General features: G+C 42.2%; 1 protein-coding gene and 1 pseudogene across 1 annotated transcript; both read left to right on the plus strand.

The window, feature by feature from the left end:
- Positions 1-28,473: 28,473 nt before the first annotated feature.
- Positions 28,474-28,591, plus strand: LOC126089746 (5S ribosomal RNA; annotated as a pseudogene).
- Positions 28,592-38,109: 9,518 nt separating this feature from the next.
- LOC126191261 (ejaculatory bulb-specific protein 3-like) lies at positions 38,110-50,575 on the plus strand. Its single transcript, XM_049932071.1, has 2 exons — positions 38,110-38,347; positions 50,143-50,575. The coding sequence occupies exons 1-2, from the start codon at positions 38,152-38,154 to the stop codon at positions 50,337-50,339; spliced, it is 393 nt and encodes a 130-aa protein (XP_049788028.1). The 5' UTR covers positions 38,110-38,151; the 3' UTR covers positions 50,340-50,575.
- Positions 50,576-72,089: the final 21,514 nt, after the last annotated feature.

The following is a 72,089-nucleotide window of genomic DNA, read 5'->3' on the forward strand; positions in this document are numbered from 1 at the left end:
CTATCAGGCAGGAAAAATAACGCTGGTTGAACTTAACAAATAGTAAGACACTGAATGCAGAAATTAGTAACAAGAAGTCGAGAAAGCTAATTAGATCCGCCTTCCCCCAAGTACTCCCCTCACTGCTCTATATCTCGGCGACACTGCGAGCAGCAACACGAACCCAAGTCACTGGAGAATCTCCAGATCTCACAATGGTGGAAGTTTGACTGCTAGGATTAAAATCCACTCAACTTAAAGCTTGTAGGATCCGGTTGACGACTAGGTCGTGTACCCTCGCGACCACAGTCCTTGTATCCGGCAGTGCATGCGTGCTGCCAGCGGTCCCGGAGTGTTGTTTAACTGCTCTCCTCGCTCTCCGGAGTCCCCAACCTCACTCCCACGACCCATTAGAACAACGAGGTCAGGCAACGCTTGCGAAACCAAGTGGTGCCAGTCAACGCAAGAAGAATACAAACAACAACAACCATGTCAACTAAACGACACAGTCTGACCTCCGACATAGGACGTAAACCAACAACAGCACCAATGCGAGCTGCAGCACGGCTCAGAGTCGTGTTTCACTCTGTTGGCAACTTCTGGCCAAGTTTACTCCCTATGAATCCAGCATGGCAACGATCCGTTGGTAAGTTTGGCAGTCATGTCGTGTTATGACCCCATGGTTACTTCCCAAGGTCGCATTACTACCAAAATTATGTGGTCCTTTGGTTAATCAGGTCCAACCAATTATATAGCTCTGAGCATTATGGGACTTCACAATTGAGGTCATCAGTCCCCTAGAACTTAGAACTACTTAAACCTAACTAACCTAAGAACGACGCACACATCCATGCCCGAGGCAGGATTCGAACCTGCGTCCGTAGCAGCAGCGTGGTTCCGGACTGAAACACCTAGAACCGCTGGGCCACAACGACCGGCCTCGCATCTCCCCTGATGACCACAGTCACCAGATCCCAATGCTATACAGCCTTTGTGGTGTATTTTGGTGAGAGGGGTGCGATATCCATTATCATCATAGTTAACGGAACTTGCCCATTTTGCAGCAACAATGACATATGATTCCCTTAAAAACCGCCCTAGACCGGCATTTTTTTAATTGTGAGATGACTGGGCGCTGTTTCGAATGGTTTTCCTACACCGCGTCAGGTGTGGTAATTGATTCCAATTTTCGTGTTTCATTATTTTTTGCCTACCTCCTTTAGTTCAGCGATGATCTCGGAAGGCCTTCGCGTAGGATTGTATAATTGTTTCCACTTCAGGGGAAAGTGGCGAAAGGAGATCCTAGCCTCTGGAACACCACGTTTTTTTGAATAGGCATTTCTCTCGGTTTGAGTTACAGGTGCGCCAAATCTGTCTTGGTGAATTCCGACCAGTTACGTAAAACTTTTTTTTCACAGTCCCTCTGCACCACAATCGTCCATTTCCTTCGTTGCATATGCTCAAGGACGCTGTTGCATCCATAGCATTTCCCTTTTCCCAAAATTTCCTCTAGCATTCTAGTCTAATACAGGTGTTCGTTGCATAGGACACACAGCCAACTTCGTGTTGACCGCATGCAAACTGCTAAAGGTGACGAACAGAGCTTCTAGTCAGAAAAATCTTGACTTCGATCTTGACTTCCTGCTCAGCGAAGGTCCTTCGTTGCTGACCGCTGCTTAAGAATAACTTGAACTCGCGTGGCAGAACTTTCTTCAGGTTCTTCTGTTACGTTTCTTACATACCGCATAGCATTTATCAGTAACACATTTATGGGCAGACATTAACACTTGACGGCCACCGTGGTGAGGTAACACACTGTTTATTGCGCTCGTGTCTGTGATGAAAAACTACTGATGACCTTAAGGGAAGGCTAGCTATGCTGCTGTTTCCGCAAGGCACAGAGCGGCCTCGGATGTGTCCGTACTGTGGAACGCTGCACCATAGTAACATGTTTTTGCCAGGAGGTCGGTAACATCGTATCAGTGACCCTGTGCACACAACAGCAGCACGACAAGCGATGTCATAAGAGCCAACAATTTCACTAGCATTCGAGATATAATAACGAACAATATAACAAAAGCTATTAAACAAGTTGGTAGTTACCAGTTTAACGTAACGAAGTTATGAAACGTCCCCTTAGAACAATTATACATGACTGTGCTTAAAGTGACACACAATATTTTTAGCACAACGCAATCTGACTTTCAAAAATCCCTACAAAACAATGGCCATGACTAACATTAACCTATACGTTTCACAAATCACTTACCTCACCAAAAATCTTCGTTACTCGAACTACTGCAATACAGCGAGCGCCACTACTGCCAGCTAAATAAGAGATTCAAACTACGGAAGGCACTAACTACTGATAGGCATAGTTAGCAAATGAAAGACTTTAATAGAGAACAAACAATGTATTTATCTCAATAGTGTTCAAAAGTCATAATGTATATAGCAGTTCATGATATCCAGTATTGCAAATTTCAAAACTTCGCCATCTCTCTCCTCACATCCACCACTGCTGGCGGCTCACCTCCAACTTCGCAACGCTACGTGCTGTTCACATCCAGCTGCCCAACCCTACAATGGCAGACAGCAATGCAAACTAGCCACAGACTGCACACAGCACAGCCAGTAATTTTCATACAGAGCGCTACGTGGCGTTACCAATATAAAAACCGGAACAGCCTACTTACAAAGTATATCGTCTTTCTGTAGCTTTTTACGAGATGGATAGTCAAATGGGCAAAATAAAAGCCTTGCATTTATTCTCTAGTAACAACATTACCAGAATTGGACAGAAGTATCTCAGCTTTATTATGTCCGAACAGGCCTGTTAAGGCTCAACGGTACCGACTGACAGTCATGTCATCCTGAACCATAGGCGTCACTGGATGCGGTTACGGAGGGGCATGTGGTCAGCACACCACTCTCGTGGCCATGGTCAGTTCTCGTGACCGGTGCCGCTACTTCTCAATGACGTAGTTCCTCAAATGGCCTCACAAGTGCTGGGTGCAGCCAGCTTACCAGCAGCGCTCGGCAGACACAGACGGCGACCCACCCAAGCTCTAGCATAACCCTAAAGCGCTTAACTTCAGTGATCTAACGGGAACCGCTGTCACAAATGCGGCATAGCCGTTGGCTGAGTCTATAAATCGGTTTGTGGAGGAATACTGAAAATTATTTGGTTGGGTTACGTCTCTTCATTTTAAGCACACACTGGAGATGCCGTGCAGATTTATCTTGGATGTAGCTCGGTCTTTCGCAGGTAGCAAGGGACAACCACAGCGGAAGTGACCAGGTAAAAGCTATATCACTAGTGTCATGTCACGATGAGTGGGAAACGACAAAAACTCTTACCCGGCCGGGAATCGAATTCGGGCCCTTTGCTTATCAATCTGATGCGCTGACCGAGCAGCTACAGAGGCGACTGCGGAACTATGAGGACCGTTTGATAAGTAATGAAAAACAGTTCTTTCTCTCAGCTGATTTTAGTTGAAAAATGTAGAATTTGTTGTGAGAGGCATCGTGGAATATTTCCGTTTCAGCCTCTGTTGTTCATGAAATTCCGGTAAGTGGTGATGCTATCAAAATGGCATCGGTAACAGAGGTGCGTTCCCAGCACAGAGCTGTCACTGAATTTCTTTGGGCAGAAAAGCAGGTCATCACAGATATTCACAGGTTCTTGTAGAATGTCGATGGAGACCCGGCAGTGAACAAAAGGACGGTTGAGTGGTTGGGCGAGGCATCTGCCATCATCGCAACAAGGTCGCGCAAATCTGTCCGCCCTCAGGGGTCCCGGACGACCGCACAGAGCTGTGAGTGCTGCAATGTGATGTCGCCACAGAGATGCAAACAAACTCGTACTTCTTCACTACAACGCAAGGCCTCTTACAAGTCTGTGCACCCGAGAGAACCTCACAGATATTCATCGTACTGTTCTTCCTCATTCAGCTGCCGAGAATTCTTCCGGGTTGTATGACCGTGGTCCATGGAACTCTTCTATCCCTGACGTTTCGTCCAAAGCTACGTTAGACATCTTCGGAGGTGCTCCTGGTTGTGCTGAGTCTTGCCGACTGACGAGTCGGACGTCGAAGAACGGTCTTAATGCTTTGGAAAGTGGGCGTGGTCTGGATTCCACGTGAAAGCAGAGATAATCCTTGTCAAGTATAAAATATAACTAACGATCATAGCACGTCAAAGATAAAAACTTCGCATCGTTTCTATAGCGCCACTGTCCATATATCGCTGAGTTTCATAGCTTCTTCTGTTCTGTTAAAATTAACCCCATGTTTATATATTTCGATGGCATCTCTATATAGCCGTGGATAATAGTTCGTCATAGTACATAAAACTTCACTTTCCGAAAATTTCACTACGTGATCACGCCACGGCCACGGCTGGCTTGTCTGTTTTCCCCAGTCGGCAAAGACTTTTATGTTCCTTCAACCGTGAATTCACACTTCTCTTTGTAGTTCCAATGTAGACCCAACCACATGTACACCGAACATTGTACACACCACTTGCAGACAGAGGGGGACGTTTATCCTTAACGGAACGAAGTGCTTGGCCTATTTCCTTAGTTGGTCTGCATATCGGTCGAACGCTATGTTTCCTTAAAATCCTGCCGATTTGATCGGTTACTTTTTTCATGAATGGTAGAGAAAACGAGTTCTTCCTTCTCTGTGTCCTATTGTTGTCCGTAGGCCTCCTTTTATTCTGTCGCAAAACTCTTATTTCCTCACTAGAGTACCCATTCTTCCCAACAGCCGGCTTCAGATATATTAACTCGGCGTCAAGGTATTCCCACGCTCAAATTCTTGTAGTTGTGTCCACTATACTTTTAATTACCTCTTTTCTGTTTTGGATGATGATTAGAGTCCTTATGCAAGTATCTGTCGGTATGTGTAACCTAGCGAAAGACTTTATGTTTCAAGCTGCCAACAGTTTGTCTCATAACGAAGACAACCAAGAAGGATACTGCATTGTCTTTCTCCATTTTCATGGTAAACTGGATTTTAGGATTTATACTATTTAAATAACAAAAGCTTTTTGCCATGTGATCAAACCCCAAATGTACACTCCTGGAAATGGAAAAAAGAACACATTGACACCGGTGTGTCAGACCCACCATACTTGCTCCGGACACTGCGAGAGGGCTGTACAAGCAATGATCACACGCACTGCACAGCGGACACACCAGGAACCGCGGTGTTGGCCGTCGAATGGCGCTAGCTGCGCAGCATTTGTGCACCGCCGCCGTCAGTGTCAGCCAGTTTGCCGTGGCATACGGAGCTCCATCGCAGTCTTTAACACTGGTAGCATGCCGCTACAACGTGGACGTGAACCGTATGTGCAGTTGACGGACTTTGAGCGAGGGCGTATAGTGGGCATGCGGGAGGCCGGGTGGACGTACCGCCGAATTGCTCAACACGTGGGGCGTGAGGTCTCCACAGTACATCGATGTTGTCGCCAGTGGTCGGCGGAAGGTGCACGTGCCCGTCGACCTGGGACCGGACCGCAGCGACGCACGGATGCACGCCAAGACCGTAGGATCCTACGCAGTGCCGTAGGGGACCGCACCGCCACTTCCCAGCAAATTAGGGACACTGTTGCTCCTGGGGTATCGGCGAGGACCATTCGCAACCGTCTCCATGAAGCTGGGCTACGCTCCCGCACACCGTTAGGCCGTCTTCCGCTCACGCCCCAACATCGTGCAGCCCGCCTCCAGTGGTGTCGCGACAGGCGTGAATGGAGGGACGAATGGAGACGTGTCGTCTTCAGCGATGAGAGTCGCTTCTGCCTTGGTGCCAATGATGGTCGTATGCGTGTTTGGCGCCGTGCAGGTGAGCGCCACAATCAGGACTGCATACGACCGAGGCACACAGGGCCAACACCCGGCATCATGGTGTGGGGAGCGATCTCCTACACTGGCCGTACACCACTGGTGATCGTCGAGGGGACACTGAATAGTGCACGGTACATCCAAACCGTCATCGAACCCATCGTTCTACCATTCCTAGACCGGCAAGGGAACTTGCTGTTCCAACAGGACAATGCACGTCCGCATGTATCCCGTGCCACCCAACGTGCTCTAGAAGGTGTAAGTCAACTACCCTGGCCAGCAAGATCTCCGGATCTGTCCCCCATTGAGCATGTTTGGGACTGGATGAAGCGTCGTCTCACGCGGTCTGCACGTCCAGCACGAACGCTGGTCCAATTGAGGCGCCAGGTGGAAATGGCATGGCAAGCCGTTCCACAGGACTACACCCAGCATCTCTACGATCGTCTCCATGGGAGAATAGCAGCCTGCATTGCTGCGAAAGGTGGATATACACTGTACTAGTGCCGACATTGTGCATGATCTGTTGCCTGTGTCTATGTGCCTGTGGTTCTGTCAGTGTGATCATGTGATGTATCTGACCCCAGGAATGTGTCAATAAAGTTTCCCCTTCCTGGGACAATGAATTCACGGTGTTCTTATTTCAATTTCCAGGAGTGTATCTTCCATGTATCGATACCATCGACATGGTTTCTTATTCACTTTATCCAGAGTTAATTGTTCGAATTTTTCCCTGTAAAAATTTGCGAACGTAGGATTCAATGGGTTACCCATGGCCACTCCATCAACCTGCTCATAAAATTCATCTTCCAACTCGAACTGACAGTGTATGAAAAGAGCAGTCAAATCTACTGGAAAAAAATCCGCTGTGTAAAGCATAACTTCGTTAAGCGAAATCACCGTTAATAAAGACACCATGTCAAAACTGACAACAATATCCTGCTATCACGTGAAATCCAGACCACGCCCACTTTCCATGGTATTTAGGCCGTTCTTCGACGTCCGACTCATCAGTCGGCAAGACTCAGCTCAACCAGGAGCACCTCCGAAGATATCCAACGTAGATTTGGACGAAACATTAGGGACAGAAGAGTTCTATAAACCACGGCAATACAACCCGGAAGAATTCTCGGCAGCTGAAACATACGGCCGTGAAAGCCTTCATTGTACGTTCTCATTCACCCTACACCCGAATCCGGTTGTCGTTTCTTTGCCCAATAAAGGCCGCACTCCACAGAAAGCAGTACGTGGGTGGTGCAAAGATTACTGATGCAGCAGGACGTTGGCTCCGATATCGACCAGTTGAGTGATACCATGTGAAGAATCAGGCTCTCACGGTAAAGTGGCTTAAGAGCGTTGCATTGAATAGGGGGTACGTTGAAAAGTAGGGCTTTGTATCTGGGAGTAATATGGTGTACTGGAACCCTAAATAAAACCAACCTGCTTTCAGAAAAAAATGGGTTGCAGTACTTAGTGAACATCTCTCGTATATATGATTACGACCACGGGCTCGAGTTCACCACCTGCAATGCAGAATCAGACTTTGGTAATGCGACTCACTTGTGCTGGCGAATCACTAGAGAAATCATCTAACACACTTTCAAGCACTTGGTGGCCGAAGAATCCGAGACAGAAGCCAACAGGCGTTATGTCAGCAAGTGCCCAGGAAAGCCTCAGTAATTTTGTAATTAGGTATTTCTAGTAGTGTATCTAGTTACAAACAAGGAACAGAACATTCAGTGTGTGCTTCTGTGTCATAGACAGAAACTGTTGTATAATACACCTGCGTCCATCAGTGCCGCTGAAGAAGTTGTTCGACCACTCTCTACAGATTCAGCAGGAGAAGCAAATTTGAAAAAATAAGAAAGGAATCTTCTCGTGTTGCTATGGAAGCTCATCGGCAAAGCGGTAACATATCTACGACAGAGAGGGCTGCAATACGGAACCTTCGACAGGATACCCAAACGGCAGATCTTCCATATGATAAATGTCTCTTGACACCTAACGCGGTTATGTGTGCTGTTACCTGACTGATAGCACATATCGGAAGGTCAATAAAGGACCGACTGACCGGTTGGTACGGAGGACAGCTTCGTTTCTGACTGCCTCCCCCTTTCCACCATAAGTTGTGCGAAGATTGGAACAGAGTACTACTGTTCTTCCGAAGTTATATGAACTTCTAAAGCTCCATAAGAAGAAGTTCGTTAAATTGGTTTTCCACATTACGACTGCGCCCAACACTTAGCCTCGTTTTTGAGACATCTTGTCGGAAAATATACTCACCACATACGTAACCCTGCGGAATTTTATTAGTACTTTAAGGAATTGGAACTCAAATATTGTGATTTATTAGTTAACTTCTATATGTTATCCTTATTTGCAAAGATTTCCCTCTCAGAGTCTTCAACTCTTATTGACAAAAGGTTTGATCAAACGGTTTCAGCTTTGTCCAGGCTTGTTGTGACATCAACTTACTTGTTATTTTGTAAGGAATTTTTTGAACAGACTGACGGTGTCTTTATGGATAGTTGGTCGTCCTTGGTGGCAAATATTTTTATGCATGTCTTCGAGGAAAAGGCGCTGGAACATGAAACTTTGAAGTCCACTGTATTTTCGATATATCTTGACGACACGTTAGTAGTGTGCCGGTATGGTGAAAATAAATTACAACAATTTTTAAACTGCCTGAAATTCATCGGGGAACAAAGCCAGTTTACGATGGAAACCAAAAGGCAGGGATACCTTTTATTTTCAGATGATTACGTCTGTCGCAAACATGATGGGAACTTGGGACGTGAAGTTGATCGGGAATATATTTACGTGCAGAGAGCTGTCACCATCCTTACTAGACAATAAGTGATCCCAGAACTTTGGTTCACACAGAAAACCTCATTGTTGACGAAATCAGTTAGCAGGATGAGTTTCTACATTTATACAGAGTTTTCAAAGCCGGCGGGTGTTCTCCACGGCAGAGAGGTAATGCGCTACGAACAAAACCTGAGTTGGGCGTAAGGAATGCAGAAAAACGCATACAATGATTTAAATCCATGGTTTTTCTGCCATTCTTGGGAAGCCTATAGTCAGAAATAGGAGCGATCCTCAGCAAGCGGTAAGTGAAAGTGATTTTGCGACCTTCACCGAAGGCAGCAGCACTCTTGAATGCCGTTAAAGATGCTCCGGAAATCTGGGGTTTGCAATGTGGCCCTTCGAACGTCGGGCAGACAATTCATGAAACGTCCGATGAACACCATAGATATACGCGGTGCCTACAGCCCAATCAGCTTTGACAGATCACCGCGTTGACATCAACCACCCTATACTGTTCTAAAATATCAAAATTCTAGCGTCGACATCATCTTTTTGAGACCCGTCGGTGGAATAACCAGTTGAAATTCATTTGCCACAGATTTTTTTAAGAGAGATAACAGTTTCATCTTGGACAAGTTGCGAAATCTGGAGCTGTCTTAATAGACGTTCAAATTGCAAAAATCTTGCCACATTGCAATTCATGTTACATTGACTTCCCAGTGTGGATCGACGACATAGGCACAGTCAATTCATGCCTGCTTCTTAGCTACCAATCGACGTCTCTGATCATTGTGTATCATTTTAGATATTTTGCTACTCATTTGTTGGTATGCTACACTAGTGTGCTAAACTCAATGATGAAAGCAACTTTCGTATGATACGTCACTGCAGAGTAACATATCTCTGTGAAAATTAGACCACACATAGAAAGAACGGCGATGGTATAGCACAGAAGGTAGCTGAAAGGAATACTGAGTCATACAAACAGAAATGAAATTTTTATCAAAGTCAATAATCAAATTGAAATCACCACGAATCATAATGGTCCTGTGGACGTTACAAAAGGCAGGACATGGGTCATGACAGAGTACGTGGTAACCACGGATGGGAAAGCAAGCTCTGCAACCGTGCTCCCCTTCCAGGCACAACGCTGGCCAGGAGTTCTTGCGTCAGGGCGTTCCATTCCTAGACCGGCTTGGTTCAAAACTGCTGGATGGTTGTTGGTGCAAGCCGACGCACTGCTGTGCGTCTTCCCACCACACATCATACGTGCTCCATGGGATAGCCAGTACACTGACCGAATATTCCCTCTTTCCAAGAGCTCCCACATCTGCGCTGTTCCATGCGGTCATGTGTTATTCGCCCCTCAAAAAACGCATAAGGGGAAGGCGTAGTCACAAGAACTTTTATAGGTAAGTGAACCGTGTCCAAATATTCGTAGGTCAGTAAGCTCACCTAACGTTATGCCTCCCCACAACGTAACACCTAGACCACTAAAACGATCACGATAGACAATGCTTACCGTACCTTGACACGGCGACTATCTGAAACACGTAATGCACCCATGAACGTTGCCGAACGTGATCGTGTTGGTTGGAGCTTGTTGCATAGTACGCATTGCCGTCTGCGGTAGTCACACACTCAACTAAGAAGCATGTCCCACCCTTAGCAACGTCCAGAGGACCATCATGAATCGCGATGACTTCAGTGGGATTGTCTTTGAATAAAAGCTTATTTCTCTAAGTCCCTTGTGTATTTCTTTTAATTAGCTACTGTGCTATACTGTAACACTTCTTTCTATATAATATGATCCCAGTTTCATCAAGTTATTTTACATGGGTGTGACACATCATTCGAAAGTTACTTCCGACCTTAACTTCTGCACTTCAGGGTAGCCTCAACATGAGGTGGGATGACAAAGAATGAAAGACCGGAGGTCAGTGTTCTATGGGCACCATATTTCGTCAAGTAACCATGTTTCCTGTTATCAGATGCGCTATTGAAGTGATTGCCTAGGAGCTGGCACAAGGCTTATGTATCTCCTCTCCATCTCGCTGCATCTCAGTCTCTGGTCGTTGTCCGCACCCACCTGTGTTCACGTGTCCACATCTTATTTTCACTCCTCCCGTCGACGCGTCGCTCCGACCCCGATCCGCACTGTAGAACACAAGCTTGTGGCGTTTCGGCTATTGCTCCGTCTTGCCCACAGTATATTCGTTGCGGGATATCTCCTTTCTCTTCGTCCTCCTGCTTAGCTGTGTGGTAACGTGCTTGCCTCCGATGCAGCGGGCCCGGGTTGCAGATTTTCTCCGCTCGTGGACTGGGTGTTGTCTTGCCCTCATCATTATTCCACCGAGTGAGGTGGCGCAGTGGCTAATACACCAGACTCGCATTCGGGAGGATGACTATTCAATCCCGCGTTCGGCCGTCCTGATTTTGGTTTTCCATGATTTCCCTAAATCGCTCCAGGCAAATGCCGGCATGGTTCCTTTGAAAGGGCACGGCCGACTTCCTTCCCCGTCCTTCCCTAATACGATGAGACCGAAGACCTCGCTGTGTGGTATCCTTCCCCAAAAGACCCATTAACCCTTTCCTCCTCTTAATCAGTCAAAGTGCATGTTCCCAGGTCTTACTAAGGATGCAGTCACGATTGATCAGCTGCTCCACTTCTCGAATCTCTATGGGTTCTTTAATGACACAGTTCCAGAAGAGAGACGAGTGTGTCAGTCCCTTAACATGATGGTGATTCATTCCGTGTAGTTGGGATAAGAAATATTCCGCCACTAACAATTTCATACCCTTCTGCAGTCAGGTGTGAGATGTTATCATTAATCTTGTATCTACCATGTGGCCATATGACGCGGGTGTGGTTGGCGTAAGGAAAAGATACATAGGATTCCGTCGGACTGATTCCAAGGTTTCCTCCTGGAATCGTTTCATACACGTGTTGGCGATAACAGGTGGAAGCCGACTCCCGATGGCTCGTCCAACTTTTTCTCGTAGTAACCACTATCGAAGAGAAAGTATGTAGACGTCAAGATACGCTTAAAAATGTTTGTTACCTGTACGTCAATTTTCTGACGAATAAATTTCAAGTATTGTTTTAAAGATACTCTGGTGACTACAGAGATAACGTTGAGGCTTACGAGCATTCAATAATCACTAAGCTTAAAGTTGTTATGACACCCTACGAAACACACCGAGTTGCGAATATGATGTGGTCACTTTCATCCACGAACTATTTCGTCATGGCTTACGCTGAGAGATCTTAAAAAATCACGTCATATATATTTACGTAGAGGTGTACCGCAGAAAGAAAAGACCTGACAAGCTGAACCACTGGAATGTCTTTACATTCCTTGTGAGGTGCCGAAATTCGTCAAGGTAGCGTATCGCATTGACTGGACGGCTAGAAGAATCAAGAAACATGGCAGTCAGCTTGGGGATGGGAGAAAGTACGTTTTACGCACTGGTACAAGGACTCGACTAAAAAGAACCTTTCGAAACACAACAGCTGGCCATCTAGTTCAGTTCTAGGGCATAGGAAAGGATTTATTGTGTCACTAGGTCCATAGCAGACCCACATGAAGGAAGGTCACCTTACGTCAAATCTCGAAATTGGAACGTGTATCAGAGAAATTAATTTCTGATGATCCATGAGAGATTATCATCAATCTCAGGGGCAGAAAGCTGGATGTCGATGCAGTTACGTTTCTTAATAAACGACTCAATTTTATACCACTCTTACATCTACACATGTTACAGACACACTACAGTGGAGCTGGCAGCTATACGAATTCCCCCTAAACCTGCTGAAGAAGTACGTTCTGAAACTTGTCCTGCTCTCGTGTCAGGAAAACCTGTGAAACTGAAAATCTGTAGTATGTTGGAAGGAAGCAATATGGTATTTAAGAGAAGATCCAGATATCCTGAACATACGGCAATGCAGTCATGGTCCCATCTCACCAATATTACACTGAGAAGATGCGGGACCTGCTAGGACACAGTGGATAACGGAAGACTCACGCATATCATGCCAGGAGAAAGCCCATCGGAATTGTATGGAAAGGATTACGAGCATGTTAAGGTTCTGACGCACATTTTTTCTAGGACTGAAAAAACTATTGATATTCGAGTAAGAGAATGGATCATCAATCGTGATGGTGGCTGCATGCTTAGTGAGACCTGGGAGCCAGCAGTTAGCGTAATTAAGTGATATCACACAAGGAAATGCCGTTGGGAGAAAGTGGAGTGTCAGCCGAGACATTGCCAGCTTCCATCCCTGTATGCGAAGCCCGGTCGGAGCGAGTGTCAACGGGAAGAGTGGAGAGGTGATGCTGCACGTAAACACACACATGGGCGCTGGCCGCGAACGGAGCGCGAGTACGGTGGAGGGCGGGGGCGTATATAAACCTTGTGAAACCTCTCCTTAGAAAAATTTATGAAAGACTGTGCTGGTAAACCCCTTATGTTATTTGATTTTCAAGCAGCTGAGCAAAACTGAATGTACTCAGACATTTCTCTCTTTACTTATTCTGATCATCACTAAACTGACACACAATATTTTTAGCGCAACGCAAACTGACTTTCAATTATACCTATTAAAGAATGGGGGTGACTAACAACAACCGCCGGCCGCGGTGTCCGAGCGGTTCTAGGCGCTTCAGTCCGGAACCATGAGACTGCTTTGGTCGCATGTTCGAATCCTGCCTCGGGCATGGATATGCGTTATGTGCTTAGGTTAGTTAGGTTTAAGTAGTTCTAAGTTCTAGGGGACTGATGACCTCAGATGTTAAGTCCCATAGTGCTCAGAGCCATTTTAGCAATAACCTATACCTTTCATGAAAAACTTACCTCACAAGAATCTTCGTTACTCGAACTAGTGCAATACAGCGAGCGCCAATACTGCCAGCTAAATAAAGGATTCTAACTAGTGGAGGCACTAACTACTGATAGGCGTAGTTAGCAAATGAAAGATTTTGATAGAGAAGAAACAATGTATTTACCTTAATAGTGTTAAAAAGTCATTATATATATATATATATCAATTCACGACATCCAGTCTTACAAATTTAGTTTTTCTGACGGACACACGTCCAGATCGTCCGCTCTCAAAACTCTGCCATCTCTCATCCCACATCCACCACTGTTGGCTGCTCACCTCCAACTGCGCAACGCCACGCGCTGTTCACATCCAGTTGCCCAACACTACAATAGTAAGTATTCCAACAATTCCAACCAGCCACAGACTGCACACAGTACATTCAGTGATTTTCATACAGAGCGCTACGTGGCGTTACCAACATAAAATCCTAAACAGCCTACTTACATAGCCCCCATGCTCCCCACAAAAATTTTACAAATTGTTTTGGGCAGTAGCCAATACAGATTGGAAATAAATTTTCACATTAACGATAAGAAATATATCAAATGCACACCCTTATCGATACACTGTTGGTCAAAAGCAAAGATTTTGTCACAGTCCTTAAAGACAGTCCTTATCATTCATCACAATAGTTATTGCAGTTTTTTTCTCAAAGTCTGAGCAGTAAAAGAAAATGCACATGGAAGTAGAGGATCTCCATTCAGTCTTGAAGAAGTAGTGTTGTCCTTCCAACAGAAAGACAGTGCTGACTCTTGACATGCAGACAGGTAATGGGCCACAACAGAGCAAATCCACAGCAGAGTCAGTCGAAGTTTTGAAGAATACCGGTAGGTAGTTCATCAAAGAGCAGACCCACTGTAGTCTTGCTAGAGTGTATGGTATTGGTGGTCCTCCAGAAGTGTGGACCCACTGCAGTCCTTGTAGAAATGATGGTATTAGTGGACCATGAAAGGTGAAGACCCACGGTAGTCCTTGTAGAGATAATGGTATTTGAGGGCCATCAAAGGTGCAGATCCAGTGAAGTCCTTGTAGAGATGGCCAGCAGCCATCTGTTGCGACTGTGTGGGTGCACAATCACCATTGAAGAGTCTTACGGACGATATAGCAAGTCCATAAACCACCACTTGTGCACTCACAATGTTTTGGAATTGATCTTAGGACCAGCAATTCTGTTAACCAGTCCCTTGCTGGATTTTTAACATACGTGCAAACACTAATTGTCCATAATTCTCACATATTGTGCATATATTTATTTATTTTTATTTATTTTACCTGGCAAGATTAGGGCCTTCAGGCCCTCTCTCACACCTAACCAGGCATACTCAGATTCAACAAATTTCAGTTTCTACAGAACATTAAGAACATATAACATGTTATACAGTATTAATGTTACAGAAAAAAATTAGAGATTATAAAAGTAGTACAATGATAATTATAACAATAAAAAAAAATTATAATAATCAAGAATAATAATAATAGTAATGACTATGAATATGACCAACAGAAATGTGTGCACTGAAATGAATGCTTACAAGTTACTTAATTTGATGAACTGGTGTCAATTACAATTTTATAACATGAGAATAGAATTAGAAAGGCACAGAAAACATAATTAAAACATAAAACATTATAATACAGATAACATTTGTAGTAATACAGGCTTTACAAAAGAATAGAAATAAACATATACATCAGTGTTACAGGAATTACGACATAAGTAAATAAATAAAATAATTAGAATAGTTTTCGAAACATTAATTTCACAGATAAGCATTAAAACAGAACAGAATAAATAATGTCTAAACATCTTTACAAAGTAAATAACATATAATTAGAAAAATTCTTCAGTATAACTCTTATCAGATAAACACATAAAGACAGGAAGAACACAAATACACAAGGGTGCACAAAGACATAGCAGAATAACACAAAAGGAAAAGACAGGGTTTGTTTTACTGCAGATTTTTGCAAGCAAAACTTTCTTTACTTCACGGAGATCTCCCTTCGTTCATCATTATTCCAAAAAGTCCTATATATTCCTGTTGTCCCCAAACCCTACTGATTTGTTCATATCCTCTTTCAAAATAATTATTCTTCATTGTACACTACTCAGTTTGGCCCAAATCTTTTTCATATAACTTCTCAATGCATTGTTTCCCTATTCTCCATAGTTAGTTTCTTATATACTATCCCCCCTCTTAAGCTAACTTAAATCTACTGAGCTCAGATACATAAACTAAGGGACGAGGCAATGCAGCAGCACAAAACAATTAACACAAACACCAATGACAAAAAAAACGCAAATTGGCAAAGCAGCAGCAGTATATCTAAAGTAGCAGAGCGAATGCTACATTACAACTAATATGAGCCACTGTGAAGCAACAAGAAAAATAAATCAGTAGTAAAACTGGCTTAACATAGTAATGCAAAGTGAAATTCAGTAACACTATGCCTGGCAAACAGCAGCAGCAAATAACTCATACCTAAATATGACATAGCTGAAGCAGAAAAAATAGTACACTAAAGACAACAACGCAGATAATAGAAATGTCTATTCACATCTTAATGTCAATGTTATTAAAGTGGTGCACCACAACAACTTATTCTACAAAAAATGTTACCAAGTACTTGAAAAAAAATTAAGTATGCAGTTACTGTTATTAGTCCCTTCTTATTATTCTTTCCTTTCCAAAAGCTCCTTTTTTGAAGAATGTGGATCATAAAATTATTATTTAACAGATCTGTTGACAGAAAGTGTTCACATTAGCAAATGCATTTAATTTTATTTTATAAAACCAATGCTGCAACACAGATGGAAACCAGATATCAAATGAAAAAAGCAACTATATACAAAGCAAAGCATAAAAACATCATTCAGTAGCCATGTGTCATTTCGTAAGTTAGTAGAAATTCTCTCAACTCTCATAGAAAGACACTTGTCATAATCAGGTGTGCAGATGTGAGAATATTTCCCATCAACTCATAAGCATATTAGTAAGTAGCACAAAGTACGAGCTCCACAGTATAATCATATGTTTCCAAGTAATAGTGTGCCATTGCCAATTTCTTTCATAATTTCCGAAATGCTCTGTGTTATTATTTTGTGGCTTTTCCGTATTTCTAAGTCTCTCTTCCCGTGTTGGAGCGCGAGTGTCCTCTGAAATATGTAATTCTTGTATTACTTGTGCCAACTGATTTTGCACTTCCCGGATTTCTCTTTTGCGTTGCGTATTAATTTGATTTTGTATAAATTTCTTAATTTGTGCATACTCTTCTGTGTCAGTGAAGGCTATAGGTCTTGCGTCATTCAGATCATCATCCACCTTTGTAGATAAGTTAGTGAACTGATCTGAAAGTTCGGCTACTTTCTCCGATAATGAACAGATTTCCTCAGTGTGTTTTTCTGAACCAAGTTTCAGAGTGTCCATTTGAGTTGAAAACGTATCTACTGTGTCCTTTATATTTTCCTGAGTTTTTGCAAGTTGTGTAACCGAATCGGTAGATGCAACTGAGTCAATTTTAACTTGCAAGGTGTCGTGATTTTCATGAACAATAGTTTGCAGTTCCTTTCTGGCTGCTTCGTGATTCTGTATTGCATTTTCCAGACGCGAAAAAAAAGGTTGGAAATGCTCACAAATTTGCGTCTTTACGTCATTACAGAATTTTTGACATTTAGATTCAATTTTAAGTAACTCAGCAGTTAAACCTTCATGTGTTTGTTCGAGCGTGGTGTCTAACTTTTGAAGCTGTTGCTGTGTTTGTCTCTGGTGTTGTTCCATTGTGTCTAACTTTTGAAGTTTTGTCCCATTTGTTGCATTAATTGTAATAACAATGCAGTGGTGTCTGAAACATGTTCCTCAGTGCTATTCGGCAGTGCATTTGAACCAGCAGTATTCGCATTTTGAAAAACAGAAAATGTGTCTTGATTTATTTGAGAAAACGGTGAGGACTCAAAAACCTGAATCTACAGTATTTGTAAGATTGTGTCCTGTCATTTCGGAATCCTGAGGTGAGCTGTTGCCGACCGATCGATCGATAATGCTTCCCTGTTCACTAATTCTTTCACTGTCTACAACATTATTTGCCACCAACTCCATTTCCCTATGCACAATTACCAAATTACTACTTTGAATGTCTGTTAATTCATTACACAGTGGTGCTGATAAGCTACGCTCGTCGTGACTATCATTTCTCAATTTACTTTGGAGCCTACTGTTACGTTTTTCACACGCCATAATTATCACGTATTTCACACGATAACAAGAAAAGCGCAATTTGAAGAGCAAAAATAAGAAAACATATTAACATAACACTGAAAATAATATCTAGCTAATCGCAAGCGCAGCTGCGAAATACTTGATGCAAATCTACATGCACACCACAACTGTTTCACTGTACAACAATGAAAAAATACAACTACAAAGGAAATTGTGTGTACAATTATGCTCTCAAAATGTTCAAATGTGTGTGAATCTTATGGGACTTAACTGCTAAGGTCATCAGTCCCTAAACTTACACAATACTTAACCTAAACTATCCGAAGAACAAACACACACACCCATGCCCGAGGGAGGACTCGAACCTCCGCCGGGGCCAGCCGCACAGTCCATGACTGCAGCGCCGCTCGTCTAATCCCACGTGGCCAATTACGCTCTAGCAATACGCAATAGCTACATTAATTGCACAAACTACAAGAAAAAATCATAAGATTCCAGTGAGGTATCCTCGGCTAAGGGTCGACATATGAAACATCCCCTTAGAAAAATTTATGAAAGACTGTGCTGGTAAACCCCTTACGTTATTCGATTTTCAAACAGGTGAGCAAAACTGAACGTACTCAGACATTTTTCTCTTTACTTATTCTGATCATCCTTAAGCTGACACACAATATTTTTAGCGCAACGCAGTCTGACTTTCAGTAATCCCTACAAAAGAATGGCCATGACTAACAATAACCTATACCTCTCATGAATCACATACCTCATAAAATCTTCGTTACTCGAACTACTGCAATATAGCGAGCGCCAATACTGCCAGCAAAATAAAGGATTCTAACTACTGAAGGCACTAACTACTGATAGGAATAGTTAGCAAATGAAAGATTTTGATAGACAATAAACAATGTATTTACCTGAATATTGTTCAAAAGTAATTATATATATATATATATATATATATATATATATATATATATATCTCAGTTCATGACATCCAGTCTGACAAATTTCGTTTTTCTCACGGACACAGGTCCAGATCGTCCGCTCTCAAAACTGTGCAATCTCTCTTCGCTCATCGACCACGGCTGGCTCCTCACCTCCAACTGCGCAACGCCACTCGCTGTTCACATCCAACTGCCCAACACTAAAATAGTGAATATTCCAACAATGCCAACCAGCCACAGACTGCACACAGCACAGTCAGTGATTTTCATACAGAGTGCTACGTGGCGTTACCAACATAAAAACCTAAACAACCTCCTTACACTTGTTCCAGTTCCTATGCAATCAGCTTATTAGCGCACCTGTTGAAGACAGCGCAGTCACTTGCTGATATATTGTGCCCACTGTACACCGACTTCCGATCGTTGCCCAATGATCTACTTCGTCATGAATTACGCTGGAAGAAGTTGAAGAATCAGGAGAAAAAAAATGGTTCAAATGGCTCTGAGCACTATGGGACTCAACTGCTGTGGTCATAAGTCCCCTAGAACTTAGAACTACTTAAACCTAACTAACCTAAGGACAGCACACAACACCCAGCCATCACGAGGCAGAGAAAATCCCTGACCCCGCCGGGAATCGAACCCGGGAACCCGGGCGTGGGAAGCGAGAACGCTACCGCACGACCACGAGATGCGGGCAGAATCAGGAGAAGTGCGATATTTTTGACTGTAGAGAACTGTATGATCTGTTATTTTCAGAGTTCACAGCTAAGCTCTTCGGGGACATCCAGTTATTGTGCGGAATGAAAGGAGGCAAAGTATTCCACTTTACAAGTGCGATACTATGAGACAGACTAATGTTCACGCACATCGAAGAAGAATGTAATAACCCCAATACTCTACAGGGGGGATATAAAATTTTCCGTTTGAAGGCCGTACAGTCCTGAATCGATATATCAATTGGACAAAATGGGCTGACGATTGCTGCAATCATTTATCAATTGAAGAAATCTGCTTGATAAAACATCGTGCACTGCTGCGTGAAGAAGTCCGTATCTGGCTGCTACACATCCTCGTCAGATAGGAATCGTCGAACCTTCAAGGTCTTTTTTAAGGGACCAAAGACGTTATAATCGCAAGGGGTAGAGACCAGTACTACAGGGTGGTTGCTCGAGTGTCTTCCACATGTAACATCTGCGTTATGAAATTTGCGATATGAGGAGCTGCCTTTCCATGAAGCAGGAGCCCTCCTTGTCGAGCAACGGTGGCTTTCGACAGACATACCACCCCATACACATTCTTCTTTCTTCGATGGGTGTTCATCGTTTTGTCCTTCGTCACCAAGAGAAGATTAACAACACGTTAGTCCTGTTTGGAGACCTTTGGTAATAACGTCGCCATAATTCACGTTTCCGCATGTACCGTACGCGCGTCGCAAAGACCTAATGCCACACTAATCCCTTGCCTACATATCGGTGCTTTTATATCCACATCGAAGTCGTGATACATTGGGTATAAGCTGCAGCAAATCCCTCAGAAGTAATTTTTTTTTGTTGGCCCTTATAAACAACGAACATGTCACATGGTTATCATCGAACCATCAGTGAAAAGCTCATGACTGAAAAAATACTAAAAAAAACATTGTATACAGATAGTTGGAACGATTCGTAGAATCCTGTGGGAAGTTCAGTATAAATTCCACAGAAATGTAGCAACAAGTGAGGGAAAACTGACTTTTCGGTTTACCTTTGAAGACAGGATCGAGACAAACAACCTCATGATTATAGCTTCTGTAACTTTACAGTAAGCCGTGATAATTTTGATAGTAATAATGTTTTGAAATTCTGATGTTACCAGGTGTTATGTAAAGGTCATGTACAAGTTATATAGAATTTATATAGAAAATCGAATGAATTGAGAGTCGAAGTGGAAAAAAAAGTATCAATAGGTCATATGGACGGGAGACAGTGCTGTTGCCAATTCCACCTATTATTCAATCTATGTAGGTAGAAATCAATAAAGGAAACTTAGGACAAATTTGGAAAAAAAATTAAAGTTAAGAATGAAGAAACAGAAACTTTAGGGTTGGCAGTTGAGGGCGTAATCCTATCAGGGCCAGAAAAGAACTTGGAAGATATGTTGAATGCAATGAATGTCTTGGAAAGAGGTAACAGGATACACACCAAAAATATTTTGAAAATATTAGTGAATTTTAGTGTTATGTTATGCTGCGGGAATAAGGTTGAGAAATATGACGACAAAACTAATGAACGAGATTTTCGGTTGAACAGCGTTTTACTTAATATGCCAGATATTATGTTAAACATAGTCTGGTTATAGCAAGAAAGCCACTAGGAAAACATTTGGTTATGTCTTACATAATGAGTTAGGAAAACTTTTTAAGTCTCTGCAATGTACCCATAAATGAAAGGGAAACATGGAGTATATTCTCGTATAAAAGCTTTCGTAATCTGGTATTACGAGTGCCGAAGGTCGTTTGAGGTTATTGGATAGCTAAAGATGGGGTACAGAACGTACCGTGGAGAAAAGAGCTTTGTGTCATACCGTGAATAAAAGAGATAATAGAGCGATAAGACTCACCTACCTCCTATCGGTATAAGCCCGTCCGGGCGATAGCAGTGTCGTCTTGGGAGGAATCATTGCTAGACAGACACACACACGGTGCACGTAGTATCAGTCAGCGTGCTGTCTATGTGTATAATGCCTAAGACGCGCGATCTGAGTTTGACCCAGGGCAGATTATGATGGCCCGGAGGCTTGGCATGAGCATTTCGAAATGTGGACGACTTGTCGGGTGTTCGAGGAGTGCTGTGATGATTGTCTTCAACACGTTGCGAAACGAAGGTGAAATCACGTCCAGACGTCGTGGGGCTGGGCGAGCACCCCTCATTAAAGACGTCGGACTTCTAGCGCTGGTCAGATGGGTAAAACAGGACAGGCGGCGACGCGGGGCAGAGTACAGTAGTGTCTGAACACACAGTGGACCCAACGCTCCTAATGATGGGCCCCCGCAGCCGACAACCCGTGCATGTGCCGATGTTGACACCACGGCATCGGCAACTTTGACTGAAATGGGCACGTAACCTTGGGCACTGGAGGTTGCAGAGGTTGCAGAGCGTTGCATGGTCTGATGAATCCCGATACCTTCCTCATCATGCCGATGGGAGGACGCGAATCTGTGTCCTTTGAGGCGAACAGTTCCTTGACGTCTATACTGCGGGACGGAGACAAGCTGGGGGCGGCTCCATTATGTTCTGGGGAATATTCAGGTGGGCATCCATGGGTCCAGTGGTGGTCGTGCAAGACACCATGACGATCAAGGAGTCACCTAGACTGCTTGCAGACCACGTATACCCCTTCATGACGATCATGTTTCCCGAAGGCAGAAGCATTTTTCAACAAGATAATGCGCCATATCACAAGCCCATGAGTGTGATGGGGTGGTACGAGGAACACAATGGCGAGGTCCACTTGATGCACTGGCCACAAACTCGCCAGATATGAAACAGATCGATCACATCTGGGTTATGACTGAAAGTGGCGCCCCTCAGGAATTTAGAGGGTTTAGGCGACTTGTGTATGCAGATGTGGTGCCAGTCCCCTCCAGCGACGTACCAAGGCCTCATTGCTTCAATACCACTAGGTGTCGCCGCTTATCCGCACCAAAGGTGGACATACCGGCTATTAGGTATGTGGTCATAATGTTCTGACTGATCAATGTATTTCATTCGACGTCGTTCAGAATAACACTTGGGCTACCTGCAAAGAGAAATATTTCTCCAAAATCTGCAATGTTTAGTGGCAGATTAATGACAGACAGCAAGAAAAGCAACTGTCCCAGAACAGAATTCTTGCACCCCCTCCCGCTACACCCCCTCCCCCCCACAATTTACTGCACCCCAATCGGAGTCAAACCTCTTCAATGATTGTTGACGCTAGAGGACAACATTCTATTTCAAATATTCAGCAATATTGTGAACCAATATGCAGAATAATTGTTTCCAAAATCATTATCTATCACTTTCCTTAATCCCACAATTTTACAAGCATGTCATACTCCACAAGATTTAATGGTTCTATTAAACAAAATAGAATACCTGCTGTCCTCAACCAATCTTTAGCTCTGCTAGTGTCACACGTACAAAAGTATAAGCCACTCTCTCTGTGTCGATACTTCTTTTCTGTAGCTTAACTGCGAATCATAACAGAAAACTATTCATATCATGGTGTGAGACTATTATCGTAACACTTTTGAATAAATTAGCAGATAGTTGTCTACATAATCTCTTTCATGCTTTCTATAAAATGGTTTCACTAACGAGTAGTTCAATCTTTAAGGAAACTGACCAGAGACATTGTGCACGTGACGGAGTACACTACCGATATATAATGCACTGCTCTTGATAATCCCACCTGAAATTTCATCTCGCCCTTGGGAGTCTTTACTATTTAATGATAAAATAATTGATTAGTTTTCATCTTTGCTTGTTTCCTGTGGCTGCATGTGATGTAGTTTCCTCAGAACATAATCTTTCAAAATTCTGTATACTTACCTACCAATAAATTTGTGATTTAACTTGTAAATTAATGGCTAGAAGTAATTGTTTTGAATAATTCTGGTGAATAACTATCAGTTTCGGTCACATGGAACAGAGATGTAATATGTTGGGTTTCCACATTCTGCCTTCACAACTCATTAAGTATTGACCATAAAAACTTAATTTAATTCAGAGAGTTTTATATGCTCTCTTTGTAGGTAAAGCTTTGTTTTAACCTGCCTGATGACATTCCTGAGCACTTTTCAGTAATGTCTGTAGTGGAATTCTATCACCTGTCTCTGACCGCCCCTCGTATTATGTTCAAACTATTTCCTCCTATGTAATAATCTAATGCCATTAGTTATACAGTTCGGTAGCTTATCTGTTTTGCATACCTGCCTGCAGTGTTATAGCGGGGAACACCAGTTCTAATAAAGTGGTAAAGGTTTGAAGAAATGTGTTAGATATGTCTTCAAGAGCCTGTGTTGTAGTTTTCGTACCGATTTCCCATTTGAAATTGGCTTTAAATGTCTACATTGCAAATGGACTCTTCTTTAAATCCTCTGTTCACCAGTTCGAACAATCTGTCTTGATAGTATTACTATCTGTTTATCATGATCTGATAGGTTATCAACTAAACAATACTGTATCCAGATACTGTCTACCATCGTGAGAGTGTTTCCCTGAATCCCTAATTGAAAAGTGTATTACTGTATAACGTTGAAAGATTGAAGTATATCCATTAATATTCTTTTCTCTGGAGAATCAATCAGGGAGTTTCTATTGAAATCTTCTCACAAAGTCAACTTCACATCTTTCTTAGAATCAAGCCTGGCATAGGCTCAAGTCTCGCGAGGAAAACTTTATAGTCTAAATTCGAAGGGGGCAGACACTCTTTAGAGGCCTGTAATGAAAAGGTTTTTTCTTAAAAATTTAAATTGTCAGACATAACCATCAGATATTTGGTGTATATAATGTTGTGTTCTATCAAATTACTGAAGTTGCGCGTTCGTTCCGCTGACCAGTGGCTTGTGGGTAGCAGTCCGTCTGTAAAAATCGACTCACATCGCTTCTGGTTCAGTCGACATGTCTACCTAAGTTATTCTTTGTCAGTTTTTACATTTGTACGGTATCCTTTACATTTCTAAACCCTATAGAAAGATGAATTTTTCCATGAAGTTTATTCCATGCAACATAACGCTAACAGTTAATTACGTGATCTACTTCATGAGAATTTCTGACTGAATCAACAGACACATGGGCAATTCGAGCTCAGTTAACAGATTCTGTTGATCTATTCTGATGGAAGACTTGGACATAGTGATTCCCTTACACAGACGTCATACAGAAACGTCACCAGCAAAAAATGCAAATCCCGTACTTTGCAAATGCATATTCCTCTTATCTTACATTAGTCATGTGAAACGCACAGGAACAGAACGTACTAGCGTTACATGAAACTTTTTATTACAGGAAATGTTCGAAGTACCATGTTGGTTACGTTTCCTCAGAATGTATAGGAAACTGCAAATTCTTATATACACCGCCCGTGTCTGTTGTGCCAATTAGACGAAGGTGATACTGAAATGGGACTAAAGTAATTGCTCTACTAGTTCCAAGCATGTAGCATCAACTGTGTAGTGTCCGTCACAGACGCGATTTCTTGTAAATTGCAATGGAGGCGTACTCAAATGCCGAACTGCCAGAAGTGCATTTGCTGTACAGATTAGCAGATGGCAATGACCGTGATACTCAACGTTTGTATCCAGAGAGATTTACAGAAAGACAGTATCCCCAGACAGGAGGACATTTGAAGTAACTGATCGTCGTCTTAGGAAGCACAGAACATTGAAGCCTACTAATCGCCACTGGGTGAGGCCTAGAAGGACGAGTACACCTAACTGCAGGAGCAACTTCTTCGTGCAGTTGACGATAACCCTTCTGTCAGCGTAAGACAATTAACTGCAACAAGTAATGTTGGTCACATGATTGTCTGGAGTACGCTAGATGAGAACCTGTTTTATCCGTACCATGAACAGTGTTTGCAGGTACTATCAGCAGCTAGTTTTCCTGCACGGGTTCACTTCTGAAAAACGGTTCGTTCAACAATGTGTTTACTCTCTCTTTAATGCTAAAGTGCTGTTTATCGATGAGGTTTCGGTGCAAAGTAGCTAATGAATGTATCTAAGAGCTGCAGAAACCCATTTCCATACGATTTATTTTCAGCCTCCACATGTGAGGATTATTTTCTGAAAGTTTGACCGTATATTTGTGTTACACCCTATATGTGAGCCGTCGTTTTGAGTGCGTTTACAGCGTTCCTCTTCGGGTCGACTAAGCTGCTGTTTACTGCAAACAGTATCTCTTAGTTATCATATTATCCAGGTTTCCACGTGGCAACTGACTTCACTGTACAGGAACGTAATTGCACAGTTCAGAGTTCCGACTATTGTGGAGAGCCTATAGCCTACTCCACTACGACGGACGAACGACAGATACCAGCGAATCGGTAGATTGTGCCTAGGGGTAGTGGTTCCTACAGTTAGACCTCGGTTCCTGGCGAAGTACTTGTATGGCAGCTTATGTCCGTGAACCAGGTTCTTGACAAGCTGCTCGCTGGCGATCATACGCGGCCTGTTGTAGACATCGTCCGTGATCATCCGTTCTTTAATTATTTCTAAGAATATAATGCATTCCGTACAATCACACCACTGATATTTTGTTTTAGAACTGTCCAATGTTCTAGGCGCTCAGTCCGGAACCGCGCGACTGCTACGGTCGCAGGTTCGAATCCTGCCTCGGGCATGGATGCGTGTGATGTCCTTAGGTTAGTTAGGTTTAAGTAGCTCTAAGTTCTAGGGGACTGATGACCATAGATGTTAAGTCCCATCGTGCTCAGAGCCATTTGAACCATTTGAACCAACTGTCCAATGAGGTTCCAGCATAGGTTCGGTTGTCTCCTGGCATCCGAAGTAAGACATTATATACACTATGTGATAAAAAGTATCCGGACACCTGGCTGAAAATGATTTAAAAGTTCGTGGCGCCCTCCATCGGTAATGCTGGAATTCAATATGGTGTTGACCCACCCTTAGCCTTGATGACAGCTTCCACTCTCGCAGGCAGTCAGGTGCTGGAAGGTTTCTTGGAGAATGGCAGACCATTATTCTGGGAAGTGCTGCACTGAGAAGAGGAATCGATGTCGATCGGTGAGACGTGGTACAAAGTCGGTGTTCTAAGACATCCCAAAGGTGTTCTATGCGATACAGGTCAGGACGGTGTGCAGGCGAGTCCATCACAGGGAATCTTAGTGTCGTGTAACCACTCCGCCACTGACAGTGCATTATGAACAGGTGCTCGATCGTGTTGAAAGATGCAATCGCCAACCCCGAATTGCTCTTCAACAGTGGGAAGCAAACATCAATGTAGGCCTGTGCTGCTATAGTGCCTTACAAAAAAAGTGGTGCAAGCCCCCTCCACGAAAAACACGAGCACACCATAACACCACCGCCTCCAAATTCTACATGTCTATCCTTTTGGTAGGAGGTGTCTGGCAATATATATCACATCACTTGCCAGCATTACTGGAAACGCAGAAAATGTCAGTTGATGGTTGGAGTGCTGACACATTATCTGCGTACCCAATAATGCTCGCAACAGATGTGATATACACTCCTGGAAATGGAAAAAAGAACACATTGACACCGGTGTGTCAGATCCACCATACTTGCTCCGGACACTGCGAGAGGGCTGTACAAGCAATGATCGCACGCACGGCACAGCGGACACACCAGGAACCGCGGTGTTGGCCGTCGAATGGCGCTAGCTGCGCAGCATTTGTGCACCGCCGCCGTCAGTGTCAGCCAGTTTGCCGTGGCATACGGAGCTCCATCGCAGTCTTTAACACTGGTAGCATGCCGCGACAGCGTGGACGTGAACCGTATGTGCAGTTGACGGACTTTGAGCGAGGGCGTATAGTGGGCATGCGGGAGGCCGGGTGGACGTACCACCGAATTGATCAACACGTGGGGCGTGAGGTCTCCACAGTACATCGATGTTGTCGCCAGTGGTCGGCGGAAGGTGCACATGCCCGTCGACCTGGGACCGGACCGCAGCGACGCACGGATGCACGCCAAGACCGTAGGATCCTACGCAGTGCCGTAGGGGACCGCACCGCCACTTCCCAGCAAATTAGGGACACTGTTGCTCCTGGGGTATCGGCGAGGACCATTCGCAACCGTCTCCATGAAGCTGGGCTACGGTCCCGCACACCGTTAGGCCGTCTTCCGCTCACGCCCCAACATCGTGCAGCCCGCTTCCAGTGGTGTCGCGACAGGCGTGAATGGAGGGACGAATGGAGACGTGTCGTCTTCAGCGATGAGAGTCACTTCTTGGTGCCAATGATGGTCGTATGCGTGTTTGGCACCGTGCAGGTAAGCGCCACAATCAGGACTGCATACGACCGAGGCACACAGGGCCATCACCCGGCACCATGGTGTGGGGAGCGATCTCCTACACTGGCCGTACACCACTGGTGATCGTCGAGGGGACACTGAATAGTGCACGGTACATCCAAACCGTCATCGAACCCATCGTCCTACCATTCCTAGACCGGCAAGGGAACTTGCTGTTCCAACAGGACAATGCACGTCCGCATGTATCCCGTGCCACCCAACGTGCTCTAGAAGGTGTAAGTCAACTACCCTGGCCAGGAAGATCTCCGGATCCGTCCCCCATTGAGCATGTTTGGGACTGGATGAAGCGTCGTCTCACGCGGTCTGCACGTCCAGCACGAACGCTGGTCCAACTGAGGCGCCAGGTGGAAATGGCATGGCAAGCCGTTCCACAGGACTACATCCAGCATCTCTACGATCGTCTCCAAGGGAGAATAGCAGCCTGCATTGCTGCGAAAGGTGGATATACACTGTACTAGTGCCGACATTGTGCATCCTCTGTTGCCTGTGTCTATGTGCCTGTGGTTCTGTCAGTGTGATCATGTGATGTATCTGACCCCAGGAATGTGTCAATAAAGTTTCCCCTTCCTGGGACAATGAATTCACGGTGTTCTTATTTCAATTTCCAGGAGTGTATATAGGGGTCATATCAACCTGTACCTCAACAGCCTGAAGATGACACATTGAAGCCTTGAAACTGGTTGCAAGAAAATAAGGTCATAAGGAAGGCTGTAGATGTCTTATGTTGTCACAATCCGAATTTTACTTTTGGCAATACACACTCTGCCAACGGCCTTGCCGCAGTGGTAACACCGGTTCCCGTCAGATCACTTAAGTGAAGCGCTGTCGGACTGGGCTAGCACTTGGATGGGTGACCATTCGGTCTGCCGAGCGCTGTTGGCAAGGGGGGTGCACTCAGCCCTTGTGAGGCAAACTGAGGAGCTACTTGACTAACAAGTAGCGGCTCCGGTCTCGGAAACTGGCATACGGCCGGGAGAGCGGTGTGCTGACCACATGCCCCTCCATATCCGCATCCAGTGACGCCTGTGGTCTGAGGATGACTCGGCAGCCGATCGGTACCTTTGGGACTTCATGGCCTGTTCGGAAGGAGTTTAGCTTTCTTTCTTTTTTTTTATTTTCATTACGACCTTCTTCAACTGTCTGCGGTCTCTGTCTGTCAACAGACGAAGTCAGCCTGTACGCTTTTATGCTGTACGTGTCCCTTCAACTTTCCACTTCACTATCACATCGGAAAAAGCGTACCTAGGGATGTTTATTAGTGTGGAAATCTCGCGTACAGACAGATGACACAAGTGACAACCAATCACCTGACGACGGTCGACGTCCGTGAGTTCCACGAAGCGCCCCATTCTCCTATCTCACGATGTCTAGTGACTACTGCGATCGTTGACATATCAACCTGGCAGTAGGTGGCAGCACAACGCACCTAATATGAAAAACGTATGTTTTGGGGGTGTCCGGATACTTTTGATCACATTGTGTAGGGAGTACTCAAACCCAAAAACCCGAAATGTTATAACATTCCTTAGTATATAAATTAAGCAGCTTGGTGGACAAAAGAATTTTATTCAGATGGATCTGAGTGTAGGAGCCTGCAGGGTTGCGTCAGATTTATGGAAAGACGAAAAACACAACACATTACCATGCCTAATACGGTGTAGGCACTCAAAACAGATTCCAATCCTCTTGAAATGGATTCATACTGGTACTGATCCTGGATCTTATACAGTTGTTGCTGCAGAATAGTCGGAAGTTTGGGTAACGATGATGGAGGTAGACTACGATCAACTACCCTCCTCTCCAAAAAAATTACCTAGGCTCAGTAAACTTGAGATCTTGTATTTGCAGTGGACAGGGATAATGTGACAATTAATCCTGGTGGCCCTATAAACAGTACTGAACGTTGCAATCTGTGTAAATAGGCCTCGTCGTCTTGGAACACAGTATCACCATTAGAAAACAGACATTATGCCCGATCGGCCAAAATGTTGGTTTAATACTTGGTAGTTGTGCGGGTTTGCAGGGTAACCAAGGGGTCCTTGGAATACCACAATATCGCTGCCCAGATAATCATCGAACTCTAGCCATGTTTCACTATTGCGCCGTAAACTCTGCCAGAAGTTCGTAACAGTGGGCAAAAAGGCTCATCCGATCAAATTACATTCTTCCATTGCTCCCAGGACAGACTTTTCGGCTTAGGGACCATGTTTTCCCGTTGCGGGAATTTGCGTCACTGACGAGTGCTTTCGGTATTCCAGCTTTCACTGCAATTCTCTGCTTATGGAGCTCCCTTGCTGTTTTTTTTGTGCTAGTGCGACACGTAGTTTTGTAGTGACTTTTTCCGCTGTTGTGTTCTTTAGAATCCTCCTCAATGACCTTCCATTATGATCACTATACACTCAATTTCGTCCACGTTGTGTCTTAGAGGATGTGAAATAAATATTCAACATGGTACTTCTACCAACTGTAAGTGGTTCATCTACTTTGGTTACGGAAGCACCCACCGTGAGAGTACCAATAAATTGCCGACGTTCGGGGCTATGTAGCTCTGACGTAACGCATTTACAACTACATTGAACACTATTCTAAACAGGGCTGACACTTGCAACGAATTGAGGACATTGCACAGGTTCCGTTCGTAGTCAGATAACACAGCGCTACCCACAGGGTTGGTTGGCATATAAATTTTATGTTCCAGCAAGCATTTATTGTGGTGTTTCCATATTTGCTCCAACCCCTGGAACATATACACTCAATCCTATGAACTTGTATATTCTTCTTCACTAAGGAGGAGATACCCATTGAACATCCTGTCGACAACGAGTTCATTAGAGACGAAGCCCAAGCTCGAAGTAGAGAAGGATTGGGATGGAAATCGGCGGTACTCTTTCAAAGGAACCATCACGGTATTTGCCTGAAACGATTTAGGGAAATCACGGAAAACATAAACCACGATGGTCGGAGACGGGTTTGAACAGTCGTCCTCCCGAATGCGAGTCCATTGTGCTAACCATCGCGACAGCTCGCTCGGTCTCCTTCACTAAAGATGACACGAGTGCAAGATAGCTAGTAAAACCGCAGGTGGGTTAGCCCATTAGAAACTACACTACTGGCCATTAAAATTGTTACACCAAGAAGAAATGTAGATGATAAACTGGTATTCATTGCACAAATATATTATACTAGAACTGACATGTGATTACATTTTAACGCAATTTTGGTGCATAGATCCTGAGAAATCAGTACCCAGAACAACCACCTCTGGCCGTATATATTGGACAAATATATTCTACTAGAACTGACATGTGATTACATTTTAACGTAATTTGGGTGCATAGATCCTAAGATATCAGTACCCAGAACAACCACCTCTGGCGTAATAACGGCCTTGATACGCTTGGGCATTGAGTCAAACAGAGCTTGGATGGCGTGTACAGGTACAGCTGCCCATGCAGCTTCAACACGATACCACAGTTCATCAAGAGTGTGACTGGCGTATTGTGACGAGCCAGTTGCTCGGCCACCATTGACCAGACGTTTTCAATTGGTGAGAGATCTGGAGAATGTGCTGGCCAGGACAGCAGTCAAACACTTTGTCTATTCAGAAAAGACCGTACAGGACCAGCAACATGCGGTCGTGCATTATCCTGCTGAAATGTAGGGTTTCGCAGGGAACGAATGAAGGGTAGAGTCACAGGTCATAACACATCTGAAATGTAACGTCCACTGTAGTGCCGTCAATGCGAACAAGAGCTGACCGAGACGTGGAACCAATGGTGGAACCAATGGCACCCCATAATATCACGTCGGGTGATACGCCAGTATGGCGATGACGAATACACGCTTCCAATGTGCATTCACCGCGATGTCGCCAAACACGGATGCGACCATCATGATGCTGTAAACAGAACCTGGATTCACCCGAAAAAATGACGTGTTGCCTTTCGTGCTCCCAGGTTCGTAGTTGAGTACACCATCGCAGGCGCTCCTGTCTGCGATGCAGCGTCAAGGGTAACCGCAGCTATGGTCTGCGTGCTGATAGTCCATGCTGCTGCAAGCGTCGTCGAACTGTTCGTGCAGATGGTTGTTGTCGTGCAAACGTCCCCATCTGTTGACTCAGGGATCGAGACGTGGCTGCACGTCCGTTACAGCCATGCGGATAAGATGCCTGTCATTTCGAGTGCTAGTAATACGAGGCCGTTGGGATCCAGCATGGCGTTCCGTATTACCCTCCTGAACCCACCGATTCCATATTCTGCTAACAGTCATTGGATCTCGACCAAGGCGAACAGCAGTGTCGCGATACGATAAACCGCAATTGCAATAGGCTACAATCCGACCTCCTCCTTACGCGAGACATCACAACAACGTTTCACTAGGCAACGCCGGTCAACTGCTGTTTGTGTATGAGAAATCAGTTGGAAACTCTCTTCATGTCAGCACGTTGTAGGTGTCGCCACCGGCGCCAACCTTGTGTGAATGCTCTGAAAAGCTAATCATTTGCATATCACAGCATCTTCTTCCTGTCGGTTAAATTTCGCGTCTGTGGCACGTCATCTTCGTGGTGTAGCAATTTTAATGGCCAGTAGTGTATATGTATGTTCGAATAAAATCGTTTCTCGCATTTATTTGAGCGCACTGGCTGCGGTCCTGATCAGGGCGACGATGTGAATAGTTTCTCTAATTACCTACTCCGCTTGTCTCGTGGCATCCGAAGTTGAGGTACTGGGAAGTAACTGGACTGTGCAAATTTAGGGAGAATGTGCAGAGCCGATGATCTGATGTACTGAAACAGATGACTGACAGTATCAGCGACAAGGCAGGTTGTACCAAGGGGCAGCGCTTTCTGCCACAAGAATTTGTTGCCGCGTCGAAGCTCTCCTGTGGCAGCTTGTTTATCCCGGCGAACATATGCGGCCCATTGGGGTGATAACGGTAGCACCCTGGCCACTAGCCACTTGCAGCCATTCACTCTGTTCATGCTATTGGGGCGTTCAGCTGTTTCAATGACTGTTAACTGTTAGTCGTCTGCTATGGAAGGACAATGAGCTGTTTTCCATCCAACCAAACCACTGTCATCTTTACTAAGCACTGTATAATGAGGTTCCACTGCAGTGACGTCAGTTATCTCGAGATAGCCGAAATAAGACCTTACATGGTGAGGAGTGAACCCAGAAACCAGAAATTAGGTGGTACTGAACAGGACTGCTTTAAATAGGATCCCGACGTCGGGTTTAGTAAGATATTTAAACTGAAACAGCTCTGTGCCAAAAGTGATTTTATTGATATTGAAAGATTTACGCACTTATACGAGGGCGTCATTGAAGTCTGGATTATCACTTCAAAAAAAGTATAGATATGTAACTATTTTTTCATTTGTTTGCAGGTACATGTCAGCAGCCCTGGTATGAATTGAATTCCTCGCCGCTGGAACAAGTAAAATAGAAGGGTGCAACTATTAATCAAGTGGACAATGGTGCAGTTAATCTTTGTCTGCTTTTATAGAGGAGGACCACTACAACAATCCCTTATAAGTTGGTGGAAGTGTACGGCTACTAAGCTCCAGCATGTGACACAGTCGGTCCCTACCGGAGACGCTTCAGGTCTGGTCAAAGAAGCCTGGAAAACGAAGAACGGAATGGCGCATCACCAGTCTGTGAGGAACCGGGAACCACAGAAGAAGTGAAAAATAAATGGCTCTGAGCACTATGGGACTCAACTGCTGTGGTCATAAGTCCCCTAGAACTTAGAACTACTTAAACCTAACTAACCTAAGGACATCACACACACCCATGCCCGAGGCAGGATTCGAACCTGCGACCGTAGCGGTCGTGCGGTTCCAGACTGTAGCGCCTTTAACCGCTCGGCCACCGGCCGGCGAAGAAGTGAAACCTTTGGTGCTCGAAGACCGGAGCATCACAGTGGAAAAAGTGAAATTCTAACATATTGAACGACACTCTGAACGACGGTTTGCGGAACTGTCTGCACCAATTTCATAAGCCCGCCAGAGCAGTACCATAGTGAAAACGTTGCAGCTGTGGTAGACGAATACAGATGATTTCTTTAGACGCTTAATCATTATCGACGAGTGGTAGGTGTTACAAAGTGACCTACAGTCACACGAGCAAAGCACGCACTGGAAAAAGTCAAAGACCCGACCATCATCAGACAAGATCACACTGTGTTTTGGGAATGCCGTCAGAGGACCATCTTACCGGAATTTATACGACGTCACGGGAGGTTCAAATGGTCTGAGCACAATCGGACTTAACATCTGAGGTCATCAGTCCCCTAGACTTAGAACTACTTAAACCTAACTGACCTAACGACATAACACACATCCATGCCCGAGGAAGGATTCGAACCTGCGACCGTAACATCAGCGCGGTTCCGGACTGAAGCGCCTAGAACCGCTCGGCCATACGGGCAGATGTCACGGGAGGCTGTCAAGGCGTAGCCTCAGCTTATTCTGCAAAGGACATAGTTTCTTTGAGCTGTCGAATTTGGCCTCATCCCCAGTATTCTCCTGAAATAACTTTCAGAGCCTTCATCCTCGATCCTCGATTGAAGAAACCATATTGTTGCAGGAATTTTCAGAATTTGTTGAAATCATCAGCAACCAGTTGCACAAAGGAAATTTTATTCCATTTCCGGCTTCGGGTATCTAATGCCGTTCTTCAGAAGATTATGACTATGACGTTATTAGCCCGCGCCAAAAATAAGTTGGGTATACAACACGTTGCTATGTGTTCATATGCTGCATACACCAGCTTATTTTTGACGCTCGCGAATAATTCAAATTGTGAAGAAGGGCATTAAGTGCCTGAAACAGGTAAAGGAATGAAATTTCTTTTGAGCACATGGTTGATAATTATTTCAGCAAATAGAAATACCGTTGCTGAAGATGGATAATGGAACAGAAATGAAGTCCCATGCTTCTTGACAGCGCGTGGGGCAACGACGCGGGAGACCCGCACCGCCGTACTACGCAAGGTCCTAGTGGAGGTGGTTTGCCGTTGCCTTCCTCCGACCGTATTAGGGAGGAATGATGATGATGATCAAGACGACACAACACCACCCAGTCATCTCGGGGCAGAAGAAAATCCCTGACCCCGTGCTCGAGAATGACGGCGATTTGGTTTTCCAGGTGGAAGTTTTCTGAGTAATGAATGTGAAGACTTCTAGAAACAAGGTACCGCCAAGGCATAGAGATACAAAACTGTGTCTCATTGAAGCGTTATTATGTGGAGAAGTGCCAACACCATCACCGTGTTTCTTGGTCGCAGTTTGATTATTTAGAGTTGATAAATACAGTTACATCACTAACCTTTAATTTCACTTAACAGATCTTTGGCAAAATGGGCACAGTGTTTGAAACTTATCCACACTGTGGCGTATTGCCTACTGCTTTCACCTGTTTGGTTCAATTAGGTTCAAAGGTTGTGCAAATGATTAGTGCTGAACACTCATCTCCGCAGACGACGTCGCTAATGTAGGTCCACGTGGTGGCGGTCAACTCGGAGGTATGCCGGTTCGAATCCTGGTGGTGGATGAAAATTTCACTGCCACTATTTGGCCAGCAAAGGGGAGGTTCCCCATCGGTAGTCTTTGTGACAATGTCCTGTATTAAATACCAAACTTATCTGCAGTTTCAAATGATATGAGGACTTCAGATGTGAGCACTGAGCTGAATGGGCTATGGACCAGCACCGGCTTACACCTTCTCCCTTCTCTCATCATCGTACAACCCAAACACAATATCACAACATTAACACTTGCATTAGAATCACTTTTTTTAAGTCTACAATTGCACATACGAATTAACTCCCACATTTCCGAAAAGGTAGAGGGCGATATGTGCGAACAAATGACTTCATATCTGACAGGTAGTGAACACACGCCGTAGAATAACTTATGTCAGAGTTAAGTGATCCCGATCGCGGTCGAATGGTTGGTTCTCTTATGATGGGTCCTTCCGTGACCAAGATAGCCGAAGTGCCTGACGTTTCAAGAGGCACTATATAGAAGATTTACATCGCAGGCAGGAAAATCGGGGAAACATCATGCGCTAAGTGACAACACAGAGAAAATAGTTTGTTGAGCAATCGTGAAATACGGTCATTGAAAAGGACTGTACCGAAAAATAAGACGACACAGCTACAAAATTCACTGCGGAACTTGATGTTAGTTGGTTACGTGTTCCATAGATCGTTTTAAAGGTTCTTTTATCGAAAGGACGTGGAATGAGTCAGTTTAGAGGATATGTATATATGGTTTCTGTTAACATTAACGAACGCAATATCATTTTATTCCTACTCATCCAACTACACTTAAAATGTTAACAGTTTTTCAGTACAAATTCGTCAATGGCATGGAAGGAGATGTCGAGGAGAAATTATTTAAATTAGATTTGAAACTTGCTTCGCTAACCGCCAGACATTTTATGTTCTTCGACAAATTATCAAAATATTTTATGCTGAATATTGAACTCTTCTCTGAGCCATTGATAATGAAAGTCATCATTCTCTCTAGTGTTGTAGGTGTGTATATCACTGTTCTTCTGAAATTGTGATGGATTATTTATGACACATTTCATTATCAAAAAAATGCACTGCGACGGCCTTGTTAAAATGTCTAGCTGCTTCAAGATGTACCTATGTGACGTCCGTGAGTAAACACAACATATTATTCATACTGTTCGCTTTTGTTTAATCAATACTTTCTTCCTAAGTGATCAGTTACACCTGAGAATTATTCCATACTACATCATAGAGTGAAAATAGGCAAAATATATCAGGAAGTTGATACGTTTTTTCCAAGGTTTAGCAAATATATTAAGAGTAAAAGTAGCCGAACTTAATTCCTAGAGAAACCTGCTCATAGGCTTCTCTCATTTAAAGTTTCCATCAGTATTTATACTCAAACATTTGGAGCATTCTACACTACTTACTGACTCCTGTTCACATGTTACGTCAGTTGTTGATATAACACTATTTGTTGTACAGAACTGAATGTAGTGTGCTTTTTCAAAATTTAGAGAGAATCCATTTTCATGTAACACTTAATAGTTCTATGGAAAATATGAATTAGTAACTTTTATGTTGCTTTCTCTCTACTGGGATTTCATATGAGAATAGGACCGTCTGCAAAAGGTACTAACGTTGAATGTTTAGTGGAGGGTCATTCATATACATAAAGAATAGGAGTGGACCCAAAATTGAACCGTTTAGGATTACCTATGTGATAGCACCACAGTCACTAAAATGTCGTACTCGCGAATCCTTTCAGCACGAAAACAACATAAAGGGAACTCCATAAGCAGGGAAATGCAGGGCGAGCTGGAATTCGAAAACCACTCATCCGTGATCAAAATGCCCTTAACAGGAGAAAGTGTTGTTGGAATCAATGGAAGGAAGTAATCTTGTCGGATTAGTCTCGTTTGACACCGTTTCGAAGATCTCGCCAAGTTTACGTCCCAAGAGTGAAACTTGTCGTGGTTTTGGCCAACCATATCTTGGTGTTCCTAGAGCCCCATGGTTACTCTGTAAGGTAGCATTACTGTCAAGGATTATGTGAGCGACTGGGCCGATCAGGATCATCCTATGGTACAATGTTTGCTCCCATACGGTAATGCTGTGTTCCAAGAGGACATGGTCACTGTTAACACAAACTCGCATCGTCAAAGACTGATTTTTTGAGCACGACCATGCTAGTCACCACGTCCACCAGATCTCAGTATTTTCTAGCCTTTTGTTGTCTACTTTGGAGAGAAGGACTCGTTCTCCACTTCCATAATCGCCACCAACATCCTGTTTCGCACGAAGAATGATATAAGATTTCGTTCATAACCACACAGAACCTGCATATGTCAAGTCCGATATGACTGGAACCTGTTTTGAATGCGAGCTGGTTTTTTTACCATATTAGGCATGGTGGGGTTTCCGTATTTTTGTCGAACCCCTCAAGTATTGAACGGGAAGGACAAGGAGTGGTAATTTTGTATTCTGGAAGTGTCCATCCAATGGTATCTACATTTTGATCTGCAGAGTTCATGGAACACAATAAGTAGTTTTAGCGTTACTTTCGGAACAGCTCTCGTATTATCACGAAGGGAAGCAGTGTTATTGGCACATTTGTGTTACATGCGGCGCATGGAATGCAGTCTCATATCTACCGAGACTTCTGAAAGGTGTGGGCGTGCTTATGCATACGAATGAACACCTGTCTCTTCTTGGCCTCTGGTGGAGGTCACGGGCGGCACGGAAAAGTGCCTCTCCTCTGAGAGGTGCCAGTGACCGGTCCCGAGTGGGGTGACCGGTCCCGAGTGGGGACACCCCACGGTCCACACCGTCACGTGCAGTCGCTGACGTCACAGTGGCGGCTATAAGAGGCGGCGGCTGACCAGCGCGGTACTGCATTGCCACCGACCACGGACCGCGGACATGGCCAGAATCCTGATCACCTGCTGCCTGCTCTCGCTGGCCGCGATTGCCACACGCGCGGCGCCGCAGCAGGACAGACTCGACAAAGTCGACATAGACGAGGTGCTGGGCAACGAGCGCCTCTTCAGGGCCTACGTGCAGTGCCTGCTGGACGACGGCGACGGCAAGTGCACCCCAGAGGGCAAAGAGCTCAAGAGTGAGTACCGCCGCTTCGCACCTCGCACTCGCCCTGCTCTGCCACCTCTGTTGGCCATTTGATAGGTTCAACTTCCTCTCTAACTCTTCTTCTCCTTCTTCTGCTGACTAGGGATTCCTCTGTTTGTCTGCTGACGAATGGATGTAATGGGCCAACTGCTGTCCCATTTGGGAGGTCGTCCAGGTAGCCGTTTCCCTTACGGTCGTCCGTGTTTTAGCTAGTATTCAAGGGTCTATCCTTTCCACATGATCCAATTTCCTTCCTTTGTCTTCATCCAATTACTTCGATTTTGTATTCCACACGGTTCCCTTATCGACAGGTTTGTTTACTCCTAGGAAGTGTCTTAGAATCTTCATTTCCACTAGCATTAATTTTTGTTTTATCTTTTTCGTTTCTGCTCTGGTTTCTGACAGATATGTCCATACAGGACATCCCGTTGTTTTATGTATTCGTATTTTTATTTGACTCTAAGCAGCCATAAATTTGTTTCTCCATACATTTGGCTACCTTAACTGCCTCTGCCAATTGATTTTTCACTTCCACAGTTAAGTCTTTGTAGTTAGTGATAACAGTGCCTAGATAGTTAAAGCTCATCACTTGTTCAATTGACACACCATCTGCTTTTAACTTACATAGCACAGGTGCTTTTGATATTACCATACTCTTAATTTTTTTAGATAACGTTTCCATGTTATACTGATGAACTGTTTTATTAAATTGATGAAGTTACTTCATCAGTGATGTTGTCCGTTATTAAGCTGAACACGAGTTAGCTTAATGAATCTCCTTGTATAATGCCTTTATCTAGTATAATTTCATATGTAAATCTTTGTTGTGTTTTAATCCAAATTCCAGCACACTAAGGGCTAGTGGGAGGAAATCACTTATGACTTTGCTTAAGGAACCTTTCTAGAATCCCAATCTTATGAAAATTCAGAAAACTTACCTAAGGAACACCGGGTTGCAATCTGAGCTGGCTGCTCGCAAAGAACAAAATATAAATTATTGACCCATCCAATACACTACTCCACTCCATTTTGGCTTGGTGTAGCAACAGTGGTTCAATGTTCCGAAAACAGAAAACAGACACACTTGCAAGAGATTCATTATTAGCGACGCGTTTCGCGTGGTTAGCGCGTCTTGAGATTATCTAGAACAGCGGAGACGGTATTAGGCATATTTAAAAGCCACTGACATGGCGTTAAAGTGAACTTTTGTTGTGGTCTTCAGTCCGATGGCTAGTTTGATGGAGCTTTCCATCCGACTCTATCCTGTGCAAGCCTCTTCATCTCCAAATTAGTACTTACAACAACATCCTTCTGTATCTGTTTGCTGTGTTCATATGTTGGTTTCCCTCTACCGTTTTTATCTACCACACTTCCCTCAACCACTAAACTGATTATCCTTTGCAGTCTCAGAATGTGTCCGACCAACCGGACCCTTCTTCCAGTCAGGCTGTGCCACACATTTTTCTCCCCAATTCTATTCAGCATCCTGTCATTAGTTATGTGATCTACCAATCTAATCTTCAGCATCTCAAAAGCTTCTACACTCTTCCATGTTTCACTACCGCACATGGCTACACTCAATACAGATACTTTCAGAGAAGAAAAATCTATACTCGACGTTAACAAATTTCTCTTCAGAAACGCTTCTCTTGCCATTGCCAGTCTGCGTTTTATATCCTCTCTACTGCGACCATTTTTAGTTTCTTTGCTGACCAAACAGCAGAACTCATCTACTACTTTTAATATCTCGTTGCAAATCTAATTTCCTCAGCATCGCTTAATTCGACTACATCCCATGATACTGGATTTGCTTTTTTTATTTTATTCTTATATCCTACTTTAGAGATACTGTTCATTCCGTTCGTCTACTCTTTCGAGTTCTTTACAGCCTCTGACAGAATTACAGTGTCATCGAAAAACTTGAAAGTTTATTTAATTGTAACTCCTACTTCAAGCTTTCCTTTGGTTTGCTTTAGTGCTTGGTGAGTCTGTAGATTGAATCAATCATGTTAGTCTACAACGATGTCTCACACCCTTCTCAACCACTGTTTCACTTTCATGCCTCTTGGCTGTTAAAACTACTGTGTGTTTTATGCACAAGTTGTAAATAGCCTTTCGTTCCGTGTATTTTAGCCCTGCTACCTTCATAATTTCAAACAGTATACTCCATTCAACATTGTCAAAACTTTACCTAAGTCTACAAATGCTATAAACGAAGGTTTGCCTGTCTTTCACCTATCTTCAAAGATAAGTAGTAGGGTATGCATCGTCTGACGCGTTATCACGTTTCTTCAGAATTGAAACTGATCTCTCCGAGGTCAGCTTCTACCAGCTCTTCCGTTCTTGCGTTAAGAATTCGCCTTACTATCTTGCAACCACGACTTATTAAACTGATAGTTCGGCAATACTCACATCCGTCAGCACCTACTTTCTTTGGAATTGTAATTATTGTATTCTTCTTTATGTGTGGATGTATTACGTCAGTCCCTTACATCTTGCACACCAGATGGAAGAATTTTGCGTGCCTGCCTTTCCCAGTGCTGTCAGTAGTTTGATGCAATGTCGTCTACTTCCGGGACCCTGTTTCGGCTTAGGTCTTCTACTGCTCCATGAAATTCTTCTCACAGTATTAAATATCCCATCTCACCTTCATCTACGTTCTCTTACGGTTCTAGTGAACTAGAATTTACAAAATACAGTCTCTGAATCCCTTCATGTTTTAACAATTACCTTTATAGGCTTCCTTCACACTGGTATTTCTGATAATGTGCAGAATTAGCTGATAGAAGTTTCCCTACTGACAAATCCACTAGCAACACATTTGGCGCAAATAAGTGACAAAAAGCTGTAGGAAGCATAGTGATTAATGTGAGGTACTTACCTTTTGATTATAGACTTTGTTGTGGATTGGCCATTGGTGCCGGATGTTCTCCTTGGTGAAACGAATGGATACATTTGTGTCTAGTACTTCAACAATTTAAATCTTGCAGGAAGCCTCACTAATGATTTCGTGAAAGCAACTAACCTGCCTCTAGACGCACGAAATCGTAAGGCTGAAACAGATTCAATGGGCACTCCGTTCATATGGGAATTCAATTAGGTAACTCTTTTCAGCGATCATTCCCACTCTTTAAACAATGGCCGTCGACGTAAAATGATCTGGTGTCAACTGGGACTCTTCGTTATTTATTGAACGTTAATGAAAGAAACGGCATCAACTTGGATTTATGTTTCTCTTGATTGCCAATGTCAAATATCTGTTGGGAGACCTATACTCGCTCCTACGTAGACTCATGAATACTAGAATGCCAAATACCAGAATGCCATCACCGAGCGAGGTGGCGCAGTGGTTAGACACTGGACTCGCATTCGTGAGGACGACGGTTCAATCCAGCATCCGGCCATCCTGATTTAGGTTTTCCGTGATTTCCCTAAGTCGCTCCAGGCAAATGCCGGGATGGTTCCATTGAAAGGGCACGGCCGACTTCCTTCCCCATCCCTCCCTAATCCGATGAGACCGATGACCTCGCTGTCTGGTCCCCTTCCCCAAAACAATCCCAAACTAGAATGCCATCTTAGGTGTTGAGAGAACAATTTTAAAAAGAAAATTTATTTTTCAAGATGATAATGGTTGTCCTAGTGGGTCTGTTATTCAGAGTGTAGAAATGCAGTATTCAACGACTGGAAGGACCTTCCCAGCTTTTGACCACTGGATTTCATGGAAATTAAACATAAAGGCTTCCTGACTTCGTCTACATGTATGGTATTATTTCCGTAAAATAAGGCCATACGATTTGTTATATTGGAAAGTGAATTCTGCTTCGTTGTAAGGGTTATGATGGTGTTCAAGAGGACAGTGTATCTTACGCATATTTTCTGAAAACTCTTACTTTGTATAAAATTCTATTGAATTCGAATTCGTGCAGCTTGTTTTCCTACAAGAATTGCTATTTGAATACACTGTTTTAACGAAAAAGATAATCATAATTACCGCGAGGTAAAGCGTGATCTGGTCCGCCTCCGTAACTGAATGCTGAGCACAGATCGCTGCCTTACGGAAGACCCTCGTTCGGTTCCCGGTACTGCCAAGGATTTTTCCTTGGTGGGAGAGTGGTACTGAATGCACTCAGCCTCTTGATGTCATGTGAGGAGCTACTTGAATGAGAAGTAGCAGCTCCAAGGTCTGAGAAGTCAGCAAAACAGCTGGGAGAGCGGTGTGCTGACCACAAACCCTCCATACCGCATCCGTGTGACTCAGCGAGGCACAGGACAGCAGCCCTTGGGCCTTCACGGTCTGCACGAGGAGCTTGTTTGTACGTAGAGTGGAACTTGCTGACCTGCAGCTCAGTTCCGTTTGCCTCGTACTGCCGAACGCAGATACTTACTGGATGCACATTTACGAACCTGTTGTTCAGCTATTCAAAGAAAAGTCTGATGGTCCTAAACAGTTCTGTGGGAAAGTTTTCCTCGTCCTTCAATCTTAAAATGTCGCTTACGGAAACGTGTCACACAGAATAGAGAATAGCGACTTGGCAAATCTCACAAAATAGTGAAGACATTCTTCTGCGCTAGAACAAGGTTACACTTACGGACGATCAAGTTAGGAATGTGAAGCGTACTAGTGGAGGTGTAGAAAGCTGTTTTGGCTAATACTTCAGCCAGAAACACACCGTTAAACAGTCACGCAACAATACTTTAGGAATGAAAGCTCTCTTCCCTGTTAAATATTTATGTGGAACAGAGATGTTTCGTATGACAGTATTGTATGGTAATGTGACGCGTCGTGGGGAAACTAGAAAAGAAGATTGTGAAAAAAAAAAAAAAGAATCTGAAATGTGATGATGCTCCAGGACATTAGAATTAAGAGGACAAATTATTTGAGAAATGTAAAGCCGTGGGAAAAATAGGTGGCGTGAGGATCCTTACTAGATTTTTAGGCGAATGAATGGGACAAGAGGTAAGCCATCAGTAGGGTTATCTTGACAGCTAAAAGCGCAGCGGAGACGAAACTTGTAGAACTGGTTAACGATAACACGGAAAACTGATTTTTCAGGAAGTTAGATTTGCAGAGCTCGGAAGATTTGATCAAGATTGGCTTCCGTAACGATGCTTCCACATTGTAGCGGAGGGTAAGTTATTACTAAAAGTTGAGAGAGACTGATGTCGAGCATCAACATGTCTGCATTGATAGCTAAATTACAGTAACATACTGCCGAAAGACAACGACTTACATTTTCGTTCCAGTCCAAGAGAAAGGTCAGGGTAATAAAATCGTTTCAGAGACCCGGTTCTCCAGCTAACCCACAGCGAGGTAGACCAGTTCCCGCGAGCGCCGTCGAGGCGAAGGCAAACTACTAGGTGTCTGAAGTCGAAGACAGAAGGTCGCGTTCCAAATAAGCAGTGGCCGCAGTTCCAAGGGCGTGCAGCAGCCAGTAGGTCATTGTCACCATAGCTATATTTATCAACAGAAATGCATAGGAACCTGTACGGATGGGTACTTGCAACACTCTGTATGGATATAGGAGACGTGATTCAAGGTTCGAATCCTGCCTCGGGCATAGATGTGTGTGATGTCCTTAGGTTAGTTAGGTTTAAATAGTTCTAAGTTCTAGGGGACTGATGACCTCACATGTTAAGTCCCATAGTGTTCAGAGCCATTTTAACCGTTTTCTGATGCTGTGGGCAAATGAATGTTACCTCTAGACAGTATTATGCGATGTTGTAACTAATCTGTGGATTGGCTCCGTAACTAGTTGCCACAGAAATGATGTACTAACCTCTCGAGAACAATAATAAAAGGCAATAATGCGGTTTTATGATTCACTTGTGGTTACTTCTCGAAGCTACCTACCCTTAATTCCGTCTTTTACTATTTGAAGATGTCATCAGTATTTTTAACGTAAATCCGTTTCCTAGAGCTTAGCTCACGTCACGGGGTTACTGTTTTTCATCATTTGGCAAATTTATTTAACTTTGTAGCCAGTTCCCTTTCCTTTCGCCTCAATACTCTGCTAATTTCAATCGCGTGCGCCACCTGTTAATGAATCGTGTGAAATTTTTTCAGTATGTTGTCACATTTTACATGCTGTGAATATTTGACTCAGAGAGCGTGGAAAGCCACTTAAAAAGCACACTCAGTCTGTCTCGTGTACCAGAACAACAGTTGTTAAGCCACTGAGCGAATTCAGTGAGGATCTAGCGTACCTCCGTGTCTCAAGGCTAGACAGTGTGTTACGCGCTGTGAGAAGTGATAAAGTCTTAAAACACGGGAGGAGAAACATAGAAGCAAGCAAATTTTGCAGTAGTAAATATTAGAACATGTGGCACAGGCGCGAGTTCTATGCACGAATATGCTTGCCTTCAGAGCAGAATTCAGTCGAGATCGTTGTTCATGTATTGACACTGAATAAAAACCAATGACTTTTTATAGGCGTATAAAATGAAAGCAGCATTTATAGAGGTGGAGACATGGTCTAGGCTTTCGTTGAAAAATAAAATCTTCTGGGTTCTAGCTTCGATTCCGGTCATTGCTTAAATTCTGAATGTAAAAGGTCAGCAACGGCCACCGAAGGCTTCCGGTATAAGGAGTGACCCGCGTTCTCGTCAGTGAATGCCGGGAGGAGAAAGAAGTTCACTGTACCCTCCTACTCTAGGGATGGGAGATCGCCCCTCAAAGACGGAAGAGTCTGCAATGACCAATAGTATGAGGATGCAAAAGGTAATGAAAACCATTGCTTTAAAGACATATTGGGTGCATCCACAGAACAATTGGCCTTTGATTGAAACAAGAATCGTAATGATCTCTCAACTGGCATATTATTCCGGAATTAATACCCATATCGGTTCTTCGGAAAGGGATTGCCCAGAGAGAGGTAACCTCGAGGAAAATATCGAATGACCAACGAAATGATAACATTCTCCATCTGAGAGAGTGGAAATTGAGAAGTTCGAACGCGGTAGGGAAGCTAGAAAAACTGGAAACAAATATGCAAAGCTTCAGTCTAGATCTAGTGGGTGTTAGTGAAGTATAATGGAAAGAAAATAAGAATTTATGACTCAAAGAGCGTAGGATAATATGAAGAGCAACAAAGAACTGTTTAACTGGAGTAGGACTCTTTATGAATAGGAACGCAGACGTTAAACAATTTCAATTATCGTTCTGTGATAGGCTTATTCTCATCAGAGTCGAGAGCAACACAGCGACAAAAATAATATTTAAGATACATATATAGACCCGTCACAAGCAGAATGTGAAGAGAGAGAGGGTGTGTATGAGGTTTGCGAACTGGTATTTTATTGTGTAAAGGTAGACGATCAACTAATGATCATGTGGGATTGGAACGAAGTAATAGAGGAAAGAAGAGAAAGTTAAGGTAGTAGAAATGAGGAGAAGAGACTAAAATGAATTCTACAGTATGTTCCAACTAATAACAACCACTACACTAATCAGAAATAACAAGGAAAGGACACGTATTGGAAAAAGACCCGAGGGAATGAAAGGTTTCCGTTGGATTACGTCATGGTCAGAGAGACATTCCCATATGAGATACTGGTTTGCAAGGCGTAACGAGAAGCAAATACGCACTCGGCTAGAAATTATATAATTACGAGTAGAGTAGACCGAAGTTTTACCAGTACGGAAGGAACTGGGATACTGGGGTGCTGTGCAATGATGAGGTGCGTCTGAAGTTCTCTGAGGACGTAGATAATGCGATAATGAATAACAGTTAATCTGAAGAGGAATGGACATATCTAGAAATGTCAGAAAATTTGGAAGGAAGTATTAGGTACAAGGAAGGTAACAAGGAAGATGTCTTGGGTAACATAAGAAATTTTTCAGCTGATCGAGCAAAGAAGGAAGTAAAAAAAAAAAGTGTGAATGACTGGAATATGGTGATGTAGTCGCTTAGAAATGGAACAAACAGGAAGAGTAGGGAAGCCAAAACGAAATGGCTGCTGGAAATATGTGAAGAAATCGAAAACAAATGGTCATCGGATAAAAAAATCAAAAAAAGGAACTTAAAATCAAGGATACTAACATTTAGAGTATAATGGAAAATCCACTGTCAAAAATAGACGAGAGTGAGGATAGGTAGAAAGAGTGCATTTGAGTCCTCTCGGAAGGAGGGAACCATCTGATGACGTCATATAAGAAGCAATGAGTCGATTTGGAAGACAAAATTGATCCGGCGTTATGATTTAACAGAGTTTAGGATTACTTCCTAGTAACTAAGGCAGAAGATATTGTAATTTTCCTTCGTTATATCCTAAATCTTAGAGCAATGTGGCAAACATACTATTATTCGCGTCAGAGTGTAGGATCTGTGAGACTTCTAATGTATCAGGCTTTCGGACAAATATCAGTCACAGAGCCAGGAAAATTATCGGATGAGATCGAGAACTGTAGCACACTCATTTTAGCAGCACGTGTACTCAAATTACTGGCAAAGGTAATATATAAGGTATAGATAAGAAAATCTAGCATCTCGCCGATTACGATCAGTTTGATTTTGGGAAAGGTATGGCGACAGAGACAGCTGTGCAGTTGCGATTGATAATGTGAGCAAGACCTAGGAGGTTTCAAGACTTTTAGTACGATTTGTCAACCTAAGAAAAGCGTACGACGATATATAATGGTGGAAGATGTCCGCAGCTCCGAGAAAAATAAAAGTAAGCTATACGCAAAGATGGGTAACATAGAGTACGTACCAGAATCAGCACGCAGCTATGAGAATATAGGATCCCGAACGAAGGAATCAGGTTAAGAAAGGTGTAAGGCAGATTTGTAGTCCTCCATCATTACTGTTCAGACTATAAATCGAAGAAACAATGACGTAAATGAAAGTAAGTTTGAAGTATAGGATTAAAATATAGTGAGTAAGAATATCAGTGATAAGATTCACTGATGACGTTTATTACTCCAGTGAAAATCATGAAGAATTATTACAAGGGTTGTTGAACTGATTCAACGCGGATAATCGATCAGGGAATAATCAATAAAACCAAAGAATGACGAAATTAAGGGGAAGAAGCAGATATTAGAATACAGATAAACTCAACATTAGAATGGGTGACCACGAAGTACACGAATCCGTTTAGCTACAAATTTGACATCAAAACTGGTCACCAAGAAGCAGATGAAAGTGAGGAATTCTTTTACCCTGGAAAAAAAAGACATAACGGTCGAAGCAAGTTGGACACAGAAACCATTCTAGCACAAGCAACACTGCCCCACTTATTGGACGACTCAATGATCCTAGTTTGTAGATCTCTGCTTTACCACGTTGGGAGACGCATCTCTTACCAAAGTGACGCCAAGCCGAAAGTTAGTGCAGAGCTCAAAACACCAGGAAAACTACAGTAACATTTCCTAGTTTTATAGGTTCCTGCCATACTTTTAACGCTAATGTTTTATGTTCCCAACGGATCACCAGATTACTGTTTTATTTAATAAACAGTCTTCTGATACAATAGATGATAATCAATATTTAAGTACGGTCCCTCTGTTCATATTTTAGATGGATTTAATGCAATTTTCTGTTATTTAGTCAATCCATTATAAAGCATAAGAATTTTCAATTCACCCTAATTTGAAATCAGGAACTTCATTATTTTATCTCTTTGTATGCTGCATTCTATCTGCTGCTGTGTTCATTAGAAAATTGGGGAAATGTTGAAATTTCCTGGAAGACTGAAACTGTGCGTCAGACCGGGACTCAAACTCTGGATCTCTGCCATAATGCTGACGGACGTAAAGCTTTGAGCAGGGGACCTGAGTCGTGGTCGGTACCTGAATTAGTAGCTCGCGAAAGGCAATGGTTGCGGATCCAGGTACCGGTCGAGTCCACAGCATTAATCTGTCGAAAAGCTACAATACTTCCCTAATTATCTTATAAAGCGAGAAGCAGATGTAATATAGCGTATAAAGAGATCTGGCAACGCACGCTCTGCTACAGAGTGAAATTTCATTCTGGGAAAGTTCATTTTGAAACAATGATTGACTTACACGACTTGAAAAGCAACGCATGAGAAGCACAAAAACTAACAATAAGATTAAAAGCAGTACAAACACAAAGTTCTTTACCGTGGTGTCGTCGGTCGTGATTGATTTTGACCATAAGAGGCCATAATTTATCAGTTATATACAATGTTTTCATCAGAGTGTTACATAAACTTCGAGCAGGTTGCTGTTTCAGTTGTATTCTACATTAGGTTCCATATCTTTATTGTTCTGTATTGGTTGGATACACCCTAATCTATTCGCTAGACGCAACTATGTCTCATCTGTTAGCCTCAGTAACTTTGGCTTGAGATTATAGAAATCTATTCTCTAGTGTAGAAACGATATTAATTAACAACATGTAACTCCATTACGTTTTATTAATGAAATATTTTGGCACTAGTAGTTGTGTTAAGCTGAGATAGGAACGTAGTATTCATTTTCAAAATTATGTTCTGTAGCACGTTAGGTTTCTTCATCCGTAGTTTATGTAACCAGCAAGTGTTCAACAAATGTCTCTCAAGTTACATGCTGTTTAATTAGAACGGAGGGCCTCAAATACTTCAGTTTCAAAGCATCAGTTCCATATCTGCAGCTCAAATGTGCTTAACTTCAACTGCGAAGTTCGAGTACGCCATAAGAGTTTTTGAAATCTACAACTTCAGGACCTAAGTGTGATATATGTGTCTCTTTCTTCCCCTTTTCCCTGGTCACTGATTCAATGCATTTCACTACAATTTCTTCTCTTGTAACAATCTACTCATCTTAGAGTAGCACTGCTACCCATTTATATAATACGTTTAAGTTATATCTTATATTTGCCAGAAGATGCTCAGTATCGGTAATTGCATCTGGTTAAGCTTAGACGAAGCGACTGTCAAAAGCAATAAGTGGTTCGACATACTCCATTGTCGACTTCCTTCCTGTAGTGTGCGTTTATCGAAAGTAAAGGAACCCTATCGTTATTTCTTCTATCTAAGACTCCCCATCAACAACGAGACCGGTAACGGCACCTGTTCTCCTATACTCACAGTACGTTGCAGCATCATGTAACTATCATGTTTACATGATATCTACGTGCTTTGTACGTCTTTCAGTTTACGAATACTGAGTTAGTGAGGATAATAATTCTGTCATTATCGAACTCCTAGTCACTGCTTATTTCTACCAGTTTCAGCACTTGCTATACACGTCACTGATCATGTCATTGGAACTTCATAGTTTCGTGAACCGGCTCATGAGTCTCTGGCTTCTTTCGAAAATCAGCTCTGTCGCGTGTCGACCACGTAGGCTCTAGTTTTGTCATAGAAAGGAAGCACTGTTCCTCTACCCAAGAATGCGAAAAACAGCGACTGTTTCATCAGGTATCAAGACTATCTTATCTGTAGATAAGAAAACTGCTATCCCGTTTTCAAACCATCTCTCGTATTGCTTATTTCAGTGACATGCCTCCCGTTACCACCGACAGAGTCGTACGGAAAACAAAGAATTATTCACAACCGATACGACAATGGTGTCAATTACAGGTGGAACCAGTAAGAATCATACCCCTTAAAGTATTCCTGCACCTCTGGCTAATGTGAAGGAGTCCTCGATCGTAAAAGTTAACAAGAGGTACGAATTGCTAGTTTCCGTAAAACATAGGTGTAGGAGGATTCGAACATTTCCACCAATAGCAGACACCAACGCCCCATCTAGCTTTCGCCGTTATCTTAGCGATGAACTATTCCCTCAATAACCTCTTTCAGCCACTTCATTCGTCACTTTGTTGTTTCGCATTTGTGCAGAGCTGCTCCCGAACCTGGTGGCGACCGGGTGTAACGACTGCCCGCCGCGCCAACTGGAGAGGTCGGTCAAGGTGCTGAAGCACGTCACGGAGAAGCGGCCGCAGGACTGGGCCAAGCTGAAGGCCAAGTTCGACCCCGCGGGCGAGTACACCAAGAAGCACAGCGCCACCTGGAAGCAGCGAGGCATCAACTTCTGAGCGCCTCTGGACCCTGCCAGGGGCTCCCGCAGCTGTCTGTGATAACTTACATCATCCACGCTCAGCCCACGTCTACGTCTCCAGCACCTCACACTCTGCCGCGAGACAGGTCGTGCGGACTAAAAGATAGTGACCGATGAAGATACCATCTAACAAATCAGCTTAATATTGTTCATACTGTACATCCTCAGAGTACAAAAATAAATACTCCGTGACAGATTCATGTAAAGCGCCAATATTTTGTTGTACATTACATTTTCTGTGCATGGTAGTCTCGATTTTCTCCCATCGACTGATTCTGTAACATGTTTGGTTTTTCCAGTGAAGAAACTGACAAACATTAACACTTTCTACGTTTCCTTTCCTCTGCACATAACTATTTTATGCGTATTTCCTTCCTTAGAAATGACTGATATTGCTGCATATGTTAATCCAGCATCTACGACTCACATTTATAGAAAAAGATTTTAATGATCTGTGATAGCTTCTTACATTTAAAGCTGGCTAATGTCAAGGTTGAGATATACTGTTCATCTTTTTGCTCACGTCAGTGACAAATAAAAATTATATTGTGAAATGTTCTCCGAATTTATGTTCCAGCTACCCGATTACTATTTTCAGTAATTGTCGTATGGCTTTTGTACAGACTGTTAAGGATTCGTCACCCTTTTTTTTCTTTTTTTTGTGTTCTCAAGACTGTGAACATCAGATAAGAATTGGAAACAAAGCCACTGGGACTTTATTCAATGCTTCTTGGACTCCCACTGTAGAGCAACAACATTACTCAACTTCTGCACTACCGTTCTTCATCCCTAGAGGTCTGAAATGCTTCATATCCTTATCCAAACGCTGCAGTACCGTTTAACACCTATTTTAAGTAGAAAACCTTATGACAGTAAGAAAATGTAGAGGAAGACAAGACTTACCAATGTGTTAAATTATGGTGGAAGAAGACAAGTTTGTCTGTGTTCATGAGATGTAGAATAAGTGGTATCCACTATCGAAGAGAAAGATTTAGATCTTATTAAAAGAAAATTTTAAAAAAATTAAAAATGCAGTGCGCACATCTCGAAATAAGTAACTCTGATAGTAAAAGTAGATGAAGATAGGAAACACGTAAAAGATAAATCACCTGAGCGACTTACAAAAGCGGTGCAGTTTGCTTAGCTGCAACGAATGTAATGCACATAAAGTTCTATGATATATTTTCGTGTCCGTAACCGGATCACACAATCGGCTAAACGCAGTATTTAAAAGGTCCACATGATCACCGTTTTCAGACGAGGACTCTGTTTGCTAATCTCGCCGAAATTGATTCACTGTATGTTAGTTAATCAATGATCTGGCTGCAGACTCCACAAACCTATCACAAGCTAATAAGGCGGAAAGCGTACATAGTCTAACAAGGATTCAATAATGAAAAAATATGTGGAAGAGACTCTACCACACATATCGCTTAAACTGGAGATGCGAATACAATTATTTGCACCCAATTCCTCATATTTGCCAAAGTAAGTCCTAAATTGGCTATGGGCCTGTTACTGTAAACCACTGTGGCCGAGATACACAGTTTGACAGAAACCTTAATTTGTAATCAAGGAAACATCACACGATCCAGTGACTTGTCGTTAAATGTGGGTTTATGCTTTATTCTAACTCTGCACCTGCTCATCTCGTAATTTTGAAGTTCTGGATCAAATGTTCCTCAGAGGAATTTACAGGTCCGTCTACAGATTATTCAGCTGCCGTATAGTGAAGTGAAAACTGCCAAGTAATCATTGTGGCTGCCTCGGCAAAAATTAAAAATCTCGATCAGTACACAACCACCGGGGATTTTACAAGTTCTTGGTGAATCAGTTAAAAAACCTGGTGAATCTGCGGGAAGTCGCGAAATGAAACATTGTGTAAACAGTGCCCCAATTTCCAAAATTTCGTAAGTCGAGGTGGTTACAGACTTGAGACTTTAAGTTAAAAACGAAACTACCGCCTAATGTAACGCCCAGTGACACCGGTCAGGCGTTAAAAGCGATTCAAACTGAAAATCCCAGAACAGACTTTACGTAAACAAGCGTTGCTGGGCTTACAGTTTCCATTGCTACAAATTTACTGTTTCTATGTCCTTAATGGAAGCAAAAATTTCATAAAACAAGAAGCTTCAAGCTTTTGAAGCTTTTGTGCTGATTAATTTGATGTCGCAACCAACGTTAAGTCACATAGTTTATTCACTTTAAACAAAATTATAACTACAAATTAACATTATTGTGACAGAAACGCGTTGATAACAAACTGGCACGCGTTTATTAAGAGGAATAATGTAATTACACCCCTTCGCTTTCTCCGAAGCAGATTTTCCAAACCGTTAACAGAATTTTAATTACTGATGATTTAGATGGAAATATCAAGGCAACAAATCAATTAAATAAAAAGTGAAGCTTTGCTAGTATATGCTGTAACCTTAATAAGTGTAGCTGCCTCATCTGACTATTCAATAACATTTTTGACTAGACGAGGAAATGAGTTTCGTCTACTAGCGACATTTGACGTTGCTAACAAAAATATGTAGCCTAGCAGATGCATATTGCGATCCTCAAGGACACGTAATCACTCTTCTATCTCATTTGTTTAAACAGTCACTAATTTTATAAGATTTGTGACAGTATTTCTTCTCTGATTGTATTCATGACTATCTTCCACAGTACCTGCGAAGTACCATTATTTTTATTATGACTTAATCGTACTGCTATTTGGGGAGTAAAATAACTGATGATGGTCGAAGTAGAGAGGATATAAAATGTAGACTGGCAATGGCAAAGAAAGCGTTTCTGAAGAAGAGAAATTTGTTATCATCGCGTATACAGTTAAGTGGAAGTCGTTTCTGAAAGTATTTGTATGGAGCGTAGCCATGTATGAAAGTGAAACATGGACGATAACTAGTTTGGACAAGAAGAGAATAGAAGCTTTCGAAATGTGGTGGTACAGAAGAATGCTGAAGATTAGATGGATAGATCATATAACTAATGAGGAGGTATTAAATAGGATTGGGGAGAAGAGACGTTTTTGGCACAACTTGACTAGAAGAAGGGATCGGTTGGTGGGACATGTTCTAAGGCATCAAAGGATCACAAATTTAGTACTGGAGGGCAGCGTGGAGGGTAAAAATCGTATAGGGAGACCAAAAGATGAATACAGTAAACAGATTCAGAAGGATGTAGGTTGCAGTAGGTGCTGGGAGATAAAGAAGCTTGCACAGGATAGATTAGCATCGAGAACTGCATCAAACCAGTCTCAGTACTGAAGATCACAACAACAACAATCGTACTGCAGTTTCTTAACGTTTCCCGCCAGAGGCATTCCGTTTTTATTTACAAATCATCATCAGTGGTTGTTCTGTAAATATTTGATACCTAATATAATTCAACATTCTGCTATTTATAGATCTAAAAGAAAAAGCGTATTAAAGCAACCAATTATAGAAACGTATTGTATGTTAACAGGCTATACATAAAACGTTTATATACTTCACTATTTACAGATTTTCTAACAAAAGCTATTTTATATTTATATTTTGTCTACAAGTAACCAAAGAGAGAAATATTTAACGTATACTAACTAACAGAAACCAAAAGGTAAAAAATTGCCTGCTGAGAATTATAGGGAAAAGCATTAGCATTCGAACTTCCTTTATAGCAAGTTAGTTATCAGGGAAACTGAGACATCTAGTTTTGTGAAAGATTAGAATCTTACTTTAATTTTACACACAATGAAGACACACGTGAGTGACATTGTTGTAAACTTTGATGTGAAATTTTCATTTACGGACAACCCAATACCACATACCGTAGAGCTCATAGGGAACAAAGTTGTTGCACATGTGTGTGACCTTATCGAATTATGCTTATGATCTAACAATTTTAATCACAACGGAGAATTTTATGAACAATTCAAAGGTGTTGCTATGAATTTGCTGGTAGAAGCAGCTGTTGTAGAAGCAGCTGCCGTTTTCATGGAATATTTTAAAGAACAGGCACTAAGTAAAATGCCACAAAAGTCCTCATTTAGGTTCCACTGTATGGATAGTATATCTTTGTTCTATCGCCACACAATTTAGAAGCGCTTCATAGATTTCACAGTATTTAAATGAGATTCATTCCAAAATTAACTTCACTTTGGAAGAAGAGACTGAGGTCGTTCTCCAGTCCTTGATGGGTCGACATATAGGGGTCTGGACAACACTCTGTCACATAACGTATAGAAAGTCCAGTGCATATCTTAGCCAAGTGATAGAGGATGTAAGATCATTATGAAAGATTTTACAAAGCAGGTTCATGTTTGGGTAATGGGGAGAGCAGGTCAAATTGATAAAGATCAGGGCTGCAATATTGAATGCTGCCTAGTAAAAATAGCACCATATAAATGTAGGCATTGTGGATGCTGTGGAAGTATGACTGGACCCAACTGAATAACTCGGGAGGATCAGTAAGGAACTAGATCAGCTTCTTCAGACAGATACTTTTTGCCAAGAATAGGTATGTGGAACTTCACAAGGCGTCGCCTGCATCTCAGGGAAGGGAAAACTGGCCAGAATGATAGCAAAATCTTTAAGGGGAGGCACTGAAACTCATGGGAGTATCTCTTTTTTTAGGCTAAGGTCAGTGTCCAATGATTAAAAATGGAATGAAATTAAGCTTAAAGAGAGGCACAGACAGAGCATAACACAAAATCACTACAAAGTACATTGAAACATATCATTAGTATGTCACAAGGTTCTCATAAAAGCACAGTTAGTATACAGCATCAGAATGTCAGGGGATTAGAAATAACGTAGATGAGCTTCTTGTTTTTTTTCGAATGTTTAGAAACTGAGGATGAAATAGATTTACTATGCCACTCTGAACATCATGTAGTCACAGATATCGGAAAGGTAAAAATGTAGGTGGATATAAGCTTTCAGAACATGTCAGAGAGAGGAGGAGTAGCCAGAAATTTTAAAATTGATCATAGTGTGAAAAGTTTAGAAACTAAAAAATTTTGTGTTGATCAACAGACAGAATCACGTGCACATGAGGTTCGAATAAATGATGCTTTTATAGCTGTAGTTGTCTATAGGTCCTTACTGTGAAATTTGCAGCTATTTTTGAAAATCTTAGATTCTATTCGTGCCATCCGTCAGACAGAGGGAAGAAAATTATTGTTTGTGTAGATTTCAATGTAGATTTCTGAAATATTCTGACTGAAAGCTTGACTTTGAAGTATTACTTGTTTCCTTCAGTTTGTCGTCAGTTATTGGTTTTTCTACTTGGGTAGTACAGGAAAGCAGCACACTGATAGATAACGTGTCTATAAATCAAGATAAGTTTAATCAAATGAGAACATTTCCTACTGATAATGGTTTGTCTGGTCATGATGTATAGGTAGTTCCAGTATATTACATAGTTCCACACATCACTGCAAAACTGTCCTCCAAAATAGTGCATTCAATTAACAATTTAACAATTGCAAATTTCAGGGAAAGGTTGCAACGGTTAACTGAGATGAGGTGTACAGGAAACCTGATTCTAATCTAATATTTAACCTATTTCGTGATATCTTTTTGAGTGTATTTGAAAACAGTTTTTTGCCGGCCGCGGTGGTCTAGCGGTTCTGGCACTGCAGTCCGGAACCGCGGGACTGCTACGGTCGCAGGTTCGAATCCTGCCTCGGGCATGGGTGTGTGTGATGTCCTTAGGTTAGTTAGGTTTAAGTAGTTCTAAGTTCTAGGGGACTTATGACCTAAGCTGTTGAGTCCCATAGTGCTCAGAGCCATTTGAACCATTTTTGAAAACAGTTTCCCTAAGAAAACAATGGAACATAATTGTAAGAAATCACCTAAAAAACTATAGCTTACTAAAGGGATAAAAATAACTTGTAAACACAAAAGGGAAATATATCTTATAGACAGAAGGGGTAATGATCCAGAAACAGTCAAACATTATAAAAACTACTGCGCTATATTCAGAAAAGTTATTAAAAAGTCCAGAGTATGTGCATTACGATTGAGATTAGCACTTCTGATATCAAAATTAAACAATTTCGTATGTGGTTAAAAGGGAAATAGTGCAACCGAGAGCACAGGAAGACGGTATGTCTCTCAGACTCAATGAAAAGTCTGTTAAGAAAAAAGTCAGAAGTAAAATATACACTACTGGCCATTAAAATTGCTACACCACGAAGATGACGTGCTACAGACGCGAAATTTAACCGACAGAAAGAGGATGCTGTGATATGCAAATGATTAGCTTTTCAGAACATTCACACAAGGTTGGCGCCGGTGGCGACACCTACAACGTGCTGACATGAGGAAAGTTTATAACCGATTTCTCATACACAAACAGCAGTTGACCGGCGTTGCCTGGTGAAACGTTGTTGTGATGCCTCGTGTAAGGAGGAGAAATGCGTGCCATCACGTTTCCGACTTTGATAAAGGTCGGATTGTAGCCTATCGCGATTGCGGTTTATCCTATCGTGACTTTGTGACATTGCTGCTCGCGTTGGTCGAGATCCAATGACTGTTAGCGGAATATGGAATCGGTGGGTTCAGGAGGGTAATACGGAACGCCATGCTGGATCCCAACGGCCTCGTATCACTAGCACTCGAGATGATATGCATCTTATCCGCATGGCTGTAACGGATCGTGCAGCCACGTCTCGATCTCTGAGTCAACAGATGGGGACGTTTGCAAGACAACAACCATCTGCACGAACAGTTCGACGACGTTGGCAGCTGCATGGACTATCAGCTCGGAGACCATGGCTGCGGTTACCATCGACTCTGTATCACAGACAGGAGCGCCTGCGATGGTGCACACAACGACGAACCTGGGCGCACGAATGGCAAAACGTCATTTTTTCAGATGTATTCGAAGAAACTGCAAATAGGTGGGAATTTAAGGTGATTGGACCTGGATAAACTGAAAGAACCAGAGGTTGTACAGAGTTTCAGGGAGAGCACAAGGGAACCATTGACAGGAATGGGGGAAAGAAATACAGGAGAAGAAGAATGGGTAGCTTTGAGGGATGAAGTAGTGAAGGCAGCAGAAGATCAAATAGGTAAAAAGACGAGGGCTAGTAGAAATCCTTGGGTTACAGAAGAAATATTGAATTTAATTGATCAAAGGAGAAAATATAAAAATGCAGTAAATGAAGCAGGCAAAAAGGAATACCAACGTTTCCAAAATGAGATCCACAGGAAGTGCAAAATGGCTAAGCAGGGATAGCTAGAGGACAAATGTAAGGATGTAGAGGCTTGTCTCACTAGGGGTAAGATAGATACTGCCTACAGGAATATTAAAGAGATCTTTGGAGATAAGAGAACCGCTTGTATGAACATCAAGAGCTCAGATGGAAAATCAGTTCTAAGCAAAGAAGGGAAAGCAGAAAGGTGGAAGGAGTATATTGGGGGTCTATACAAGGGCGATGTACTTGAGGACAATATTATGGAAATGGAAGAGGATTTAGATGAAGATGAAATGCGAGATACGATACTGCGTGAAGAGTTTGACAGAGCACTGAAAGACCTGATTCGAAACAAGGCCCCTGGAGTAGACAATATTCCATTGGAACTACTGACGGCCTTGGGAGAGCCAGTCCTGACAAAACTCTACCATCTGGTGAGCAGGATGTATGAAACAGGCGAAATACCCCCAGACCTAAAGAAGAATATAATAATTCCAATCCTAAAGAAAGCAGATTGACAAATGTGAAAATTACCGAACTATCAGTTTAATAAGTAACAGCTGCCAAATACTAACGCGAATTCTTTATAGACGAATGGAAAAACTAGTAGAAGCCGACCTCGGCGAAGATCAGTTTGGATTCCGTAGAAATGTTGGAATACGTGAGGCAATACTGACCTTACGTCTTATCTTAGACAATAGATTAAGGAAGGGCAAACCTACGTTTCTAGCATTTGTAGACTTAGAGAAAGCTTTTGACAATGTTGACTGGAACACTCTCTTTCTAATTCTGAAGGTGGCAGGGGTAAAATACATGGAGAGAAAGGCTATTTACTATTTGTACAGAAACCAGATGGCAGTTATAAGAGTCGATGGACATGAAAGGGAAGCAGTGGTTGGGAAGGGAGTGAGACAGGGTTGTAGTCGCTCCCCGATGTTATTCAATCTGTATATTGAGCAAGCAGTGAAGGAAACAAAAGAAAAATACGGAGTAGGTATTAAAATCCATGGAGAAGAAATAAAAACTTTGAGGTTCGCCGATGACATCGTAATTCTGTCAGAGACAGCAAAGGACTTGGAAGAGCAGTTGAACGGAATGGATAGTGTCTTGAAAGGAGGATATAAGATGAACATCCACAAAATCAAAACGAAGATAATGGAATGTAGTCGAATTAAGTCGGGTGATGCTGAGGAAATTAGATTAGGAAATCAGACACTTCAAGTAGTAAAGGAGTTTTGCTATTTGGGGAGCAAAATAACTGATGATGGTCGAAGTAGAGAGGATATAAAATGTAGACTGGCAATGGCAAGGAAAGCGTTTCTGAAGAAGAGAAATTTGTTAACATCGAGTATAGATTTAAGCGTCAGGAAGTCGTTTCTGAAAGTATTTGTATGGAATGTAGCCATGTATGAAAGTGAAACATGGACGATATATAGTTTGGACAAGAAGAGAATAGAAGCTTTCGAAATGTGCTGCTACAGAAGAATGCTGAAGATTAGATGGGTAGATCACATAACTAATGAGGAAGTATTGAATAGGATTGGGGAGAGGAGACGTTAGTGGCACAACTGGACCAGAAGAGGGGATCGGTTGGTAAGACATGTTCTGAGGCATCAAGGGATCACCAATTTAGTAATGGAGAGCAGCATGGAGGGTAAAAATCGTAGAGGGAGACCAAGAGATGAATACACTAAGCAGATTCAGAAGGATGTAGGTTGCAGTAGGTACTGGGAGATGAAGAAGCTTGCACGGGATAGAGTAGCATGGAGAGCTGCATCAAACCAGTCTCAGGACTGAAGACCACAACAGCAATAGGACGTAATTTCACTTATGAGCATAAGTCACAGTGTTTATAACCCACAGACTTCATTTCTCACTTTTTACTGATTACAAGCAAATAACACAAAGCGTGTTTGTAAATTCACTGCCGAATAGGAATATTTGTATGTCACAGAACACCTTCGGTTCATGCAGATCAGGATACTTTTCCTTGGCGATAGGTAGCAATCCTGAAATACTGGACATGCGACCTCTTATTAGCATGGTATCTCAATAGGTTTGTATAATAAAGCAGGACCTGCTATTTCACACACTGATATGATCTAGTTTCATTTAATTACTGTGACTAAAGTCTTTAACAGCCTACCTTCGTAACAGGGTGAAGGGAACAAAAACCCTCCTTCTGTAAGTTCTGGTTCCTCTTCCATTCGTCCAGCAGGAGCAGTAACAACTGATGTGATCCAAGATCCTTTGTAAGGGTCACGATGTATGACAAACCTTGGATGGTGACGTTCTATCTTTATCTTCTTAATAATTCATGGACATTTTGGTTGATATCTTGGTTGCAAGAAATCAGTCCAGTTACGTATCATTGAGCCATCAACTTCAACAACCTGAAAACGAGTGGGTTTCTCACGCGCATCTTTAATTATGTCTGTCGAGTCCTTTGTGGGCTCAGCTTTTGTTTTACGTCTGATGGGGCACATGTCTTTGTCACTTTCTAGGTATGAATGTCCTCATACTGGGAATGTCACACGAACTGACTCAAATCGCTTTGCATGATGGAGAAGATAATGGATGAACCTGAAAAGGGTGTAGTTTTTGATTTGACCACCACAAGAGTCACAGAAGATTTCCAAATTCTTAACCTCAGGATCCAGAAACGAAGTAACATAATGATTCAGGAAAGAAACTACTTCATTTGAACCTTTCTTCCCTATAGATTCAGGATAAACATAAATCACTGCATTACTGTCTGAGAGTCGATGTATGTTAAATATATATAGAGAAAGCTGTCGCATATAATAGACAGTGTTTGTGCTGATGTTCGGACATGGAAGATTTGTTTGGAAATCGACACATATCGATTCTGTGTTTGTAAACTTCTGCTTCTCTGTTGAGATTGTCTTTTACGCTGATATGAGATATAGAATACATCAGCTCTACGGCGGTGCAGTTCATATTCAATCTTCTCTCTCTTAATATTACTTTGAACATCTGATCTTTCCTTTCCATCTGTTGCATGTGTGAGTTGTGCCACTAGAGCTTTGAAAGTTACAGAACACGTATAACAAGTACTGCATGTTTCACTTCGAGGGAAACCGAATGAGATAATATATTAAATATTTTACGATAAGTTTCACATGATATGGAACAGGTAGAATGTGTCTCTTGAAACATCTTAAACATCTTGGTTGTAAGTTGTTCAGGCAAATACAGTTTTTGTGCTTTATTTATGCTGTAATGACTGGACCATCCTTAAAATGACCTGATGTGAGCGGAATGTTTTGTTCTGTTTCTGTTGAAAGTTTATGAACTTGGTTTCCGTGTGTCCCTCGTTTATCAGCTGGTGCCATACTTTCATTTTTTATGGAATTCCTGATAGTTTATAATATTTTCTTTGAAATACCATGCAGTGATATAAAAGATTTTTGACAAGCAGACAATTCTTTCACAGCATTGTCTCTTATTATTCTGACCATATAATGAAATGTATAATCACGCAAATTAGCAAATACCTCATCCCTGCGAGGCCTTCGGCGTTGTAAATTGTCAACAGAAATCAGTCCTGTCAGGTGGCAACTTTGCTCATTCCAGTCCTTCAGCAAATTGAAATTAGATATTAATGTAGATTTCTCTGCATCAACAAGCAAATCAGTACAATTCTCCTTACAGTTACAATGCTCTCCTATATCGCGTGAAATTGTTCTTAGCTTTTTAGATACTTCAGATTGTGTACCATAGCTCTGTCTTTTTCTAGACTTACCACTGCAGCTCGACTCTGGATTCTCCATCACCAGTTGAAGCACCGACCTCAGTTGGATTTTCACGAAATTCAATTCAGTCTACAACACCACAAAGCGCTGAATCGATTGTTAAGTCTGCTCTGTGTTAGCACAAATCACAGCACAAAGCAGAGAACCTAAGTCAAACCTGCTCCGTGTTAATGTCGATAATACATAATAAAGATCAACAATGACATTGCATTTAACAATGCCAACAATGATACTTCCAAATAGCAGACAAAAAAGACAATACAGCTCAGAAATCCGCACCTGCTGGACTTCACCCTTTCTGTCTGTGTCTTGGACGGACTTGACCCGTTTCCTCCGCGTATACAATATTTTTAATCTGGCTACAAGTCCGTGACTATACCCATCCCATTCATTTAAGTGCACCCAACTTAAAGTACATCTGATGAACATCATAATGATATCACTAACTCATTTTCGTGAAATTTTGACTTAACCCCTTCTTTCCGTGTAGTCTTTAAATGTTATACATGCTGATACCTGTTTGATTAATGTTAAAGGTTCTCTGATTTATTCCAGAGCATTTACTGGTAAGAATGTAGCCATACGAACAATCAATATTATACTTGTAAGTTGTCGTAGCTGTGTTGGGAAAGAATCAGAGCTCCAAGCGCTGACAGAAAGCAATGAACATCAAATCGTTACAGGTACTGACAGCTGGATAAAGCCGGAAATCAGGGCAGCCGAAGTTTTTACAAAGGATCTAACCGCCATGAGAAAAGACAGATTAAATACAATTAATGGGGGGAGTGTTTATTGCTGTCAAAAGTAGTTAACCTCGCAGTGGAATTGTAGTAGGTAGTTCCTGTGATTTAGTATAGATAGAGATTACACTTGACAATAGCAATAAATTAATAACTGGTTCCTTTCGAACCCCCCGACTCATTTGATGCAGTTGATGAACTGTTGAAGGAAAACTTGAGTATAATTTCAAATAGGTACTCCATTCATAGAACTAAAATTGGTGGTGACTTCAACCTAGTATCGACACCGGCGAAAATAATTGTTTAAAGTCTGTGGTAGGCACAATACGTCATCCTAAATCGTACCAAATGCCTTCTCAGAAAATCATTTAGGACAACTATTTCAGGGGCCCATTCGAAGTGTAAATGGTTGTGAAAACATACTACATTTCATGGCAACAAATAATCCTGAACAGATAAAGAGCGTCGTGACCACAAGGTTGTTGTAGTGAGACTGAATACCGAAACATCCAAATCCACCAAAAATAAATGCAAAATACGTCTGTTTAAAAATGCAGATAGAAATTCACTCGCCACTCCTTCCAGTCTGACTGTGTAGGCGTAGACCAGAGGTGGTATAAATTCTAAGAAATGGTGTCGACGGCAGTTGAGAGAATATGCGATATAAATTAATAAGAGATTGCACTGGTCCCCCATGGTACACAAAACATGTCAGAAAACTATGCAGCAGGAGCAACGAAAAAAGCATGCCAAATTTAAAAGAACGAAAAATTGCCAAGGTTGAACCAGTTTTATAGACGCTCAAACTTTAACGCGAATTTCATTACGAGATGCTTTTAACATTTTTCGGAATGCCTGTAAGCAGCTAAAGGTCTGGATTTCATTGTAATTTCAATTTCATCCCTATACAAATGTCTACTGAGATTATGGTAGCTAAAGAACTTGTTGACAGCTGGCTCTAACATGCACTTAGTAGTGAAAGTAATCTAGTCGCATAACTTAAATTCTTCACACCGAAAGGCTTGTGGTTCAACCTTTGGCTTGAGCTGCTGTTATAAATGGCTCATGCTGGTACCTTTAGAGATGAAATCGAAAGTTCACTGCTGAACATCATCAGTGATACCATCGACTAGAAAATGTTCTTCAAGCCACGCCATGTACGAGGCTTGGAACATTAATTTACAGCTCCTACAAAATAGATACGTGTTTCAAAGTTTTACTGACCTTCAAAGTAGTCACCAGCATTGTGTATAACTCGTTGTCAGTGATGTGGAAGTCGTAGGATACCCTTAGCAGTGCCATTTGTGTTGACAGTTCGAGCAGCGTGGTCTATTGCCCGACTAATGTGTAGCAGTTCTGAAGCGAATGCCATGAAGTGTTTCCTTGAATTTAGAAATCGAGTTGAACTCACGATGGCTTAAGTCAGGGGAGTGAAGTAGGTGGTATAGCACTTAGCTGCCCCATCAATCAAACAAATCAGTAACAGCCTGCACTGTACGTGCTTGAGCATTGTCCTGTAAATTGATGGTCAGGTCCTAGAGAAAGTGTCATCACTTCTGTCTCTAAGCTGGTCGTAGGTTGTGTTCCACAAATTAACAGTATACAGACAGCATCCCTGCACTTCCTATTTGTTTAATTTCTCAGTGACTTGTATTTCAGTATTTCTGAATTTCTGTTAACGGTTTTGTACTTCCTTCTTTCATCGATTAGCTAGAGTATTTCTTCTGTTACCCATGGTTTCTTTGCAGCTGCATTCCTTTTGTTTCTAACTTTCATGATTGCTCTTTTTAGAGATACCCGTTTCTCTTCAACTGAACTGCCTAGTGAGCTATTCCTTACTACAGTGTCTATTACCTTAGAGAACTTCAAGTGCATGTCTTCATTCCTTAGTACTCATGTATCCCAGTTCTTTGTGTGCTGATTCTTCCACATTAATCTCTTAAACTTCAGCCTTCTCCTCATCAATACTAAACTGTGATGTGACTCTATATCTGATCCTCGGTACCTCTTTCAATGCAGTATCTGAATATGGAATCTCTGTCTTACCATGATTCCCTGCCTATTTGAAGTATACCTCCGCCTCTTGTGATTCTTGAACAGAGTATTCGGTGTTGCTAGCTGACATTAATTGCGGAACTCAAATGGTCTTTATCCTTTCTCGTTCCTACTGCCAACTCCTTTATTCTTCCCCTACAACTGCATTCCAGTCCCCAATGACTATTAGATTTTCATTTCCTTTTACATACTGAATTATCAGTATACTTTCTCTATCTCTTTGTCTTCGGCTTCCAACGTCAGCATATATACACGAACTATGGTTCTCGGTGTTGGTTTGCTGTTGATTCTGATGAGAACAACCTATCACTGAGCTGTTCACAGTAAATCACTCTGTGCACTACCTCCCTATTCATAACGAATCCTACTGCCGTTATACCATTCTCTACTGCTCTTGATATTACTCATATGATCATAAATTTTTTGCTTCTTTCCATTTCTCTTCACTGACCCCACTATAACTAGATCAGACCTTTGCATTTCCCTTTCAAGATTTTCTAAATCAAATGTTCAAATGTGTGTGAAACCTTATGGGACTTAACTGCTGGCCAAGTGGTTCTAGGCGCTTCTGTCTGGAACTGAGCGACCACTACGGTCGCAGGTTCGAATCCTGCCTCGGGCATGGATGTATGTGCTGTCCTTAGGTTAGTTAGGTTTAAGTAGTTCTAATTTCTAGGGGACTGATGACGTCAGATGTTAAGTCCCATAGTGCTCAGAGCCATTTGAACCATTTGAACTTAACTGGTAAGGTCATCAGTCCCTAAGCTTACACACTATTTAACCTAAATTATCCTAAGGACAAACACACACACCCATGCCCGAGGGAGGACTCGAACCTCCGCCGGGATCAGATTTTCTAGCTTCCCTCCCGTATTCAAACTTCCAACATTCCACCCCTCTATTCACAGAACGTAATCCTTTTGTTGCTTATTCAATCTTTTTCTCGTAGTTAATTTTCACTTGGCAGTGCTCTCCTGGTACAGTACAGATAGCCGCTAAAATTTGGTGAGTTCTCCAATTGGGGAAATATTAAGAAGTGTGTCGCACAGGTGTTACTGTAGGGTCCCTTATGGATCCTAATATGTGTTAATATCTTGCCACCCTTTTTGCACGAATATACAAAGATAGCTCATATTGCTGTTGATACAGGTATAGTAATCACATCCAGCAAATAATAATTGGGTGATATACTTGTAAATAACGTCTTTCAGAAAATTACTAGGTAGATCTCTGCAAATGGACTCTCACTAAACTTTGAGAAAAAGCAGTATATATAGCTATGTACAGAAAATGGCATATCACCAGTGGACTTTGAACAGAAGTCTGTTGCGAAGTTAGATTATTCAAAACTTCTGGGTGTGTGCATTGATCAGAAATTGAACTGCAAGAAACTCATGGATGATCTGCTGAAATGGCTAGGTTCAGCTGCTTATAGTATCATGGTTGCTGCAAATTTTGGTTACAAACATATCAGTAAATTTGTTTACTATGCCTACTTTCTTCACGGATTTCATATGGCATCATATTTTCGGCCAACTCATTGTTAAGAGAAAAAGTATTCATTGCACAGGAGTGTGTAATCAGAATAATAGTTGGAGCCCACACAAGATCAACTTGCAGATAATGATTTAAGGAACTCGGAATATTCACAGTACCTTCGCAATACATACGTCCACTTACGAAATTTTTTGTTAGTAACCCATCCCATTTAAAAAATAATAGTGAAGTGCATAGCTGAAGCACTAGAATAAAGGATAATCTTCACTATTCTGGATTAAATGTAACTTTGGCACAAAAAGGTGTGAATTATGCTGCCGCAAATGTCTTTGGTCATTTACCAAACAACATTAAAAATTTGACATATAACAAAGCAGCATTTAAAAACAAATTATAAGAATTTCTTAATGACTACTCCTTCTACTTAACAGATAAATTTTTAGATATGAAGTAGTAATTGTAAGCAATAAAACAAGAAAAAAGAAAAAAATAGTTACATCGTGTAAAGAAACATCTACTAGTAGGTAGTCACTGATGCTACTGCTACCGTTGCTGTTGTTGCTGTTGTCCTCTGTAAGTGCGTTATCGAATTACAATAACGTATGTCCAGTATGGTGTGCTAGTAATAAAAGTTACATACATAAGAACCTAAGAGTGATTTGCTTGTGACATCATGGGTAGGAAACTGGCAGGCTTACGTGACATCAGTCCGTAGCTCGTGGTCGTGCGGTAGCGTTCTCGCTTCCCACGCCCCGGTTTCCGGGTTCGATTCCCGGCGGCGTCAGGGATTTTCTCTGCCTCGTGATGACTGGGTGTTGTGTGATGTCCTTAGGTTAGTTAGGTTGAAGTAGTTCTAAGTTCTAGGGGACTGATGACCATAGATGTTAAGTCCCACAGTGCTCAGAGGCTGAATACAAAAAAGACTTACGTGACATCAGGAATGTATATAAAGTTAGCTGTAACCAACATCAGTACTACTGCACTCTGTTACGGCTCAGACGTAAGTAAGCCTTATAGATTTTGTTGCAATTATGCTTATTTAAATCAACAAACAATTACGGATGTGTACACTACGCCTCAAAACGTGAGGACCCTGGGGCAATGCTGTAGTTTTACAACCATGGATTTGCCAAGTGGATATCGTATGGTCGGGACTGTTTGCAGGGACAGATAGCAACCATTCAGACATCATCGTCAAGCGGGTAGCCTGAGCAACAGTGCTGCAGGGGCCACTCCAGCAGACGACTACCAGAAGATATCACGCGCTCCCCGGGTCACCAGAAGGCAGCGTGATCGCCACTAGAAGTCGCTGGCGCCACGGAAGTACTTGTCACTGTAGGGTCATGTGGCTGCAAACAGACCCAGATGCGTCGTGGACCCCTCAACGTTTATACGCTGGCGCTCGGACTGTGCCAGGCAGTTCATAGCTTATGAACTCTCCCGGCCAGTTGTCAATCACTGTATTGGTTCATCAGTCAGAGGTTTCGTAAGGAACCAGCGGGAATTGCGACACTGCATTCCATCAAGCAAAATCCTCTGCGTGGAGCAGGCAGTGCCGTTACCAGGCTTCACCAAGACGTGGCCTCTACACTGAAGGCATGTGTGGACTTCGGTACTGACTATCGTATTGCATTATGTTATTAACTTTTTCATTCCTGAGTTAACGCAGCAATTGTCTGCGTGTACGTGTGAAGGAATCTAAAAAGAAGTGATTGTCAGAGTAACTGACTCAGCTTGTAGAAGAGTCAAAAGCAGGGATGGTAACATTAAGAGTGCAATGGTAATTCCACTGTTAAATGCAGAGGACATAGTAGATAGGTGAAGCGATACACTGAAGGCCTCTATGAGGGGTAAGATTTCAATAATATGATAGGAAAAGAAACAGGGGTCGATATACAAGAGATAAGGGATCCATGATTAGAATTAGAATTTAAGAGAGTTTTGGAGGACATAAGATCAAATAAGGCACATGGGATACAAAAAATTCGATCAGAAATCGTCAAATCGTTATTGGAATGGCAACGAAACGACAATTAACTTTGGTGCGTAGAGAGTATTGTGTCTGGCGATATACCATCTGACTTTCGGAAAAATATCATCTACACAATTTCGAATACTGCAAGAGGTGACGAATGTGGGAATTATCGTACGGTCAGCTTAACAGTTCATGCACTCAAGTTGCTTACAAGAATATTATACAGAAGTATGTAAAATAAAATCGAGGATGTTTTAGATGACGATCAGTTTTGTTGTAGGAAAGGAAAAGGCACCAGAGAGGCAATTCTGACATTGCAGTTTATAACGGAAGGGAGACTAAAGAAAACTCAAGACACGTTTATAGGATTTGTCCACCTCGATAAGCATTCGACAAAGTAAAATAATGCAAGATGTCCGAACTTCTGAGAAAAATAGGGGTAAGTTATAAGGAGAGACGAATAATATACATCCAAGAGGCAATAATAAAAGTGGAAGACCAAGAAATAAATGCTCAGACTAAAAAGGGTATAAGACAGGTATGTGGTCTTTCGCTTCTACTATACTGTCTACACATCGAAGAGACAATTATGGAAATAAAAGAAAGATTCAAGATTAGAATTAAAATTGGAGGGAAACGATATAAATGACAGGATTTGCTGATGACATTGCTATCAGCTTTGAAAGTAAAAAATTACAGGATCTGCGGAATCGAATGAACCGTCTAATGAGCACAGAATATGGAGAAATACGAAAGTAGCGAGAAGTAACATAAATTAGAACAGTGAGACACTTAAAACACGGCTGATGGTCAAGAAGCAGGTGCAGTTACGGAATTCTGCTATCTATGCAGCAAAATAACCAATGACAGATGGTGCAAGGAGGAGATCAAAATAAGACTAGCACAGGCAGAAAGGATATTCCTGGCCATGAAAAGTTTACTGGTATTAAATACAGGTCTTCATTTGAGGAAGAGCTTTATGAGAATATAAGTTTGGAATACAGCGTTGTATGGTGGTGAATCATGGACTACGGGAAAACAGGCACAGAAGACAAACGAACCATTTGAGATGTGGTGCCACAGAAGAATGCAGAAAGGCAGGTAGTGGGACAAGGTAATGAATGAGGAGGTTCTGCAAAAAATCTGAGAGGAAAGAAATATTTGGAAAACACAGGCGAAAGAAGTTACAGGATGATTGAACATCTGTTAATATATCATTGCATTACTTCCATGGTACTGAAGGGAACTATGCATCAAACAAATCTGAAGACTGATGACTCATTAATCGTTATAGTTAATTTCAACTTTCTTCATCCTTCCAGTTAAATCTGAATGAAACCATTTATGCATTGTCCCACTCATACCACAATACTTCAGCATGTCTATTTAATATGTGATCAAGGAAAGGATATATAGCATATTTTGTTTAAGATTCTTTCTGAAAATTAAATGGACACTTTGTTAGTACTTCATTTTTACGAATATGTGAACATACTCTTGAATTCATCAATTTGTGAATAATTTCGTCGAAACCGTTCAAAAGTAGGATTGGGCACTAGTTGCTAGCGTCAGACCTATTCCCCATTTTACGGAATGGTTTAACAACAGCATATTTCAGCCTACCTGGAAAAATCCACTGTTACAGTGAGCTACTCTATAGATGGCTGAGAATCCTGTTTATCATTTTGGAACAATCTTTTAGTACTCTTTTGCAAATACTGTAAATTTCATGTCAACTTTTACCTTTGAGTGAATTTATCATATTTCTAATTTCAGTAGGAGAGGTAGACTGAATTTCAGTTTTACCAAGCTGCACAGAAATGGACTCTTCCACATACAGCCTTGCATTTTCTAATGAACAGCTGGATCATATTTCATCTAAACACTTAAAAATAATTATTAAAAACTTTTTCCACTTGTGACTTTTTTCAACAACTTTTCATTGAGTTTGATGGAAATGCGCTCTTCCTGTGCTCTTATCTTGTTTCAAATTTCTTATCAGAGGTGCTAATCTCAGACAAAATGAACATACTTGTAGACTTTTTAAGAACTTTTCTTTATACAGTGCAGTAGTTTTATAATCTTTGATTGTTATGGATTACTACTCCTTCTAGCTATAAGATACGTCTCCCTTTTCTGTTTACAAGATATTTTATCCCTTTTGTAATTCACAGCCAGTCTGATGATTTATTGCAATTATGTTTCACTATTTTATTAGGGAAACTCTTTTCAGTATTCTCACAAATGTATCATGAAATAGATTAAATTATAAATTAGCTTCAGGTTCCCTGTACACCTAATCCCAGTCCAACTGTTGCAAACTTTCACTATAATTTGCTGTCATTAAATTGTTAATTTAATGCACTATTTTGACCGACTGATTCGCATTATTATATGGAGCTGTGTTGTATACTGTAACTAGCTGTGCATCATGATTGGAAACGCCATTCTTAACAGGAAAATTTTTTCTTTGACTAAATTTATCTTGGACTATAAAAATATTGTCTATCAGTGTGGGGCTCTCCTGTACTATCTGAGTAGGAAAATGAACAACTGATGTCAAATTGAAAGAACCAAGTAATACTTCAAGATCATTTTTTCTCTCAGACTTTTCAGAAAATTTACATTGAAATCCCCAGAAACAATAATTTGCTTCCTTCTGTCTGACAGCACAACAAAGAGTTCAAGTTTTTCAGAAACAGCTGAACATTTCCCATTTGTGACTTATATATTTCCACAATCATGAAAGTACCGTTATTTTCCTTAAGCTCACAGGTACACGTTTCTGTATGCTGCTTTCCACAATTTCTTTTAGTTTCTAAATTTTTATTACTATGATAAATTTTAACGCATGTGGCAACTTCTTCTCTCTCCATTTTGTCTCTGCTTACATGTTCTGAAAGCTTATATCCACCTACATTTACCTTTTCCAAATCTGTGTCCATATGATGATCACACAGGCAAAGTACATCAGTTTCTAAATCTTCTAAGCAAACAAGAAGCGCATCTACTAGTATATTCTGGGGCAATGTATGGGGTGGGGCAAATAAAAGTGGCCTGGAGAACAGTGATCAACGGCACAAAGGAAAATGGAGGCAAAAGGAAATACATTACTGCTCAGACTATAGCAGATGGTGAAACTGACCACCATTCATCTCTTTCCACTTTTGGGCCCTGGTCAGCACGTTGCCGAAGGTAGATCGAAGCTGGACTGCTGGAATTGCTGCAGGCTCATCCAAAACGTTCTTATGCAGTTCTTGAAGATTGTGAAGATTGTTGTGATATACCTTCGACTTGAGGGCTTCCCACACACTGACACACTGACATATAAGGTGACCTGGATTGCCAGCGATCAGGTTGACCTCTTATAGTAACTCTCTCAAGCGTGGAGATGCTGTAAATGCGCTCGAAGGTTCGGCCGACTGTGTGGGCAATTGCAACATCCTGTTGGATGTAACTGTTCCTCCTCCGTTAATATTGCCACAAATGTTTTCAAAATGTTGGCAGTATAACACACGGAAGTCAGCATCTGCTGAAAGAAGATAGGAACTTTGGTGTCACCGCCAGACACCACACTTGCTAGGTGGTAGCTTTAAATCGGCCGCGGTCCATTAGTACATGTCGGACCCGCGTGTCGCCACTGTCAGTAATTGCAGACCGAGCGCCACCATACGGCAGGTCTAGAGAGACGTACGAGCACTCGCTCCAGTTGTACAACGACTTTGCTAGCGACTACACTGACGACGCCTTTCTCTCATTTGCCGAGAGACAGTTAGAATAGCCTTCAGCTAAGTCCATGGCTACGACCTAGCAAGGCGCCATTAGCCTTACAGTGCTTGTATTTAAAGAGTCTCATTTGTATCGTCAAGAGCGATGTACCACAATGATGGATCAAAGTTAAGTATTATAGAAGCTACGTACTTTTCTTTATAGCATTCATAACGTATCCTGTTTCCGACCTCACGCAAGCCGGCGTGAGTTAAAGCGTGCATTTCGGCTACTTCCGAGTGGCGTGGCTGTCTTGCTACGCCACAACAGTTGGCGACGAGCCAATAGAGTTTGTATTAATTTGCTTGTGTCATGGCTTCGCCACATTCTCCAGATGTACTGTCCGAATTTTATCGCTTGCAGAATCAGCAGACGCAGGCCTTATTGGATGCCCTTGGACAGCTCGTCCAGGGTTAACGTGCGCTGCAAAACGATGCTGCCGCCGCCGCTTCATCCCTACCGCAGCCACAACACGCAGTTGCACCCCCGTTCCGTAATTTTCGTCCAGACGACGAAAGCTGGACGGAGTGGTCACGCCAATTTGGATTCCATCTCGCCGCCTACAGAATTCAAGGTAACGAGCGGCAGCCTTTTTTGTTAGCATCCGTCGGGGTGCAGACGTACCGTGTGATAGTGAAATTGTTTCCCCGACGCGACGTAGCAACTCTGTCCTACGAAGAAATTTTGTCAGCATTGGATGCCTATTTCATAGAAACAGTCAATGTCG

The sequence above is a fragment of the Schistocerca cancellata genome, chromosome 6 (genome assembly GCF_023864275.1).
Source record: "Schistocerca cancellata isolate TAMUIC-IGC-003103 chromosome 6, iqSchCanc2.1, whole genome shotgun sequence".
In the NCBI taxonomy this organism is placed as follows: Eukaryota; Metazoa; Arthropoda; class Insecta; order Orthoptera; family Acrididae; genus Schistocerca; species Schistocerca cancellata.

Bases quoted from the DNA above. Each gene is read 5' to 3' on its own strand.
- LOC126191261 (XM_049932071.1), top strand. From the start codon at position 38,152: ATGGCCAGAATCCTGATCACCTGCTGCCTGCTCTCGCTGGCCGCGATT. The intron at 38,348-50,142 runs GTGAGTACCGCC...GCATTTGTGCAG, and splicing joins AGAGGGCAAAGAGCTCAAGA to AGCTGCTCCCGAACCTGGTG.